Consider the following 72,089-nt stretch of genomic DNA (forward strand, 5'->3'; position numbering starts at 1 on the left):
ATCCTGAGTGAGATAACTCAGTCACAGAAGAACACACTGATAATGGATATTAGCCCAAAAGTCTGGAATACACAAGATTCAATTCATAGACCATATGAAGCTCGTGAAGAAGGAAGATAAAAATTTGGATATTTCAGTGTTTCCTGTAAGGGGTAACAAAATACTCACAGGAGGAAATATGGAGACAAAGTATGGAACAGAGACTGCCTCACCTGGAGATTCATCCCCTTTGCAGTCACTAAACCTGGATGTTATTGTGGAGGTCAGGAAGTACTTGCTGATGGGAGCCTGATATGTATGTCTCCTGAGAGGCTATGCCAGAGCCTGACAAATACAGAGGCAGATGCTTGCAGCCAACCACTGGACTGAGCAGGGGTTTGGGGGACCCAACTGAGGGGTTGGAGAAGGGACTGAAGGATCTGAGGTGGTTTGCAGCCTCATGGAGGGATCAATATTTTGAAACGGCCAGACCTCCAGAGCTCCTGAAGTCTGGACCACCAAACAAAGACTATACATGAAGGGACTCATGGCTCTGGCCACATATGTGGCAGAGGATGGCCTTGTTGGATATGTGTTCAATGCCCCAGTGTAGGGGAATGCCAGGGCTGGAAGACAGATGTGGGTGGATGGGTGGGCACACCACCATAGAGGAAGGGGGTGGGATGGGATAGAGGGTTTCCAAAGGGGATTCCTGTTAAGGAAAAACATTTGATGTTGGGAGCTATTAAGACAACACTATTGTCCTGATCTCTAAATTGGGCCTCTCCCCCTGAGAAGAAAAGGGTCAAAAGCAGGCCACCGACACACCGATTCCGAGAACCACAGAATGTTCCAGCCCTAAGTCATTGATGATGTCCTGACCACACCCTGATACCACCAAGTTCCTGCTTCCCCATGTAGCTGCCAAAAGAAAGAATTTCTATTGCCCCCCTCCCATAAGTACTTCTCCTTTTGCTTGTATTGCCCCACTACTCCCACTGATAAGTATCTGTACTTCCCCTTTTGCTTGTGCATTTAAGCCTTGGGCCTTTCTCAATACATTTGTGGCCTTGATGCAATCCAGAACGGTTTCCGTGTCGTTATTCGCACAAGGCCCTCGTCTCTCTCTACCCCCCATATGGTTATTAGGAGAAGGTCCTCGAGACCTTCGAATAACTGGACCTGCTGGACAGGTCAAGTGGCGCCCGACATGGGACACGAGGTAAGACCGCCCTTCGGACAACTTATTAAAGAGGTACCGCGTAGACAGTGAGACAGTGAGACAGTTCCCTGCCACTTCGCTCTAGTGTCGGGACAACAGGTGGTAAGCCTAGGCATTCAGTTGTTGTCTCATTAACCATGGGGAATTTAGTCAAGAGATGAAGGGTTCTCTTAAGGAGAGAGGGATAAGAGTTAAAAAAAAAAAGGGATTTAATAAAATATTTTTTTTTGTGGACGAGAGATGTCCATGGCTGGTATTAAATGGTTCTGAAATACACCCTTTAACTTAGAATAAAGTAGGCAAAGATATTAATGCTTTGATAAAACAAGGAGAAGATGTCCCTGAGTCCTTTTTTAGCAATTGGGGAATCATCAGAGATCTCCTTAAACAGGCAGAAGAGGGCAGAGAAGGTACTCGCCTCTTAGCCCTTACTGAAAATTTTTTAGAAAACTCCTGATCGCTGTCTCACAAAAGCGAAACTAAGCCGCTGGAGCAGAGTATCTATTTTAGAAGGTTTAGCAGGGGAAGGCTACTTGATACCCAATGAATGAAATAAAGTTGTTCAGTCTGTACTCACTAGAGACCAATATTTAACTTGGAAGTCAGAGTTTAGGGCTGCCCTGAGAAGTAAAACCAAAAGTTTAGATATAAATGGTATGATCAAGCTTTGTAATGAGGTAGATGTATTTTCTCAACACGTTTCTAAGTCTATTAACCTGGCCATTGGGGCTGCTCTACAACTAAATAAAGGAGAAAAGGCTTGCTATAGATGCAACCAACCTGGACATTTTGCTAGAGAATGCCCTACACAAAGACAGAACACCCTAGTAACTGCGGTCCAGGGAAACGGCCAGAGGGCCCCCCTGCGAGGCCCATCTCCCCTAATAACAACTGCAGACCACCCCCTAGCCCCACGGGAGATTGTGCAGGGTTCCAACAGAGAGCACAGCGAGCTCGGGAGTGCGGCCTTCTTCTACCCGGGCCCCTCACGGCCTCGGCCTGTGCAGGGTGAGCCCGAGGGGCAGGGAGCAGCCTCGGTCCCTACCCTGCAGACTCCAGGAGCGCTCACCCTCGAGGCAGCCACCGGCTAGGCCTGAAGGCCAAGGCTGGGCCTTCGGGGCTTCTGCAGCCTAGGCGGCGGGTCTGAGCAAGAACACTCTGCCATCACAGGCCCGCCAGTGACTGAGCACTCAGACCTGGATGAACCGAGGCCTCGATGGGTCTAGACGAAGGGGTGAGGGGACTTTTCCACTGATTTACTGTGGTCTATATTGAATGCTTCTTTAGCCTTGTTGGATAAGACACAAAGAGATAATGTGTCAAAATTTGAAGATTGTTGGATGTGCTTTTCTGCTTCCCCGCCCTTGTATGAGGGCATAGCCTTATTTAGAAATTTTACCCTGCTTTCAGATACTAGGCAGCTTCCCTTCAAGTCAATTCAGCTTACCTTGACAGAACTCTCTAGGGTAAGAAGTTGTGTGCTGGGCCCAGACATGCTTCTGCTGAGGCCTTTGCTAGAGATTTGCAGCAACACGTTTAGAGTAAATAAAAATGGGTTTTAAAGAGACTTCATAAAGGTCAAAATATAGCTCAATTCTTACTGTTACCTTATTTACAACTCCCCAATCCTACATTGTGTCAAAAAATTCATAGATTAGGTTTTATTGGAAGTTAAGAAATCATTTCCTAAAACATATATAATTCATTTTGTCAATGGTGTTTTTGTTGGTTGCAGAAAATAAAAAGCGTTCTTGCAGATGGCTATAAAATATTTGACTAAGTGTGAACTGATAATGGCTTAAAAAAAAGATTTAGCATGGTAAACTTTTAGGCTATTTGAGACATTTAGTGTATAGAGATTGTGGTTTTCTCAAAAATTTGCCCTCAGATTAAATAAATTAAAAGTTTTGGATGCTTGCCAGAAACTGTTAGAAAATTTTAGATTTTAATCTTGGTTGACAAGCTGCCTCTTACAAGCAGGAAAGGAAAGGAAGGGATAAAAGAAAATGGATTTTAGAACTCTCCCAGGGACAGAGAGAAATCGGGGGATGCCCTGTTTTATTCTCTCTGGCCCCTACAGGAGAAGTCTCTACCCTCTTTCTATTGTCTATGGTTGGTGCACCAATCACGTGTCAATTCATGTATGTTTTTGTTTCGTTGTCTGAATGATTGTTTCGTTGTCTGAATGACTGACTGTTTTATGTTTCATGTTAAAAAGAAAAGAAAAAGAAGAAGAAAAAAATGGTTAAAACTTTACCTGCTGAATCACTCTCAGTTTGCACAACAGAGGCTGAGAGAGGCCCCTCCCTTTAGCCAAAAATCAAGCACAGCAGGAGAGGTCCTGCTGAAAAACTTGTTTTTAAAGAAAAGGAATCTGCAACCTCTTAGTTCTAAGGCAAATAAGCTGATAGTTGTTTTTTCCTAAAAAATTCTCTACAATTCTGTGATTATTATGTTTAGCAAATGACAAAGTGTGTTTTTATCTTATAAGTATAGCTATAAAAAGTAAAATTCTTTGATTGATCTAAATTTATAAGATTTGTGTAGCCACTTCATTTGGTTTTTGACTGGTCTTAAAGGTATAAATATGATCTACATATCTTGGTCATAGAGAATTGGCTTATAAGTTATTTGTGTATGATTAAAAAGGTATAACACTGGTTACAAAGTTAGCTTAAGTAGTAACTCAGGGCTAGAGTCATTTTCAAACAAAAGCACCTGGCATAAACCAGTCCAGAAAACTAGTCCTCTAAAGATACTCCTAAATTGAGATAAAATGCTATGTAATTCTTATCCTAGAAAGTAGACTTATAGAGATAAGATTTTAAAACAACGTCTCTTTTTTTTTTTTTTTTTTTTTTTAAGAATCAGAAACAAAAACATAAGCGAACTTGATGCAAGATTTATTACTGAACACGATTTGGTAGGGTATAGGAGAGAACTATTGAAGCCTTCAGGAATGCAGGGATCTCCACTTGTCCAGAGGACCACGGTTGGGGATATATTTGACACCATAGCCATCAGGAATGAGCCGCTTCTCAGCAACCATGTCTTCAAATTCATCTGCATTAAACTTGGTGAAGCCCCACTTCTTTGAGATGTGGATCTTCTGGCGGCCAGGGAACTTGAACTTGGCTCTTCGCAGAGCCTCAATCACATGTTCCTTATTCTGCAACTTGGTTCGGATGGACATGATGACCTGGCCAATGTGAACCCTGGCCACTGTGCCCTGGGGCTTCCCAAAGGCACCACGCATCCCTGTCTGGAGCCTGTCAGCCCCAGCACAGGACAACATCTTGTTGATACGGATGACATGGAAAGGGTGGAGCCTCACTCGGATATGAAAGCCATCCTTGCCACAACTCTTTACCATGTATTTGTTGGCACAAATACGGGCAGCCTCCAGTGCTTCAGAAGAGAGTTGCTCATATTCATCTGACACCATATGGCCACAAAGTGGGAATTCATCAACTTTTGCTTTCTTCCGTCCCAAATCAAAGATTCGGATCTTAGCATCAGGGACACCACGGCAGAAACGAGACTTTGGGTTTGGCTTGTTCTTACAATACCGGTAACACGGGGCGGGGAGGTGGCCCATGATGATAATAGGATCATCGGTGGCGTGCCAGAGGAAAAGAAGAGACAATGTCTCTTTTATGAACATTAACATTTGCACTGTCATGCATTCATGAATTGGCAGCCAAACTTCGTAATGCGATAGTGATGTTTCTGGTATTGATTTTAAGGAAATAAATTGTTTAAAATTGGGTCTTGCTTTCCAAAAGCTATAGATATATTCTAATATTGCAACGGAAACTTAAAAATTATGGTTAAAATTGCCAGTGTTCCATTGACTGCAGCTTGCAGTTTGATTTCAAATTTAAGATCTTTAATTCACCTGTATATTGTAATTAAGATAATTATAAGAGTAATCATCTTTTAAAAAGAGTATCAAAAATTAGAGGCATGAACAAACAGTTGAATTGTTCCCCTAAAATCTGTCCTCATTGCAGGAGGGCCAAGATGCTCAGATTGGAAAATATATACATTTGGGTTGATACAAAGCTTAGAGCAGCCTCAGAAAAGCTTGTACAATGTTTCTTGTGTTTCGCAGACTGCGCCTAGGGAAGTTCTTGAAACTTCACCCCTCCCTGCCTTCAGGGATATTTCTTTTTAACTAAACAACTTTTTTTTTCCTTCAGACCTACCCAGGTGTTGTTCATAATAAAGTCTAAATTCAAGATTTATAAAAGGTCAATCATGCTGTAGAACTTATAAAGGCATTACAAGATAGCTTGCCTACTTCATATAAAATTATTATAGATTTGAAAGATTATTTTTTCCTCTGCATCCTGTTAATCGTAAAGAGTTTAATTCTAGTAAACTGGTGACCATTAAAGGGTTTTGCTCCTAGATATGGCTAATATAGTCTTACATTATGTAAGAAATTTTCATTGTCCAGACTTCAATACAAGAAGCTAACACTTTGAATCTTTCAGTGTATATTGCTTCCTAAGTAAAAAGTATTCTATTAGCCAATTCCTCTAAAGGGAAGTTTAAATTTCTGGGGAATAATTGTTGCTTCATAAGATTCAGAGGCAATATTTTTAATATTTAGGGTTTTAGTTATACTGGAAAATTGTGGTACAAATTTGCTTCAAAATTTTATTTTCAAAAGCTTCCAGGAGATGTTAATTGGCTAAAGACCTCACATTAAACTCACCACAGGAGAACCTAAGCCTTTGTTAGGTGCTATCAAGTGAGATTCAAATTAACTGGTGAGAACCAAAAAGGCTTTAACAGAAAGTAGAGGAAACTTCTATAATCTATTAGTATCGATTATAATTGGTGGTAATCAAATATTAGCTACATATTCTAGTTATTGTTATTAAATGTGTCCACAGCTATTCTTTGGCAAGAAAAAACATTAATGTAAAATCATTCTTCTTCACCTTAAAGTTTTAACATCCTATTATAAAGCTGCTGTGGTGCTAATTAAGAATTTCTTGTTCCAAACAGCAATTGGTTATTGCAAACTATTGATATTTGACCTATTATATACCATCATTTTAAATAAAATTGATACTCATCCTAAAAATAAATTAAAAATTGCTTATATACATGTTTTTGTATCTTCTATAAATTCATGCATGCATGCATGCCATTTACTGTATTTAAAAACAACCCTTCTATGGGAAAAAAGTATATGTGAATTAGATCACATGTTTATTCTTTTGAGTTTCTGCCTGCTTCAGCACAGATAATTAAATTATGTGCTGTAGATGGTGTTTTAAAATGTTGAAGATTGCCTGGAAAAGACCTCTTAAGACAATGCCACGCTAGATTTATATCCCAGGTAGATTATGGATCTTATACAAAAATAATTGGCCATATAATCTCATTTTTTACATCATCAAAATAGTAATGGATTAAAATAATAATTTGGTACTTAAAATAAGTAAATAAATGTGCATGTCATATTGTAAAGATTTGCTCTCAGTGTCCTCAGTTTCTACCTGTTCCACACATTAGTGTTAATTCTCGAGGACTTATACTTAATCAATTATTACAAATGGATACTCATTTTTGATTTTAGAAAAATAAAATATGCACATATAACTATTGATGCCTTTTTAGTCTTTCTAATTACAAGTACTTTAACAAGAAAAGCAACTAAAAGTATAGTTAGTCATTGCCTGTGTTGATTTTTTTTTCTTGCTTGGTGTTCTAAATCAAATTAAAACTGGCTATTACAGCCAAAGATTTAAGATGTTTTGTCAACAATTTAATATTACACATGTTACTGAGATATTTTATAATTCTCAAAGACAAGATATTGTAAAACTTTAAAAACTATACCTTCTTTAAAAACAAAGAAGGGGGGGAATTATATCCCTGTGCACATTATTTGGATCACATTTTTGTTTTTGGAAAAACTGGATATAATAGTGTCTAGGGCAGATTAAAAAGGATCCACTTATTGGCACTTGCCATGATCCTGTTCAGATACTTAATATGGGGAAAAGGGGGAATGTTTCTGTTATTTCCACAGAATGCTACAAGAGCATGCTTGCTTCCAATGTGACAGGCTGACCTGTGACCTGTGAGTGCCCTGATAGTGGTGACCAGAAAGCTGTGTTAAATGCACAAAAGAGGAGAAATCAGAGAGCAGCCACTTACAAACAGATAAAGAAAGTTCCTATCTCCACCATGGGCTGCAGCAAGGAGTGCCAACTTGGTGCCAACTTAAAATAAAAACAACTAAAAAAGCTGACTCGTGAGGCAAAAAGACTAGTACAGAGAATGTACAAGATGCTTTCGTTAGAGACACTGTTTTTGGCCATTCAGGCCAGCTCCTTATAGCTATGAAAGTTTGTGTACCTTACCTATATGCTTATTGTTAGATAATTTTAAGAGTTAAGATCGCCAATCTTGGCAAGTCTTTTTATATTCATTGTAATTCTTGTCAATTAACTAATTGTGTAGATCCTAATTTAGATAAGGAATCTACTGTTATGTTTTTGTAAGAGACCTGCTTATGTCTTGCTGCCTATTAGAGTTAGAAAATGATCCTTGGTTTAAAAATCTGAGAATGCAAACTTTGAAAAGGTATCTACCACAGCCTTAGTTCAACAGCTGCATACTGCGCATTTTGTTAATGTTAAGCATAGGAATATTTCCATAGCTTTGTCAGAGCCACATATTATATAGATAAAAATTTGGAGGCAAAGGATGTCTTAGAAGTAGTAGTCTTAGTAATAGGACAGGACCTACATTAAGGCTAGAAACGCAGAAATTTCACACATAGCCAAGCCTTGACCGGTGTTCCACTGTCCTAGAAAGTCCTTGAGCAGACCAAGGGCTTGGAATTCAGGGAGAGTGTTGCCTATTCAGTAACATTCAGAATTGCCTCTGGCATTACACTATCACTTTGAATAAAAGCTAGGTCACTGCCTTACACAGGAATTTACCATCAACTAGGAAAAAGGAAGTTTAAGACCTAAAGAGGAACCAGAGTAGATACTTAGAGCTATAGATAGCTGAGTTACACCCATACACACGTATTTACAATGGCCTAGGGGAAAGGTGGACTACCAAAACTGGTTTTCAATCTCCCCCTGGCTTTCGACCTTGTTGCCCTCCCTTTTGGGGCCCCTATTGATCTCCTTCGGTCCTTGGGCATTTCAGAAATTGACCCAATTTGTTAAATCTCAAATTGATTCATCTCTTTCAAGCGCATTTGTTTCAGTTCATTATCATCAGCTGGATGTTGGTGATAACAAGCAGGTTACTGGAGAAGAGGCAGATGTGGATACCGCTTCATCACCCTCTTCTCGGGGAGAGAGACTCAATTTCCATAAAATGCTTAAGTAAGATCATTCCCCTCCCCCTAAATTTGGCCATCAGTCTCATGCCACAAATCATTTATAGATTGACATAGTCTGTGTTTCCGAGATGGTAATATACATACATTCTTGCCACACTGGAAACTAAACAGTCATCTCAGGCTAGACACATCAAAAAATTGGAACTTGAAGCCGTTGCCTGTGAGAGTTGTAAGACTAAGTACTGCACAGAGATTAGCCTGGAAGCTGTTAGACAGTCTCTGAGAGGCATGTCTGATTGCATGAAGGTTGAGTGCCCTAGGGTCCTTCCCCCAGGAAAAACCGCAGAGGAGCAGGTCAGGGTTACTCTGGGTAAAAATCTGTGGGCCTGAGAGTCAATCCTGTACATGGCCCCTAACATTACACACTGGGGATCAGACCTCTACCTCTACCCATGGAGCTTGCTTAGTTCCTAAATCCCTTGGCTGTCCCAAGTTATACCCAACAGACTGGAACCATTAATTCAAGCCTCATAGATGACTTGTCCTTGTGTCCTTCGTGGTCTTAAAAAATCACTGGGTGAGTAAACAGACGTTTAGGCGATCGTTAAAAACGTGGCTACAAATTTATTATACAATATGCCTTTATAAAAATATTAAAATGGGGGAGATGTTGGGAGCTATTAAGACAACACTATTGTCCTGATCTCTAAATTGGGCCTCTCCCCCCCCCCCAGAAGGAAAGGGTCAAAAGCGGGCCACCGACACACCGATTCCGAGAACCACAGAATGTTCCAGCCCTAAGTCATTGATGATGTCCTGACCACACCCTGATACCACCAAGTTCCTGCTTCCCCATGTAGCTGCCAAAAGAAAGAATTTCTATTGCCCCCCTCCCATAAGTACTTCTCCTTTTGCTTGTATTGCCCCACTACTCCCACTGATAAGTATCTGTACTTCCCCTTTTGCTTGTGCATTTAAGCCTTGGGCCTTTCTCAATACATTTGGGGCCTTGATGCAATCCAGAACGGTTTCCGTGTTGTTATTCGCACAAGGCCCTCGTCTCTCTCTACCCCCCATTTAGTTATTAGGAGAAGGTCCCCTCGAGACCCTCGAATAACTGGACCTGCTGGATGGGTCAATTTGAAAGGCAAATAAAGAAAATAGCCAATAAAAAATAAATGTTAAAAAATTAATAATAAATAAAAATACTTATAAATACTATCTTTTAAAAAGACATTGAAGAGTTTAAATACGTGTCTTTAATCATGAACAATGCATCGCTTTTCCTGGGCACATTCTGATCTCTAGAACTGATGCACATCATAAGATTGAGGAAGTTCTGTGTGCAAACAAAACTTTATTGGTTGGATATGTTTTACAAAGTATATTGATCCATATTTCCCAAGAAGAGACATGTTTGGCATGCATCTCCCAAATTTCCCTTCATCAGAATCTTCATGTGTTTTGAAGGTTGGTTTCCCGTAAACTCCTGTCAACCCTCCCTCAAGGATACTTCAGTCTGAATTCCTGGAGAATCATTAGGACTCAAGGTTTCCTTTTGTATGTTTGGCACACTTTCTAGACTATACAGGATATGATTTCTAATTCTTGAAATTCCAGAGAAAAAACTATTACTAAATATTTGCTAATGCTACTTCCCAGAGAATGATAATTATCTTTACCATTATATCAGATATGTTAGTAAAATGTCTTTTATTAGTTCAATCACTACACACATATTCCTAGGTAAATCCTTCCAGGATGCAAATTGATCAGGATAAATTAAAACACATAAATAATATAAGCTGGCAAAGATAAATGCTAAAGAAAAATGATTCTTTTATTTCTCAGAAAGGGGAAATATATATAGTTTTTGCTTTCTTGCTTAAGATTATAGATTCAGCAGAACCAGAATTGCACAGAAGTTAGGGTGAGGGTGATATGCTATCAACACATTTTGAGAGTACCCTTTCTATACACTCTTCCTATGTAGTGACTTCTGGCACAAGGCACGACAGGGACCTCCATGTTAGTATTCATCCAAAAATGGAAAATCAGGGTGGTCCTCAGAACTAGAAAGATAAGTAAATCATATTAGTTTTGAGTTACTACTTTGAAATTGTTATTAGTGTGAAAATAAACAAAATTATTTTCTAGTAATGCAGACCATATACCTTAAACATTATTGTATAAATAGCTGAATAAAAACTAAATTCTTATCATGCCCCTTCTCCTGGGTCTTACACAGAAAATAGACACTCAAATACACATCTATCCAAAAAAGGTAGTCAGGTTTCTTAATTACAATTTCTTAATAAAAATAGAAACTAATCATCTTGTTTTGAAAAGAAGCCAAGATACATAGTCATTACTGAGAAACACTTCAGGGAGATACAGACAGATAGTATCATTTCCATTTCATTTTACTAATTTATCAATTACTTGCTAACTGTTTTCTATATCCACTATACTATTTGTGATTCAGACATAGAAAAAATGGACTGGTGACATGTTTGAGTGGAAAAAAAATGCTTTTGTTACAAATATGTGATATGATTTCGGATCCTCGATACCTACATAAAGTTGGGCATGGTAGCCTCTGAATAAGATTTCCATGGTGGAATGGGAAGTGGAGACAGGCACTTTACTGAAAACCCAAAGGCAGCATGAAATACACAATGGAAACAAAATATTCTGCCCTAAACAAGATGGAAGATGAAGACAACCAATGTTGACCCCTGATCACCAGATGCATACAATGCTATACTCATATGATCGTATTCACTCATACACATACATACATGAAATATCATATAAGGCAATACACAGAAAATAACTGGATGATGAGTATATAATATGAAACTGTGCATCCAAGAAGATAACTATAGAAGATCAACATTGACTAATAATCATTCAAGATATAATGCAATAAAATTTTGCTAATTTTTCACAATTATTATATCAGCAAGTACTTGATGCTTGTTCTGAATATTAACATGTTTTTTCACTTTCTTCATAATAATAAAAGTATTAATAATGGTTTCATTTGCTAGAATTTTTTGTTGTTGTTTTTTTCGAGACAGGGTTTCTCTGTATAGCCTTGGCTGTCCTGGAACTCACTTTGTAGACCAGGCTGATCACAAACTCAGAAATCCACCTGCCTCTGTCTCCCAAGTGCTGGGATTAAAGGTGTGCACCACCACCGCCTGGCTTAGAAATTTATAATATATATTATTTTTTATTAAGCTTGTCAACAGATATAAATTCTCATATTTATATACTTTTAGAAGTAGTTTTGCAATAGAACAAGAAAAATATATTACATTCTTTCTTTATTGATATTACATATATATATACATACATATATATATACATATACATATATATGTATAATATTATATAGAAAGTGTTATACATATAACTATAACATACATATAATTTTTCTACCTCAAATTTATAAAATATATGGAATATCAAGTAAGAGTAAAATTTCTTGTTGTCTACAAGTTCTTCATCATGTGGGTTTGGCTTCCACATGATATAGTGATATAGTGATGGCTATAATCTTATTCTCTATAACTTCTGAATGTTGAACATTGAGGTATTGCTATTCTAGAAAAACAATACCAAATGAGCTATAGAATTCATTAAGCCAATTATTGGTGTCACAAACCAATGTTTAGTCCTTGGGGGTGCAATATAAACAAAGTAGAACATTCATTCAATTGCAACATTAAATTGCCTGAATTAAATGAACAATTTCATTAAGAGGAAATATCATAGACCACAGGAAGGATGGTCACACATTTGATTAAGCAGGTGGCAGAACACATGACATGATGTTGAATTGAAAATGTTTCAATAGACTTATTGAATTGCCTCAAGTGTAAATCCCAGGACATACCAATTCAGAGCCTTAATGAAGGATACAGATCCTTCACCACTGATGACCCAAAACTTTCCATAAAACAGGAGGAGAGCAGTAAGTTCAGGAGGTCAGCCTGAGCCAGGCTCCACCCCTCCTGCTCAGGCCACAGGACAGAATTCACAGGAGGCTGGAAATAGTTGCTAAGGCTTTTGTCTCTTTCCTGATTAATGTTGTCTCTGGACTTCTTTTTTGAATTAAGGAAACTACTAATATTTATGTTATAATCAGCTCAGGAAAAAAGTTGGGGTAAAATATGTTTACTAAGGGCTAGGAGAATGAATAGAAATATGTAGCAACTGGAGCTGGGGTTGGGGGGAACCTCAAGGAAATCCCAGAGTCCTGGCATGGGGAACCCTCCAAGGCTCAATGTGCATGACCTTAGCCTGAAATGTCAAACAGTGGGGATATAGAACCTGAAGTGACTACCTCCAGTCGTCAGAGAGGACACCATTGCAGGGATGGGGATATAAATGCACCTACAAATTTTTTGACCCAAATTTGTTCCATCAAAAAGAAATGCAGGGACAAAAGTGGAGCAAAGACTGGAGGAATGGGCTACCAATGGCCAGCCCATCTTGAGATCCATCCCGTGGACAAACACCAAACCCTAACACTATTACTGATGCTATGTTTTGCTTGCAGATAGGAGACTAACATGGGAGTCCTTTGAGAAGTTCTATCCAGTGGCTGATGGAGATAGATGCAGATACTCCCAGTGAGGTATTGGATTGAGGTTGGGATCCCAGTGCAGGAGTTTGGGGAATGATTGAAGGAACTGAAGGGGTTGTCTACCCCATAGCAAGACCACCAGTGAAAAATAACCTAGACTCCTGGGAAGTCCCGGGGACTACATTACCAACAAAAGAACATATACTGGCTGATCCAAGCCCCCTGTACTATGTAGCAGAGAACTGCCTTGTCAGGCCTCAGTTTGAGAGGATGTGCCTAAGTCTCCTATAGAGACTTGATATCTCAAAGTGGAAGTATGTTGGGGGACTTTCTCAGAGGCTACGAGAGGCAAGTGGGGAGGAAGAACTCCTCAAGCAAGGACCAGTAAGGGGCAACATTTGGGATGTAAATAAATAAAATAATTAATTATTAAAATTAATTTTAAAAAGAAATTACTTACATAGAACTACCTATGTATCGGATATTTTTGTTCAGGCCATCAAGAACTTTCATGTCCATCGAAGTCAACTGAAATTCAAAAACCTATCATACAAAAGGAACTTGATTATTATATTTATACTGCATATTTCCCAATCTGCCTATTACAAATGTACCACACTAAATGGTGCAGATAACTACTTAATATATTCAAGAAAGAAAGCACATATTCATTAAATCATTAAGTGATGAATATCACATATGAAAGTAGCCTTCCTCTATACAGGAAACAGGCTGAGAAAGAAAGTAGGCAAACAACATTCTTCACAACAGTCACAGATAATATAAAATATTTTGGTGTAGCTTTAAACAAGCAAGTGAAATATCTGTATGACAAGAATTTCAAGTCCCTGAATAAAGAAATCAAAGAATATCTCAGAAGAAGGAAAGATCTTCCATGGTTATGCATCAGTAGGATTAACAGAGTGAAAATGTCCATCTTACCAACGGCAATCTACAGATTCAATGCAATCCCCATCAAAATTCCAACTAAATTCTTCTCAGATAAAGAGCAATTTTCAACTTCATATGGAAAACCAAAACACCCAGTATAGAATAAACAATTCTCAACAATGAAGAAACTTCTGAGGTAATCACCATCCCTGACCTCAAGCTGCACTATAGACCAATAGTGACAATAATCACATCCTTTTTTTCACAGCCTATTGTGCATGAGTCCTGAGAGAGCTGGTCTCCCAGGAGTGCTTTCACTCCCAGGCCAAGAAGTGAGATCTCTACTTTCTTTAAAATAACTGTTTGGAGCAGGGCCAGCTGGGAGCACACAGAACATAGGAACAATGGAGCAGCTAGGACAGGATCCTTCCAGTTGCTATCTGCATCCAGAATTTGGGCTATTCCAGAGCTCTCTGTACAAAAGTTCTACCACAACAGAGCTGGTCTCCCAGGAGTGCTGACACAGGCTTACAGGCTACAGGATTGACAAGTTCCAGCCAGAAATAGCAAGAAAAACTGACACCAGATATAACCAAATGGAGAAAGGCAAGTGTAAGAACATTACCAACAGAAACTCAGGATACTTGGAATCATCAGAACTCAGTTTTCCTAACACAGCAAGACATGGATACCCCAACTCATTGGAAAAGCAAGATTTGGATTTAAAAATCACATCTCATGATGCTGATAGAGGATTTTAAGAAGGAAAGGAATAACTCCCTTAAAGAAATATAAGAGAACACAGGTAAAGAAAGAACACAAATATCCCTTAAACAATTGTAGGAAAACGCATCCAAACATGTGAAGGAATTGAACAAAATCATCCAGGATGGATGGAAGTAGAAATAATAAAGAAAGCACAAATGGAGACAACTCTGGAGATAGAAAATCTAGGAAAGAGATCAGGAGTCAAAGATGTAAGCATCACCAACAGAATACAAGAAATAGAAGAGAGAATATCAGGTGCAGAAGATGCCATAGAAAATATTGACATAATAGTCAAAGAAAATGGAAAATGCAAATGTTCCTCACACACACACACACACAAAATCCAGGAAATCCAGAACACAATGAAAGACCAAACCTAAGGATAGTAGGTATAAAAGAGAGCAAAGATTCCCAAATTAAAGGGCCAGTAGATATCTTCAACAAAATTATACAAGAAAACTTCCCTAACACAAAGAAAGAGATGCACATGAACAAAAAAGAAGCCTACAGAATACCAAATTTATTGGACCAGAATAGATATTCCTCCTGTCTCATAACAATCAAAACACCAAATGCACAAAACAAAGAAAGAATATTAAAAGCAGTAAGGGTAAATATCAAGTAACATATAAATGTAGACTTATCAGAATTACACCAGACTTCTTGCCAGAGACTATAAAGGCTAAAAGATCCTGGGCACACATCATAGAGACCCTAAGAGAACAAAAATACCAGCCCTGGCTACTATACCCAGGAAAACTCTCAATTATCACAGATGAAGAAACTAAGATATTCCATAAACAGAGAACAAAAATACCAGCCCTGGCTACTATACCCAGGAAAACTCTCAATTATCACAGATGAAGAAACTAAGATATTCCATAAACAAAAACAAATTCACAGAATATCTTTCCACACTTACAGCTTTTCAAAGGATAATAAATGGAAAACACCAATACAAGGTGGGAAGTTACACCCTAGAAAAAGCACGAAAATAATCTTTTAACAATCCAAAAGGTAGATAGCCACATAAACATAACTCCACCCCTAAGAACATAAAGAAACATTCATTTGCCCTTAATATCAATGGACTCAATTCCTTAATAAAAAGACATAGACTAACAGACTGGATATGGAAACAGGACCCAACGTATGGGAAAATCACCTCAGTGACAAAGACTGACACTACATCAGAGGAAATGGCTGGAAAACAATTCTCCAAGCAAATGGTCCCAGGAAACAAGGTGGAGTAGCCATTCTAATAATGAATAAAATCAACTTTCAACCAAAAGATATTTAAAAGAAAGGATACTTCATACCTATCAAAGGAAAAATATACCAGGATGAACGATCAATTTTGAACATGTGTACTCTAAATGCAAGGGAACCCACAGTCATAAAAGAAACTTTACTAAAGTTCAAAGCACACATTGTACCTTACACAATAATAGTGGGAGACTTCAACCCCCTACTCTCATCAATGGACAGATCATGGAAACAGAAACTAAAGAGAGACACAGTTGAACTAACAGAAGTTATGAAACAAATAGTTTTAATAGATATCTATAGGCCATTTCATCCTAAAACAAAAGATTATACCTTCTTCTCAGGACCTCATGGTACCTTCTCCAAAATTGACCATATAATCGGTCAAAAAACAGGTCTCAACAGATACAAAGATATTGAAATTATCCCATGCACCCTCAGATCAGCACAGACTAAGGCTGGTCTTCATAATAATATAAACAATAGAAAGCCCACACACATGTGGAAGCTGAACAACACTACTCAATGATAACTTGCCCAAGGAAGAAATAAAGAAAGAAATTAAAGACTTTTAAGAGTTTAATGAAAATGAAGCCACACTATATGCAAACATTTTGGACACAGTGAAAGCAGCCCCGAGAGGAAAACTCATAGCTCTGAGTTCCTCAAAAAAGAAACTGGAGAGAGCATACACTAAGTGCTTGACAGCACACGTAACAGCTCTAAAAAGAAATGAAGCAAATTCACACAAGAGGAGTAGATGTCAGGAAATAATCAAAGTCAGGGCTGAAATCAACCAGAAACAAAAAGAACTAGCAAAGAATCAAACAAACTAGGAATTGAGTCTTTGAGAAAATCAACAACATAGATAAATCCATAGCCAGACAAACCAGAGTGCACAGAGTCAGTATCCAAAAATTAATTTCAGAAATGGCAAATTGGACATAACAACAGAATCTAAGGAAATCTACAAAGTCATCAGATCCTACTACAAAAGCCTATACTCATCAAAACTGGAAAATCTGAATGAAATGGACAATTTTCTAGAAAGAGACAAGGTACCAAAGTTTAATCAGAATCAGATAAATATCTAAAGATCTAAAGAGCCCTATAACCCCTAAATAAATAGAAACAGTCATTAATAGTCTCCCAGGTAAAAAAAAAAAAATGTCCAGGACCAGATGGGTTGAAGAAGACCTAAGAACAATACTCTTCAAACTATTCCACAAAATAGAAACAGAATGAAGACTATTCAATTCAATCTATGAATCAACAATTACTCTGATACCTAAATTACAAAAAAATACTGAATAAAATTCTTACTAACTGAATCCAATAACACATGAAAATGATCATTCATTATGATCAATTAGACTTTATCCCAGGGATGCAAGGGTGGTTCAATATACAGAAATCCATCAATGAAATTCATTATATAAACAAACACAAAGAAAATAACTATATGGTCCTCTGATTAGATGCTGAGAAAGCATTTGACAAAATCCAACAACCATTCATGATACAAGTCATGGAAGGGGGATCAGTTCTGGTAGGGGCCAACCTCTCTATCTTCGGTCTGAACCCAGCGGAGGCCATTAAGAGCTCCAGCGTACTCTCCACACCTCAGAACCTTGGGATCACCTCGGGATCATGGGTGAGTGGAATACAATATCAGCTCCAAAGAATCATGGAGGATCTTGTGCCAGCAGGAACAGGGACAAAGGAACCCTGCCTGACCAGAGGCTGGGATCCATTCAGGTCGAGGCCAGCCTCTCCATCTTCTGTGTGAATCCAGCAGAGGGCATCTAGGGCCCCAGAGGACTCTCCACACAGCAGGAACCCTAGCATACCCAAGACCTCATGATCACCTGAGAGAACTGGGGAACAGAAGCAACAGAGCTTCTTGGACAGGGTCGCCTCGGGCCTTCATCCTCAGCCAGGAGGCAGAGCTGAGACCCAGACTCCTGTGCACCTTCCTTGCCAGAGGCTCTGACCTCAGGACTCAGAGGGTGGATCAGAACTCCAGACTTCTGGACACCTACCCTGCAAGAGGAGAGCTAGCCTGCAGAGAGTGCTCTGACCACTTGAACTCAAGTGAGAGTTGGACTCTCAGGAGTGCTGACAGAAGCTAACAGAATCACAGGAGGATCAAGCTCCAGTCAGAGACAGTGTGAAAGTTAACACCAGAGATTAATCTTACTACTATGTGGAGTTCCTTAATCAACTTAGATTTGAACTTAGTACAAGGAGATAGGAATGGATCAATTCGCATTCTTCTACATGATAACCGCCAGTTGTGCCAGCACCATTTGTTGAAAATGCTGTCTTTTTTAGGAACTCCACATAAAACCAGAGACACTGAAACTTATAGAGGAGAAAGTAGGGAAAAGCCTCGAAGATATGGGTACAGGGGAAAAATTCCTGAATAGAACAGCAATGCCTTGTGCTGTAAGATCGAGAATCGATAAATGGGACCTCATAAAGTTGCAAAGCTCTGCAAGGCAAAAGACACCGTCAATAAGACAAAGACTAAAAACAGACTGGGAAAGGATCTTTACCTATCCTAAATCAGATAGGGGACAAATATCCAATATATATAAAGAACTCAAGAAGATGGACTCCAGAAAATCAAATAACCCCATTAAAAATGGGGCTCAGAACTGAACAAAGAATTCTCACCTGAGGAATCTCGAATGGCAGAGAAGCACCTGAAAAAATGTTCAACATCCTTAATCATCAGGGAAATGCAAATCAAAACAACCCTGAGATTCTACCTCACACAAGTCAGAATGGCTAAGATCAAAAATTCAGGTGACAGCAGATGCTGGCGAGGATGTGGAGAAAGAGGAACACTCCTCCATTGTTGGTGGGATTGTAAGCTTGTACAACCACTCTGGAAATCAGTCTGGCGGTTCCTCAGAAAATGGGACATAATACTACCGGAGGATCCTGCAATATCTCTCCTGGGCATATATCCAGAAGATGTCCCAACCGGTAAGAAGGACACATGCTCCACTATGTTCATAGCAGCCTTATTTATAATAGCCAGAAGCTGGAAAGAACCCAGATGCCCCTCAACAGAGGAATAGATACAGAAAATGTGGTACATTTACACAATGGAGTACTACTCAGCTATTAAAAAGAATGAATTTATGAAATTCCTAGCCAAATGGATGGACCTGGAGGGCATCATCCTGAGTGAGGTAACCCAACCACAAAGGAATTCACACAATATGTACTCACTGATAAGTGGATATTAGCTCAGAAACTTAGGATACCCAAGATATAAGATACAATTTGTTAAACACATGAAATTCAAGAGGAACGAAGACCAAAGTGTGGACACTTTGCCCCTTCTTAGAACTGGGAACAAAACACCCATGGAAGGAGTTACAGAGACAAAATTTGGAGCTGTGACAAAGGATGGACCATCTAGAGACTGCCATATCCAGGGATCCACCCCATAATCAGCTTCCAAACGCTGACACCATTGCATACACTAGCAAGATTTTGCTGAAAGGACCCAGATATAGCTGTCTCTTGTGAGACTATGCCTGGGCCTAGCAAACACAGAAGTGGATGCTCACAGTCAGTTTTTGGATGGATCACAGGGCCCCCAATGGAGGAGCTGGAGAAAGTACCCAAGGAGCTAAAGGGATCTGCAACCCTATATGTGGCACAACATTATGAACTAACCAGTACCCCGGAGCTCTTGACTCTAGCTGCATATGTATCAAAAGATGGCCTAGTCGGCCATCACTAGAAAGAGAGGCCCATTGGACGTGCAAACTTTATATGCCCCAGTACAGGGGAACTCCATGGCCAAAAAGTGGGAGTGGGTGGGTAGGGGAGTGGGGGGAGGTTATGGGGGACTTTTGGGATAGCATTGGAAATGTAAATGAGGAAAATACCTAATAAAAATATTTTAAAAAAAAGAAAGTCTCTGTGAATTTGTATTTACTTCAGTCCCGTTGTAGTTGGAATATGGCAATAAAATGACTCCTAATGATATATTTATATACCCATAGATGAAAGCATTATTCATCCATCATAAGAAAGGCTTCATGAAATTCATGATAATTAACATGGTGACTCAGAATTGTACAATGTGCAGACAGTGAAACACTTGGGAACACTTAGACCTATTAGAGATCCTTTTCATTAAACCCCTTCTCTCAGTGCTCAGGAGTCAATGTGGAAGGCAAGCAGAAAGACTGTAAGAGCAAGAAGTAGTGGCTGACTCCAAGTAAATAGTCTCATCAATATAGTTTTATTCTATGCCTAAGACATTAGCAATTAGAATATAAAAAATGCCATCTTAATGCAATTCAAGATAAGACTCCTGTAAATATTAATAACTAATCTTCAAAGAACAAAGAAGTACCATCAAGAAAATTGCCTTTTATAAAATGTGGTCAATTTAGTCAATATGATGGTTTCCTATTGTTGACAAATGGAAACAAATGGGCTCATGAAACCAAAGTTCTCTGAAAGCTAACACTGAGAAAAGGATGATTAGGATGCCTTAAGATCATTCATATTAAGTAACAGGCTCTTCTTTCAAATTTTTAAAATATTTTTGCACATTTGGCAGTCAATGAAACATCAGAAAACTATCAGTAAAAATTATGTTTTCTCTGACTCAATAGGAGAGAACAGAATAAGTACAAACTCATTGGTTTGAATCTTATGGAAGTTAGCAATTCATACATAAAACTACTTGAATAAATGGAAAATTCTATAATTAAGACAATGATGATGATTGATTGTTTGAACCTCTGAATACTGTCAAACAGCCACCATCTCTACAATAATAAAAAATTTCAATGCAATATCAACTCTGTCAAACAAATACTTAAATCCTACAAGGGGAAACTGGCCAATTGATTGAAAATTCCTATAACAGATTAATTCATATAGAAGAACCACAGCCTATATACATTTGTATAAATGTGAGAGTTAGGTCATCTGGGAGGTGGACACATCTCGAAAAGGAAATACTTTAATCAATGTTAAAAATGAGTCTAGAAATAGTCTCATTGTCAACAAATTATTTGTCTGGTTTTAAATTTTAAGTGTGTTTTCATCAATATGTGAAATGATAAACAGCAATTCTGATCAAACTTAAGAATAATCTGGAATGGATAGAGAATGATGATTTTCAAGGTAATGGAAAAGAGTATGGGTGTGTTTCATGCGGGACAGATTAACACCAGTCAGACACAAAAAGAAAGAAAGGTAGAAAGAAAGAAAGAAAGAGAGGGGGGGAAGAAGTGATTAAGAATCTGAATATGTAGAGAAGGAACCCCTATTCATGATAAATTCTAATTTAAAGTAATGGGGAAATGGTACATTTTGGACTGAAGTATTTTAGCAAAAACAAAATCTAAGAGCAGTGAATTTACAGAATGAAAAAATGAAACAGATGGACTACAAGAACATCTCCTCTTATTTGTGTCTTCCAGGGTTCACTCTGTAATTAATGAATGTAGCACTGTCTACATTAGGATGTGGAATAATTGTGGTCACATGTCTTGAGTCTCTGTTGTATAATGAGAAGGAATGGTATATCTGACAAAAGTTTACACATGAAAGAAAACATTGTATAAGATTCACTACTTGGTGATTGTGTAATGTGAGGATACTGGCCAGCAGGATGATAACAGTACAGAGAGGAAAGACTTGTTCTAGTAAGCTCACTGGAGCACACACCCCACAGCTCATCACATGTGTGAGCCTTTTCACTGCAGAACAAGGGAGAGCCTGGCCAAGATTAGAATAGCCTGACTGGGATCAGACCATCCCACACAAATCTCTAACCACAAACCAATAAGCTACATTAGTGACTTTTTATAATGATCCAATACATAGTTGTGGATTGATTTTAGCACTCATTGTGTTGAGGGAATACTTGACTCCCTGTTTGCAATGAGCAATTACTCTCAAGGAGTCAAGACGTAATAAAAAAGTTGATATAAACTGCATTCAAAGTGATTAAAGACCTGAATATTAAATAAAATATGAGTCAGTACAGGAAAATATAAAAATATACTACATATAATTTAAAAAATGTAAGTCACCTATCTTAGTGACCTCATTTCAAAAAACGAAGAAGAAAACATGACTGTGTGGGAAATATTAAAAGATGAACTAGCATGTTCCTGCAGTAGTGCCAGAAAACAGAGGGCTAAAGGGCTCTTGCCATGCCATTTCACTCAGAGGTCCCTCTGACTGCCATTTCTCTGGAGCCCTCCCCCCGAGTTCCTCTAGCTATCATGCACCCCACGGTCAGCAATCACATCACCCAATTACTCAATAGAATTAAAACTCTTAAAGCTTAATTAACCAATCAGATTTATGAATCAATAATATCACAATTTACAAGATGCCAATAAAATAATTTCAGAGCTAATTAATAATGATAAAAATTTTATTTCAATTTATCTAACCTTATTATACCACAACTACTTGTGGCTGGTAAACATCACATGGGTTCATATTCATAGCCATTTTCTTTCTCCTCTCCTCCTCCCACTCTTCTGAGATGCTCTGTCTCTGCAACTCTTAGCTTTGCCTAACTTTCCTTGTCCAATCACAGGCCTACTCTGCACTAATGTAATGGGACATAGAAAATCCTGCAACACATGCCACACACTTAAGGTTAAATTTCCAATGTAATGCTAAGATAAAATGTTACTGTAATTAGTGGTCTTTCTGTTAAACAGGATTTAAGGTTCCTGGAGATGTCCTTAAAGCCCAGATGCACAGGAAATGTAAAAAGATTCACTAGGGTTATAGGACTATGAACAATGTATTTTCGGGCAATTCTGTGTAGGTGCCTAATACCCAAAGCAACTCATCACCTGCATATTCTCTTTTATCCTCTTCTCAATGAAACTCTTGGCGAGGACCACAACCCTACGTTGCACCTGGTAGCGAAGGGCAATCAGGGCAGGAGTTCGATTGTACTTTTTTGCCATTGAGCCAAGAACTGGATCATCCAAAAGAACAGGAAAGCTCTTGTCCACCCTGGAAGAGAGGTAGAAATGTTAAATTCCGATACATTAAAATTTGACCTATAAAAAAATGTTAAATTCCTGTTCCAACACCTCGGATTTGTTAGAAGACTTCCAGTATATAGGAAGGTTGATGTACAGTACATGGAATTATAAAGCCAGCATAGTATTTTCCTGCTCAAAATGAAATTTCACCATGCTTCTGGTTCATTTCAGAATAAGTTATAAGAAGGGATAAGATAAAAAAATATGTATTCAACAATGTTTTCCTTCTGTTTGACTCTCATTGTCTGCATTACCATTCTTTGTCACGGTTACTTCCCAGAGCACTATGAGCAACCAAAACAATGTCTTTTGACTTGCAGAAATCCAGAAGTTTTCTCTGGTTGAGATAAGGATGACATTCTACCTGTAGATGGAGAAAATAGAAACGTTCCAATTTATAAAAAATTCTACATTCAATGTAAAAAATTGTTTAAAATATTATACAACTGAGTTAATGATGTTTAAAATGAATATATCACTGTAAGGCCACGTGTGGTGTCTCATGCCCATAACCCAGCACTTTGTAATGCTGAAGCAGGAAGATTGTAATGAATGTGAGGCTATTCTAGGTTATAATAAATTTCAGATGATCTTGGGCTTCACATAGAGACTATGACACACAAATCAAATAAAGGAGAAAAAATAGAATATGAAGAAGCAAGAGAAGCTGGAGTGCAAAATGGAAAAAAAGAAAATATGGACATCTTCATAGTAGAATATATTTTACATTTATTTATGTATTTTTGTGGAGTGGTAGATGTGGATGTTATTCTGAACATGTGGAGGTCAAAAGACAAGTTTCCTTCTACCATATGGATACCAGGAATCAAAATGCTTTCAGACATGACCATTTACCCATTGAGCCCTCTTGGTAGGTCCATAATTAGATAATTTACTTACCTTATATTCATTGCACATATTGAGAAATTTCAGATATATTTTTAATAAAGTATGTCACACATTTTGAACATGTACACCTTCTTGAAGTTCCCACTTATTAATCGCTTCAGATTTACATATTTGAAATTTTACGTAAGTTGGATGAAATAGTTGAAGAAGTAACACTGCTGAGGTGAGTGAGCTCCATATCCTACTTGATAGATAAAACGACCTGGTATTGATAAGGTGAGTCATGAGTGATTTCAGACGGGAGGCAAGGAACGGACTCATGAATTTTGATTATTAAATAAAAAACTAAAACAAAAATTGATAAAAATGCATAAGGGAAAGCAAAAAAAAAAAAACAGTTAAGTGGACAACCCACTACTGTCACTTATGTATATCTCAATATTAAAAGGAAAATATTAAATCTATCCAAGTACATGCAAAAATTAACAATAAATGATTTCTTACTAAAATTCAGAAAGAACAACAGGCAAATAAGGAATTCTGAGAATAGGAGAAATACTCTTCTCCAATGATGGCAAACCAATCAGTTATGTGGTAACAAATGATCAGTCCTTAAATCATATAGATATAAGTATATGCAGTCTGAGCAGGATATATTCATAGATCTATATAAAGGTATACATTTATGTACAAACACACCTACGTATTTGTATATAATAGCAATCAATCAAAATAAAGTGTTACAAACTGAATTAGAATGAGAAAAATGGGTATATGGGAGGATTTGTAGGGAAGAAAGAATATAAAAGAAATAAGAAATAAACACACATACAAGAACACTCATAGTCCCAGTCAGTAGTAATCACTACAGTAGCTTTCTTTCTCAAAACAATTATGAAAATCATTAAAGTTTACTCTGTCTTGCAGAAATAATTTTACCAGATTAAAATTTTTAAAGGCTGTCTCAGGTAAGAAATGTCAATAAAGTTGTTAAAAATGAAATGTTTTCCAAACTTCAGAAATTGACTAACTCAGGCAAAATCATTGATAGATTCTCAAATACGACATGAGAATTGAGCATGAAACATATTCCAAATGTATGAATGATTTAGTCACAGTTTGCAATAAAGAAACTTGACTATTTCTTTTAATATTGCTAAAAATAATTCTGGGGCAAGGCACTGACAGAATAAATGTGCTTCTGATGGCAGAAATCAGACAAATTCCAAGATGGTAAGGAATGGATCATCTCAAAACTTTGCTCAGTTTCTAATGTTCTTTCGTCCCCCAGATGGCACGTGGCAGCAGCAGAGGAAGAAAGGAAAGAATAAGAAAGAAGGGAGGCTGAGGATCCCTACCTGGTTGCACACAGGCTTGTACTTGAGCCCCGGCTTTTTCAGGATCTTCTCCAGCTGCCTGCGGTTAAAGTTGGACACCCCGATGGACTTGGCCAATCCTGCATCCTTGCATTTCTCCATGGCCTAGAAAGGAAATTATGCCAAAATATAAACTAGGTTAAATGAAAAACTGAAGGCTGAAGAGATGTCCCAGCCACAAAGACCACTGGGTGCTCTTCCAGAGGACCCAGGTTTAATTCCCAGCACCCAAATGGTGGTCTGTAACTACATTTTCAAGGGATATAACACCTTCAAACAGTTGTACCATACAGAGGCATAATGGCAAACCCCAATGCACATTAAAATAATTAAATTATTAAATGAAAACTCAAAATGGTAGAAATAATACTGTAGATAAAAATGAAACCTCTTGGCATTATTTTAGGAAAAATAAAACATCAAATATAATGATACTATTAATTATTAAGAGGACCATGAACTATCCCTAGTCAATTAGATTCTTTATCACCATTGTAGGTAAACATCCCCTTTATTTCTGCTACAGCACAGTGACACATGGTCCCTACATCTAAAGTAAACCAGCCCTCAAAAGGAGTATTGGGGTTTTTTATTAGGTATTTTCTTTCAAATGCTATCCCAAAAGTCTCCCAGACCCTCCTCCCCACTCCCCTACCCACCCACTCCCACTTCTTGGCCCTGGCATTCCCCTGTACTGAGGCATATAAAGTTTGCAAGACCAAGGGGGTTCTCTTCCCAATGATGGCCGACTAGGCCATCTTCTAATACATATGCAGCTAGAGACATGAGCTCCAGGGGGTACTGGTTAGTTCATATTATTGTTCCACCTATAGGGTTACAGACCCCTTCAGCTCCTTGGGTACTTTCTCTAGCTCCTCTATTGGGGGCCCTGTGATCCATCCAATAGCTGACTGTGAGCATCCACTTCTGTGTTTGCCAGGCCCCGGCATAGCTTCACAAGAGATAGCCATTGGTTTTTATAACAGCATATATACCTCATTCTCTCACATTCTGACTCTCTATTCCCTTGCTATATTCCTGCATGCTCTTTATCCCCAGTACTCACTTCCCAGGTGTCACAGATATCCACTGCATCATATATGAATTTTCCATTCTCATCTTTTGGGAAATAATTCTCCCCTGGCTGGAACAGAGTCAAATGTCAAGTAAATTCTCAACAAATGCATTTACCCACAATATCAAAGCTGGTCAAAAGAGAGGGCTATGACTTGAACTCTCAGCAGGTTGGTAATAATATTTCATGTAACACTTGTTATATGTTCTGAATGTAGAGTTGTAAAGAATGTTCTTGAGAACCGCGGTTCTTTCTTTTTAACATAATTTGGTTGGAATAAAGAAATTATATCTGTGTTCTTAGACTATCTTGCTTGACTTATGTTTCTGTTCAATGTCACATTCATTTAGAAATTTGGCAATATTGTGGCAGTGATTTTTGACCTACAATAAATTCCACCATTGACCCACAGAAAACAATCAGTCCTTTTCATGCTTATGCATGCTTCAGGCCTGGCAAATAAACAAAAGATGAGAAGAGAGGGTTGTTGGGCTTTGTTTTGCTGTTTTCTTTCTATGTTTGTTTATTTGTTTGAGGGTATGTGTATTGTTTGTGTGTGTGTGTGTGTGTGTGTGTGTGTGTGTGTATGCACTTGTGTGTGTGAGACAACTCTGAAGGTGTTGTAGTGGTCAGAAATGAGGTTCCTTGGCATTGAAGTTACAGGCAATTTTGAACTTCCTGAAGTGGGAGTTGAAAACTGAATTAAGGTCCTTGGTAAGACCAGCAAGTACTCTTAAACACTGAGCCATCTCTCCAGCATTAAAGTGGTATACATAGAAATTGTTTGATGATGTAACATACAGAGAATCCAACAGATATCAAAGAACTAGAGCTTCAAAGTACCTCACAGCTAAATTTGTCACCAGTGGAAATTGCTGGAATAAAAACTAAGCAAATATGGAGCTGGATTACTCAATAATTAAAAGCAATTCCTGATCTTTCAGAGGGTATGGGTTCAATTTCTAGCATCCTTGAGGCAGTAGATAGCTGTTTATCACTCTTAGCCCAGGGGATTCAATATCAATCTTCTGGACTCACCGGGTACTAGGTACAGACATGGTACAAGACGTACATGAGCACAAAACATACACAGAAAATAAAATAAACCTAAAATTAATCAAACTGTGTTTTTATACTTTATAAAGTTCAACTAATCAGAAAACTAAGTTAGAATTGAAATTTGTTGGCTATTCAAACTGAATACCTTCATGGCTATTGGGAAGTGAATGAGGTACAGGTCCACATAATCTAACTGGAGTTGCTTCAATGACTGTTCCAAGCAGACCTGCACCAGTTCTGGACGATGAAATGTTCGCCAAACCTGCAAAAGTTGAAGAATGGATCTGACATTAAATACTGAATTTCCAGAGTTTCCTTAGTTACTTTCCCTAACACAAGGATTGGTGTGACACTGACACCATGGGAGAAAATAGCCATAGACTTCTGGATATTTTTCCATCTGAACAAGCCAAAACCTCTCTTCAATATTTATTTATTATGAGTTAATCTAGAATAATACTCAAGTCCCCAAAGTTTTCAAGTAATAATAATTTATCATCAAATTTATATTTCGCTGAATTTATAAATAACTGTAAGCATATAATACTCTATAACTCTTCTTGTATAAACATTATGATGTGTTGGGTTTGGTTAACATATATGAAGGAACACTGACCTAACCCTACCTATATATTTTTTTAATGTAAGTAATCCTTGTGTAAATGTCTTGGAGATGGTCAAGCTGACCAAGAACAGAATGGTTATCTACTTTGTAGACAATCAAGAGTAAGGAAACAACCGTTTTCTAGAACAAAATGCTTTGTGCTCTTCTAGGTCTAAATAACCATTTGAAATCCCAATAAAATGACATAATATTTTATCACTAATAAAACTGGGTGGCCTGCATTTGCTCTCTGTGAGTTGTTATTTAGGGTTAATTTTGAGTCCCAGGTCTTTTTATTAAAATGGCTTAGGATGAAATGATCAATTGTCATGTGTGCTTTCAAGCATCTCTAACCTTCACCTGAACAGAAAGCAATGCTGCTCTGTCTATATAAATAGAAGCTGAAGAAACATGTGCAAACTCAAAATAATTCATGGAGAGCTAGAGAGAAGTGTTAGCAGGAGAGCACATGCTCCTCTTGTAGACAACCTGGATTTGCTTCTCAGCATCCACATGGTAGTTCACAATCTTCTTTCACTGTAGTTATTGGGGATCTGATCCTGTCTTCTTCTCTTAACTCTACTTATAGGGAATATGATACCCCTTTCTCTTCTCTGCAGGTACCTCTGCAGGCCAACTCATGGTACACATATATCCATACAGTCAAGACACTAATATACTTACAATAAATAAGTATTTTAAAAATCACATGGAGGAATAAAGATAACCTACAAACTAGATTATTGGACAATTTTACTAGTCAGAGAACATGTATTAATGAGGACTGTAAAATATTATTTAGGCTAAAACTGAGATGTAGTATTTGCATTCTCTATATTTCAATTTCCTCTTAATAAAAAGTGGCATAATAAACAGTGTTATACCTAAAGTTATTTATCTTAGCGTCAGAAAAAAATCAAAATATTGACATGGTCTGAACTTTCATATTGAAATTATGCCTTTTTGTAATAACAGAAATTTCAGTATCTAGACCATTTATATATGTAGTATGACATTCACAATTATATATACTACATAATAATAAAATGACTTTAGCTGCTAGTGACTTATGAATGAACTTTTTATTCCTCATTTTTTATTAGATATTTTCTTTATTTACATTTAAAATACTATCCTGAAAGTTCCCTATACCCTCCTGCCCCCACTCCCCTACCCACCCACTTCCACTTCTTGGCCCTGGCATTCCCCTGTACTGAGGCACATAAAGTTTGCAATACCAACTGGCCTCTCTTCCCAATGATGACCAACTAAGCCATTTTCTACTACATATGCAGCTAGAGACACGATCTCTGGGGGTACTGGTTAGTTGATATTGTTGTTACAGCTATAGGGTTGCAGACCCCTTTATCTCCTTGGGTACTTTCTCTAGCTCCTCCATTGGGGAGCCCTGTGTTCCATCCAATAGATGACTGTGAGCATCCACTTCTGTATTTGCCAGTCACTGGCATAGCCTCAGAAGAGACAGCTATATCAGGGTCCTGTCAGCAAAATCTTGCTGGCATATGCAATACTGTCTGAGTTTGGTGGCTGATTATGGGATCCCTGGGTAGGAACTTTTTATATACTCACTTTTTCTAGTTTTTTGTTCTAATTATAAAAACAATTTTTTATTGATGAAAATAGGAGTCTAATGTGAAAAATCAATAAAAATTGGAAGAATTCATGTCTCATTTATACATCTGAATGGAAAATATATTGAACATCTCATTTTTCCCTATATATAGAAGAAGGAACATTAATTACTTGTATATCTTTTATTAAATATTCTATTTCTTTACATCTCAAATGATATACCACTTCTGGGTTAATTCTCTACAAGTTCCCCATCCACCTTTGCATCTATGAGGGTACTTCCTACATACCATCTCTCTCTGATGGTGAAAGGACTGTAGGAGTAGATGGGGATTGTAATCCCACAGGAAGAATAATTACTTATATCTTGTTTAACACAGAAAGTGCTTTCTTATCTTATTGATGAAAGAGAGAAATTGTTTTCAGAGCAAATTTTTATAATCATTCAAGCAGTCAAAAAAAGGCCAGTTTTATTCTCCATCCTAAAACATACACTGGTGAACTAAGTCTTAGAGAAGAAGGTAGTTAATATTACATTGATGAATTTAAAGATGAGAAAGCTCATTTTTAAGCTCATTGATGAATTTAAAGATGAGAAAGCTCACAACTTTGTCTATGTTTAGTTCCCCAAACTTCACTGACTTAATCATATAAAGATTATTTCAATGCATCATTCACTTGTATACCATATTTTCAATACCTTTGATGTGCAAAATATATCTTCCCTCTTCACAGTGCCATCTACAATCTTGCTTCTGATGGCTAATCCTACCTCCTTTTCATTTTGATACACGGCAGCACAATCAATATGGCGGAAACCAGCATCTATAGCTATTTTGGTGGCTTCTGTAGCCTTACTCTTAGGTACCTAAAAAGGCACAAAAAAAAGCAGCATTTTGAATTTTTAAGGCACAAGAACAAAAGAAACATCTTCTTCAGCATGAAGTTTCCCCATGTCTTCAGTGAGGTGTTCATTTGCAGTAAAGAATGCAATCAAGTTTGTCTGGATCTTTCCCTCTGAGTCACAAGAGTAAAGCACCCCAGAAATCAATTTAGTTCAGCCAAGTATAGATAAGTCATTGGCATTAAGAGTTCCCACTTTTAGTCCAGGAACTGATAAATGTTATAAGAATGCCTAAGTACATGAAGCAATGAGGTTTATATAGGAAAAAAACAGGACATGATACCACATAAAGAAGAAATACTATAGAATCCTCTATGAGCCTGTATCAAAGAGAAAGTTAAAGAGACTGTATCAAAGTCTCTAACACTGAATTTGCAAAAATGCAAGTGTTTAAATAGAAACATTTTACACTCTTCATTTCTAAGATGTATATATATTCCTTGTTACACAAACACCCTGACTTAATGCATCCTAGATAAAAGCATGTACACATTACCCCTACTGTTTGCACAGGTAGTTCATGGAAAACTTCCATCCTTCTGTTATGAAATAAGGTGATAGGGCCCAGTCAGGAGTGCACAGGTATCAGAAGCAGCAGGGCAGCTGGGACAGAAAGTTACCGCCTTATATCTGCACCAAGGAGGTAAGGCTGATCTTTAGCGCTCTGTGCAAAATTCTCTCCAAGAGAAAGCTTGCCTCCAGAAAGAGTAGGACCCTGGGACTCAGGTGAGATTGCCATTTTTTCTTCAGTACCTCTCAAAGACCGGTCCACTCAGGAGCACACAGGCCACAGAAGCAACAGAGCATCTGGGGCAGGCTGAGAAAGAAATTAGGGAAGTAACATCCTTCTCAATAGTCACAAATAATATAAAATACCTTGGTGTGACTCTAACTAAGCAAGTGAAAGATCTCTATGATTAAAAACTCCAAGTCTTTTTAGTAAGAAATAGAAGAAGATCTTGGAAGATGGAAAGATCTTCCATGGTCATGGATTGTCAGGATTAATATAGTAAAAATGGCCATCTTGATGAAAGCAATCTAAATATTCAATGCAATCCCCATCAAAATTCCAACTCAATTCTTCACAGAGTTAGAAAGACAATTTGCAAATTCATCTAAAATAACAAAAAACATGAGATATTGAAAATTATTCTCTACAATAAAAGAACTTCTGGGGGAATCACCATCCCTGATATAGGACATCAAGCTGTACTACAGATTAATTGTGATAAAAACAGCATGGAAATGGTACAGTGACAGACAGGAGATCAATGCAATACAATTGAAGACCCAGAAATGAACCCACACACCTATGGTCACTTGATATTTGACAAAGGAGCTGAAACTATCCTGTGGAAAAAAAGACAACATTTTCAACAAATGGTGCTGGGTCGACTGGCAGTTAGCATATAGAATAATACAAATTGATCCATTCTTATCTCCTTGTGCAATGCTCAATTCTAAGTGTATCAAGAAGTCCACAGAAACCCAGAGACAGTGAAACTTATAGCAGAATAAATGGGGAAGAGCCTCCAAGATATGGGCATGGGGGAATTTTTTCTGAACAGAACTCCAATGACATGTACTGTAAGATCAAGAACTAACAAATGGGAGCTCATAAAATTGCAAAGCTTCTGTAAGGTAATGGAGACTCAATAAAACAAAAAGGCAACCAACAGATTGGGAAAAGACCTTTACCAATCATAAATTTGATAGAGGGCTAATATCCAATATATACAAAGAACTCAAGAAGCTAGACTCCAGAAAACCAAATAACCCTATTAAAAATGGGGTCCTGGGCTAAACAAAGAATTCTCAACTAAGGAATGCTGAATGGCTGAGAAGCCACCTAAAGAAAATATTCAACATCCTTAGTCATCAGGGAAATACAAATCAAAACAACACTAGGATGCTACCTCACATCAGTCAGAATGAGTAAGATCAAAAACTCAGGTAACATCAGATGCTAGCTAATTATTGGAGAAAGAGGAACACTCCTTCACTGCTGGTGGGATTGTAAGTTGGTACAACCACTCTGAAAATCAGTTTGGTGTTTTTTTGGAAAATTGAATATAGTACTACTGGAGGATCCAGAAATAGCACTCCTGTTCATATACCCAGTAGATGCTACAACATGTAATAAGAACACATGTTCCATTATGTTCATAGTAGCCTTATATACAATAATCTGAAGCTGGAAAGAACCTAGATGTCCCTCAACAGAGGAATGGATACAGAAAATGTGGTACAATTACACAATGGAATACTACTCAGTTATTAAAACACTAAATTTATAAATTTTTTAGACAAATGGATGGATCTGGCGGATACCATCCTAAGTGATGTAACACAGTCACAAAAGAACATACATGATATACATTCACTGATAAGTGGATATTATGCCAGAAGTTCAGAATACCCAAGGTACAATTTTCAAAATACTAGAAACTCAAGAAGAATGAAGACCAAAGTGTGGATACTTCAATCCTTCTTAGAAGGGGGAACAAAATACCCATGGAATAAGTTATAGAGACAAAGTTTGAAGCAGATACTGAAGGAATGATGATCCAGGGACTGCCCCTTCTGGGGATCCATCCCATAAACAACCAGAAAACTCAGACAATATTATGGATGCCAACAAGATTTTGCTGACAGAAGCCTGATATAGCTGTCTCCTGAGAAGCTCTGCCAGTGCCTGACAAATACAGAAGTGGTTGCTCACAGTCATCCATTGGACAGAGCAAAGGGTCCCCTATGAAGGATCTAGAAAAAGTACCCTAAGGAGCTGAGGGTCTGCAGCCCCATAGGAGGTACAATAATATGAACTAACCAGTACCTCCAGAGCTCCCTGGGACTAAACCACCATGGAAAGAAAACATATGATGGGACTCATGGCTCTAGCTGCATATGTAGCAGAGGATGGCCTAGTTGGTCATCAATGGGAGGAGAGGCCCTTGGTCCTGTGAAGGGTATATATCCCAGGATAGGGGAATGCCAGGGCCAGGAAACAGGAATAGGCACATTGGTCAGCAGGAGGAGTGGGAACTAGGAAAACCGGTAACATTGGAAATGTAATTAAAGAAAATATCTAATAAAAAAGAAAAAGAAAAATTTAAAAGGAGGGCTTCATAAGTTTTTCAGGCAAATGAATCGAACTAGAAATTATCTTTCTGATTGAAGCAACACAGATCCAAAAGTATATGTTTTATATCTATTCACTAATAAGTGGATATTAGCCAAAAATTGTACAGAATTCCCAGGATACAATTCATAGAACTCAAGAAGGCTAGCAAGGTGAAGTGCCCAAGTGATGATGCCTCAATCCCACATGGGAGGGAGAAGAAAGCAATCACAGGAGGTGTGGAAGGAGGGGCCTGGGTAGGAAAGGTGACGAAGAGGGGAAGAGGGGAATATTATCAGGCATGTGGGGAGTTGGGGACCAGGACTGAAGCCCTGAGGGCCAGCAGAAATAATGGAAACAGACAATATCTGAAGGTAGGATGGGGGGGCAGAATTTCTAGATGTACTAGAGATCTAGGATGTGAAAGAGACTCTAAGGACTCAAAGGGATGGATCTTATATGAAATGCCCTACAGTGGGGAGACAGAACTTGTAGACTCCACCTCCAATAAAAAGACAGGGCATCAAGTGGAGGGATAGGGTTGCCATCCCATAGTAAAAATCTCTGATCCAAAATTGTTCTTGTTTGAAAGAACTGCAGGAACATAAATGGAGAAGAGCTTGAGGAAAAGGAGGTCCAGTGACAGGCCCAAATTGGGATCCAGCTCAGAGGAGGTCCCAAAACCTGACACTATTACTTAGGCTATGAAGTGCTCACAATCTGGGGCATATCTTTACTGCTCTTCAAAAGGCACAACAAGCAGCCGAAAGAGTCAAATGCAGATATTTGTACCCAACCAATGGACAGAAGTTACTGACCCTTGTGGTTTAATTACAGAAAAGCTGGAAGAAGCTGAGGAAGAGGATGACTTTATAGGCAGACCAGAAGTCTCAACTAACATGGGACTCAGGATCTCTCAGACACTGAGCCACCAACCAGGCAGTATATACCAACTGATATGAGGCCCTGACACATATACAGAAGTGAATTGCTGTGTCTGGACTCAGTCAGAGAAGAAGCACCTAACCTTTGAGAAACTTGAGGCCCCAGGGAGAGGGAAGGTCTGGTGAGGTAGGTTTGGCTATAGGGGCATGCTCTTGGAGACCAGGGGAGGAGGTCTGAGATGTGGACCAGTCAGGGGCAGGTGGGTTGGGAAGGAGGTAATGTCTGGACTGTAAAATAAAATTAAAGAATAAATAAAAAATAAAAATTAAAACAAAGAAAAAAGAAATAAGATATCAACAATATAACAAAAAAGCGTTATGAAATTAAAAGATGACTAGGGATCATCTAAAGTTGTTTGTCAAAAAATAAATAAACTTGAGGAGATAGTGTTATGCTATAAAGTATTTTACACAGTCATTTTTCTGCATAACAAATATTTAAATATCAGCAAGATGTATATTCAAGACCTTGGGCACTGGCTTCACATACAGTCTGACAACACCCAGAGGAAGCTCAACTCCAAGGTGCTCTAAATGTCCAGGATCATAGGAGCTCTAACAGGCCCAGAATCACAGGATCTCAGGAGCTTGGTCACACCAGGATTTCATTATCCCAGAGGCAGCTTGATTCCCAGGAGCACTGACACACCCAGGACCTCAAGATCATAGAATCCCAGAATCACAGGATCATAGAGACAGATAGACACTGAGGAGCTCTGACACAACCAGGATTACAGGAGACACGGGTTTTTGTCAGAGACAGCAAGGGCAAGTAGCACTAGAGATAACCAGATGGTGAGAAGCAAGCACAAGAACATAAGCAACAAAAACCAAGGTTACTTGGCATCATCAGATCTCCGTTCTCCCACCATAGCATGTCCTGAATAACCACATTGGCAAAGCAAGATTTGGATTTAAAATCCCTACTCATAATGATGATATAGTACTTTAAGAACAACATAAATAACTCCCTTGTAGAAACACAGGAAAACACAGGTAAAGAAGTAAAATCCCTTAAAGTATTGTAGGAAAATACAACCAAAGAGGTAAAGGAATTGAACAAAATCATTCAGGATCTAAAAATGGAAATAGGAACAACAAAGATATCATAGAGGGTGACAACCCTGGGGATAGAAAACCTAGAAAAGTGATCAGGAAACATAGATGCAAGCATTATCTGCAGAATACAATAGATTGAAGAGAGAATCTCAATTGCAGAAGATATCATAGAAAATATTGACACAACTATCAAAGAAAATGCAAAACACAAAAACTTTCTAACCCAAAATGTCCAGGAAATCTAGTACACAATGAAAGAAGTGAACAAAGATTCCCAACTTAAAGGGCCAGTAAATATTTTCAAAAAATTATTGAAGAAAACTTCCTTAACCAAAGAAAGAGATACCCATGAACATACAACAAGCTTACAGATCTCTAAGTAGACTGGACCAGAAAAGAAATCCCCCCTGTCACATAATAATCAAAACACCAAATGTACAAAGCAAAGAAAGAATATTAAAAGCAGTAAGGGGAAAAGGTCAAGTAACATATAATGGCATGCCTATTAGATAACACATTTCTCACCAGAGACTATGAAACCCAGAAGATCCTGCTAAGATGTCATACAGATTCCAAGAGAACTTAAATGCCAGCCCAGGCTACTATATCGAGAAAAACTCTCAATTACCATAGATGGAGAAACCAAAATACTCCATGACAAAACCAAATTTACTAAATATCTTTCCACAAATCCAACTCTACAAAGGGCAATAGATGGAAAACTCAAACACCAGGAGGGAAACAACACCTTAGAAAAAGCAAGAAAGTAATATTTTTTTTTCAACAAACCCCAAAGAAGATAGCCACTCAAACAGAATTGCACCTCTAACAAAAATATCAGGAAGCAACAATCACTTTTCCTTAATATCTCTCAACATTGTTGGACTCAATTCCCCAGTAAAAAGGTATAGACTAACAAGATGGTTACATAAACAGGACCCAGAATTTTAATGCATACAAAAAATACACCTCAGTGAGGTGACTAGAACAGACACTACCTCAGAGTAAAAGGATGAAAAACAATTTTCCAAGCAAATGGTTCCCAAAAAAACAAGCTGGAGTAGCCATTCTAATAGTGAATACAATTGATTTTCAACCAAAAGTTATCAAAAAAAAAAAAAAAAAAGAATGACACTTCATACTCACCACAGAAAAAATCTACCATTGTGAACTCTCAATTCTGAACATCTATGTGCCTAATGCAAAGGCACCCACATTAATAGAAGTAACTTTACTAAAGTTTAACATACACATTTTACCTCACACAATAATAGTGGGACACTTCAACATGATACTCTCAGCAATGGACAGATTATGGAAACAGAAATTAAACAGAGACACAGTGAAACTAACAGAAGTAATGAACCAAATGGTTTTAAGGGATATGTATAAAACATTTCATCCTAAAACAAAGACTATACTTACTTCTCAACACCTCATGGTAACTTCTCCAAAACTGACCACATAGTTGGTCACAAAACAGGCCTCACCAAATAGAAGAAGATTGAAATAATCACGTGCATCCTATCAGATCACCATGGAATAAGGCTGGTCTTTAATGACAACAAAAACAACAGAAAACCCACAAAACCACATTGTTCAGCATACACATTGTGGGAGCTAAAAAATGCTCTACTTAATAACTTGTACAAGGAAGAAAGAAAGAAAGAAATTAAAGACTTTTTTTAGAATTATTGAAAATGAAGGTACAACATACCCAAACTAATAGGACAAAATGAAACCAGTGCTAAGAGGAAAATACATAGCTCTGAGTGTCTCCAGTGAAATTGGGGAAAGCATACACTAGCAGCATGACAGCCTACCTGAAAGTTCTAGAACAAAAAAAAGCAAATACACCCAAGACGAGTAGACAGCAGAAAATAATCAAACTCAGGGCTAAAATCAACCAAGTAGAAACAAAAGGAACTATACAAAGAATCAACCAAACCAGAAGCTGGTTCTTTGAGAAAATCAACAAGATAGATAAAACCTTCACCAGACTAACTAGAGAGCAAATAGACAGTTTCCAAATTAACAAAATCAGATATCAAAAGGGATACATAACTACAGAAACTAAGGAAATTAAAACATCATCAAATCCTACTACAAAAGACTATATTCAACAAAACTGAAAAATCTGGATGAAATAGATAATTTTCTAGACAGATATCAAATGCGAAAATCAAGTCAGGACCAGGTCAACTAACTGAACAGTCCCATAATCCCTAAAGAAAGAGCAACAGTCATTAAAAGTCTTCCAACCAAAAAAAGCCCAGGACCAAATGGACTTAGTGCAGAATTCTATCAGGTGTTCATAGAAGACCTAATGCCAATATTCTTCAAACTATTCCACAAAAGAGAAACACAAGGAACCCTCCCCAATTCGTTCTATGAAGCCACAATTATGATTATACCTAAACCAAACAAAGACAAAACAAAGAGAACTTCAAACTAATTTCCCTTATGAATATTGATGTAAAAATACTCAATAAAATTCTCACAAACCGAATCCAAGAACACATCAAATGTTTCAACCATCATGATCAAGTAGGCATCATCCCAAGAATGCAGTGATGGTTCAATATATGGAAATTTATCAACGTAATCCACTATGTAAACAAACCCAAGGAAAAAAATTTACATGATCATCACATTAGATGCTATAAAAGTTTCTATTCTTGTGATAAAATACCATGAACAAAAGTGATTAATATAAAAAAGGGTTCATCTTACAACACTCATGTCACACTTCATCACTCAGGGAAGTCAAGGCAGAAACTCAAGAAACTCTTGTTGGAGGAAGGAGCTATTGCAAAAATAATGGAAAGTGCTGCTTACCAGTCTCCTCTTTTTGGCTTGCTCAGTGTGCTTCCTTATGGAACTCAGGACCACCAGCCCAGTGATGGTTATCACCCACAATAGACTGTGCTGGTACAATAGATTGTGCTGGTGCAAAAGACCCCAACTTTCTATTAAATTAGAAAATTCCTACCTCTGGTCAGTGGAACACAACTTCTACTCAAAACAATTGCGCAAGACCTGAGACAGCAGAAAACCTGGCCCGAGCAGGGTCACAAGTCCCTTCCAGTCAGCACTACTACCAGAGCACCTTGGGCGCAGAATCTTCTGACACCCCCAAGGTCCCCAGAGGACTCTCAACGGGATCATAGGACCTCTGGTGAGTGGAACACAACTTCTGCCAGGAGGCAGGTTCGAACACCAGATATATGGGCACCTTCCCTGCAAGAGGAGAGCTTGCCTGCAGAGAGTACTCTGACTACTGAAACTCAGGAGAGAGCTAGACTCCAATATCTGCTGATAGAGGCTAACATAATAACCTGAGGAACAAGCTCTAACCAGAGACAGCTATAACAACTCACTCCAGAGATTACCAGATGGCGAAAGGCAAATGTAAGAATCTTACTATCAAAAACCAAGACCACTCACCATCATCAGAACACAGCAATCCCACCCCACCCAGTCCTAGGCACTCCAACACACCCGGAAAGCTAGACACAGATTTAAAAGCATATCTCATGATGATGGTAGAGGACATCAAGAAGGACTTTAATAACTCACATAAGGAGATACAGGAGAACACTGCTAAAGAGTTACAAGTCCTTAAAAAACTAACAGAAACCAAGACCACTCACCATCATTAGAACGCAGCACTCCCACCTCACCAAGTCCTGGGCACCCCAACACACCGAAAAGCTAGACCCGGATTTAAAAGCATGTCTCATGATGATGGTAGAGGACATCAAGAAGAACATTAATAACTCACTTAAAGAAATACAGGAGAACACTGCTAAAGAGTTATAAGTCCTTAAAGAAAAATAGGAAAACACAACCAAACAGGTAGATGTTCTTAAAGAAAAACAGGAAACCACATTCAAACAAGTGATGGAAATGAACAAAATGATACTAGACCTAAAAAGGGAAGTAGACACAATAAAGAAAACCCAAAGTGAGGCAACACTGGAGATATAAAACCTAGGAAAGTAATCTGGAAACATAGATGCGAGCATCACCAACAGAATACAAGAGATGGAAGAGACAATCTCAGGTGTAAAAGATTCCATAGAGAACATTGTCACAACAATCAAAGAAAATGCAAAATGCAAAAACATTCTAACTCAAAACATCCAGGAAATCTAGGACACAATGAAAAGACCAAACCTATGGATAATGGGAGTAGATGAGAATGAAGATTTTCAACTTAAAGGGTCAGCAAATATCTTCAACAAAATTATAGAAGAAAACTTCCCAAACCTAAAGAAAGAGATGCCCATGAACATAAAAGAAGCCTACAGAACTCCAAAAGACTGGATCAGAAAAGAAATTCCTCCCGACACATAATAATCAGAACAAAAAATGTACTAAATAAAGATAAAATATTAAAAGCAGAAAGGGAAAAGGTTCAAGTAACATATAAAGGCAGGCCTATCAGAATTACACCACACTTTTCACCAGAGACTATAAAAGCCAGAAGATCCTGGACAGATGTTATACAGACACTAAGAGAACACAAATGCCAGCCCAGGCTACTATACCCAGCCAAACTCTCAATTACCATAGATGGAGAAACCAAAGATTTCCACAACAAAACCAAATTCACACATTACCTTTCCACGAATCCAGCCCTTCAAAGGATAATAACAAAAAAACCAATACAAAGATGGAAACTACACCACAGAAAAAGCAAGAAAGTAATCCTTCAACAAACCAAAAAGAAGACAGCCACAAGAACAGAGTGCCAATTCTAACAACAAACTTTTCCTTAATATATTTTAATATCAATGGACTCAATTCCCCAATAAAAGACATAGACTAACAGACTGGCTACACAAACAGTACCCAATATTTGACTGCTTAAAGGAAACCCATTTCAGGGAAAAAGACAGACAATACGTTAGAGTAAAAGGTTGGAAAACAATTTTCCAAGCAAATGGTCTGAAGAAACAAGATGGAGTAGCCATTCTAATATTGATAAAATCGACTTCCAACCCAAAGTTATCAAAAAAGACAAGGAGGGGGACTTCATACTCATCAAAGGTAAAATCCTCCAAGAGGAACTCTCAATTCTGAATATCTATGTTCCAAATGCAAGGGCAGCCATATTCATTAAAGAAACTTTAGTAAAGCTCAAAGCACATATTGCACCTCACACAGTAATAGTGGGAGACTTCAACACACCAGTTTCATCAATGGACAGAACATGGAAACAGAAACTAAACAGGGACACAGTGAAACTAACAGAAGTTATGAAACAAATGGACTTAACAGATATCTACAGAACATTTTATCCTAAAACAAAAGGATATACCTTCTTCTCAGCACCTCATGGGACCTTCTCCAAAATTGACCATATAATTTGTCACAAAACAGGCCTAAACAGATACAAAAATATTGAAATTGTCCCATGCAGCCTATCAGAACACCATGGACTAAGACTGATCTTCAATAACAACATTAATAATGGAAAGCCAACATTCATGTGGGAACTGAACAACACTCTTCTCAAAGATACCATGGTCAAGGAAGGAATAAAGAAAGAAATTAAAGACTTTTTAGAGTTTAATGAAAATGAAGCCACAACATACCCAAACTTATGGGACACAATGAAAGCATTTCTAAGAGGGAAACTCATAGCTCTGAGTGCCTCCAAAAAGAGGCTAGAGAGAGCACACACTAGTAGCTTGATAACACACCTAAAAGCTCTAGAACAAAAGGAAGAAAATTCACCCAAGAGGAGTAGATGGCAGGAAATAATCAAACTCAGGGGCAAAATCAACCAAGTGGAAACAAGAAGAACTATTCAAAGAATCAACAAAACGAGGAGCTGGTTCTTTAAGAAAATCAACAAGATAGATAAACCCTTAGCCAGACTCACTAGAGGGCACAGGGACAGCATCCTAATTAACAAAATTAGAAATGAAAAGGGAGACATAACAACAGATCCAGAAGAAATCCAAAACATCATCAGATCCCTCTACAAAAGGCTTTACTCAACAAAACTGGAAAACCTGGATGAAATGGACAAATTTCTAGACAGATACCAGGTACCAAAATTAATTCAAGATCACGTTAACAATCTAAACAGTCCCATATCCCCTAAAGAAATAGAAGCAGTCATTAATAGTCTCCCAACCAAAAAAAGCCCAGGACCAGATGGGTTTAGTGCAGACTTCTATCAGACCTTCAAAAAAGATTTAATTCCAGTTCTGCACAAACTATTCCACAAAATAGAAATAGAAGGTACTCTACCCAACTCATTCTATGAATCCACAATTAATCTGATACCTAAACCACAGAAAGACCCAACAAAGATAGAGAACTTCAGACCAATTTTCCTTATGAATATCGATGCAAAAATACTCAATAAAATTCTCGCTAACCGAATCCAAGAACACATTACAACAATCATCCATCCGGACCAAGTAGGTTTTATTCCAGGATCTCAGTGATGGTTTAATATATGGAAATCCATCAGTATAATCCATTATATAAACAAACTCAAAGAACAAAACCACATGATCGTCTCCTTAGATGCTGAGAAAGCATTTGACAAAATCCAACACCCATTCGTGATAAAAGTCTTGGAAAGATCAGGAATTCAAGCCCCATACATAAACATTATAAAAGCAATCTACAGCAAACCAGAAGCCAACATCAAAGTAAATGGTTAGAAGCTGGAAGCAATCCCACTAAAATCAGGGACTAGACAATGCTGCCCACTTTTTCCCCACCTATTCAACATTGTACTTGAAGTTCTAGCCAGAGCAATTCGACAACAAAAGGAGATCAAGGGGATACAAATTGGAAAGGAAGAAGTCAAAATATCTCTTTTTGCAGATGATATGATATCATATATAAGTGACCCTAAGAATTCCACCAGAGAACTCCTAAACCTGATAAACAGCTACAGTGAAGTAGCTGGATATAAAATTAACTCAAACACGTCAATGGCCTTTCTCTACAAAAGAATAAACAGGCTGAGAAAGAACTTAGGGAAACAACACCCTTCTTAATAGTCACAAATAATATAAAATACCTTGGCATGACTATAACTAAGGAAGTGAAAGATCTGTATGATAAGAACTTCAAGTCTCTGAAGGAAGAAATTAAAGATCTCAGAAGATGGAAAGATCTCCCATGCTCATGGATTGGCAGGATCAACATTGTAAAAATGGCTATCTTGCAAAAGCAATCTACAGATTCAATGCAATCCCCATCAAAATTCCAACTCAATTCTTCAATAAATTAGAAAGAGCAATCTGCAAATTCATCTGGAATAACAAAAAACCTAGGATAGCAAAAACTATCCTCAAGGATAAAAGAATCTGGGTGGAATCACCATGCCTGACCTAAAGCTCTACTACAGAGCAATTGTGATAAAAATTGCATGGTACTGGTATAGCGACAGACAAGTAGACCAGTGGAATAGAATTCAAGACCCAGAAATGAACCCACACACCTATGGTCACTTGATCTTCGACAAGGGAGCTAAAACCATCCAGTGGAAAAAAGATAGCATTTTCAACAAATGGTGCTGGCACAACTGGTGGTTATCATGTAGAAGAATGCGAATTGATCCATTCCTATCTCCTTGTACTCAGGTCAAATAAGTGGATCAAGGAACCCCACATAAAACCAGAGACACTGAAACTTATAGAGGAGAAAGTGGGGGAAAGCCTGAAGATATTGGCACAGGGGAAAAAAATTTCCTGAATAGAACAGCAATGGCTTGTGCTGTAAGATCAAGAATTGACAAATGGGACATCATGAAACTGCAAAGTTTCTGTTAGGCAAAAGACACTGTCAATAAGACAAAAACGCCACCAACAAATTGGGAAAGGATCTTTACCTATCCTAAATCACATAGGGGACTAATATCCAATATATATAAAAAACTCAAGAAGGTAGACTCCAGAAAATCAAATAACCCCATTAAAAAATGGGCCTCAGAGCTATACAAAAAATTCTCATCTGAGGAATATCGAATGGCTGAAAAGCACCTAAAATAATGTTCAGCATCCTTAGTCATCAGGGAAATGTAAATCAAAACAACCCTGAGATTCCACCCCACACCAGTCAGAATGGCTAAGATCAAAAATTCAGGTGACAGCAGATGCTGGCAAGGATGTGGAGAAAGAGGAACACTACTCCATTGTTGGTGAGATTGTAATCTTGTACAACAACTTTGGAAATCAGCCTGGCATTTCCTCAGAAAATCGGGCATAGTACTACTGGAGGATCCTGCAATACCTCTCCTGGGCCTATATCCAGAAGATGTTTCAATTGGTAAGAAGGACACATGCTCCACTATGTTCATAGCAGCCTTATTTATAATAGCCAGAAGCTGGAAAAAACCCGGATGTCCCTCAACAGAGGAATGGATACAGAAAATATGGTACATTTACACAATGGAGTACTACTCAGCTATTAAAAAGAATGAATTTGTGAAATTTCTAGGCAAATGGTTGGACCTGGAGGACATCATCCTGAGTGAGGTAACCCAATCACAATAGAACTCAAATGATATCTACTCACTGATAAGTGGATATTAGCCTAGAAACTCAGAATACCCAAGATATAAGATAAAATTTGTGAAACACATGAAACTCAAGAACAATGAAGACCAAAGTGTGGACACTTTGCCCCTTCTTAGATTTGGGAAGAAAACACCCATGGAAGGAGTTACATAGCCAAAGTTTGGAGCTGAGACAAAAGGATGGATCATCTAGAGACTGCCATATCCAGGGATCCATCCCATAATCAGCCTCCAAACGCTGACACCATTGCATACATTAGGAAGATTTTGCTGAAGGGACCCTCATATAGCTGTCTCTTGTGAGATTCTGCCAGGGCCTAGCAAACACTGAAGTGTATGCTCACAGTCAGGTATTGGATGTATCACATGGCCCCCAATGGAGGAGCTAGAGAAAGTACCCAAGGCGCTAAAGGGATCTGCAACCCTATAGGTGGAACAACAATATGAACTAACCAGTACCCCGGAGCTCTTGACTCTAGCTGCATATGTATCAAAAGATGGCCTAGTCGGCCATCACTGGAAAGAGAGGCCCGTTGGTCATGCAAACTTTATATGCCCCAGTACAGAGGAACACCAGGGCCAAAATGTGGGAGTGGGTGGGTAGGCGAGGGGGGGAGGGTATGGGGGACTTTTGGGTTAGCATTGGAAATATAAATGAGGAAAATACCTATTAAAAATATTTAAAAAGAAAAAAAAGAAAATTTTCTGAAACCTAATATTATGGAGTTATTCTCCTAATGGACATACCCCCCTCTCAAAGGACTTTAGCTTGTGTCAACTTGAGGTAAGACTACTCAACACATGAGAAAAAAAATACAACACAGTTTTAAAGCAGGTGAAGTACTTTTCAAAAATATACTCAGTATCAGATTTCATCAGGCAGTGTTCTTGCTAGCTTGATTACTTTCCTTTCTTTCTTTCTTTCTTTCTTTCTTTCTTTCTTTCTTTCTTTCTTTCTTTCTTTCTTTCTTTCTCTCTCTCTCTCTCTCTCTCTCTCTCTCTCTCTCTCTCTCTCTCTCTCTCTCTCTCGCTTGCTTGCTTGCTTGCTTGGTTGGTTGCTTGCTTGCTTTCTTGCTTTCTTGCTTTTGTTCCTTCCTTTCTTTCTTCCTTCCTTTCTTTCTTTCTTTCTTTCTTTCTTTCTTTCTTTCTTTCTTTCTTTCTTTCTTTCCTTCCTTTCCTTTCCTTTCCTTTCCTTTCCTTTCCTTTCCTTTCCTTTCCTTTCCTTTCCTTTCCTTTCCTTTCCTTTCCTTTCCTTTCCTTTCCTTTCCTTTCCTTTCCTTTCCTTTCCTTTCCTTTCTTTCTTTCTTTCTTTCTTTCTTTCTTTCTTTCTTTCTTCCTAATTGGGATGGAGAGAAATGGAAGGGAAAACTGGTACCCACAATAATCTCGAGCTAGGCTCTTGGATCAGTCCATCATGCTGAATGTCATCTGACTTTTACTTGCAAAAGGAATAACTCTAGACTGCTAAAAAGAGAACCAGGTTAGCCCTGAAGAACCATATCAGAATTCAATGATGCACCTACTCAAACTCTCTATATGTTTTAACCCTCAACCCCAACTGCTATCATTACCTCTTGAGATGCAGAAGTACCAAACCCGAGTATAGGAATGAATTGACCATCATTTAGACGAACTGTCTGCTCCTTGGAATTCATGGCTTCTCAGTCCTCTAACTGAGAAGATACTGCGCTGGCTTCTTTCACAGGACAGAAAACAAAAAAAGGCTTACCCTTGTCCTAGATGTCCTTGTAATGAGTAACCAATGCAATTTGACAGAAGAAATGAAAGCAGCTTTGCACGCATGAAGAGGAAACTGGAAGAAATTGTTTTAAACTTTTGTGATTTATTTTTTGTTATTTTATGTTTGTAAGTTTTAAGTCATATATTATATGCATGACTGATGCTGATGGAGGTCAGAAAAGTGCATACAGTCCTCTGAAACTGGAGTTACTGATAGTTATTAACTGCCCTGTGGGTGTTGATGATTAAATCCAGGACCTCTGGAGTATTAACCAACATTCTTAATCTCTGAGTCATCACTCTCAAGCCCCATTTTTTCATGAATGAGAAATTCTTAAGATAATTAAATAGCTGGGATGCAGCTCAGTATAAAAAACTTTGCCTATCTTGTGTCTATAATGCTAGTTTCATTTCAAACACCATAGAGAATTCAGAAGAGAAAGGAAAGGGAGCAGAAAGCAAGGGAGAAAGAGAACAGAAGGGTAAGGCTACTGATGATTCCAAACCACTAATTTTTTATAATACATCCTCATTAGAAGCAACCATGTGTTCTTTTAAATTATTAAAAAATGAATGAACTATGCTGATTATATCTCAGACTATGAACTGGCACATACCTATTTCTTTATTAGCTTTGTTGTTATAAAGATTCTTCTTGTTAAAGCAATTGCCTATCATATAACACACTTGTTTCATACATGTATACAAAGAATTAAAATTCTATTAAACATTAAATAAACTGTCCTCAAGTGTTAGAACTGAAAAAAATTAGAGAACTGAACACATGCGCATTTGTGAAGTACATCCTATATCTTCCTTCTGTGTATCTCCTTAGAATAGCCTGTGACACTGGTGCAGTTCTTAAAGATACGTTGTGCGAATCATCACGTTACTAAAATATGAAAGCTGTGTCCAAAGTACTTTTTAACAAGGATAATTTGCAACATACACAAAAGATTCATAAAGCTATTAATGATATTTTGAAACTCACAAAATGCATTTGAGTGCTTATGGCTTCGTTGTGACATATATTGGAATGATTTCCAGCTTGTTAACTTCTGGAAAATATTAGGAAAGGAATCTGCTGTCTAACAGAGTTGGCCTAAGTCTCCAAGTTATCAATTCATATCTATTTCACATCTATTGCCCCAAATTTATTGTTTCATAGAGATCTACCTTATCTACTTGCCTATAACTGTCAGTCCTAACTTTTAGGATAGTATCATGCTAGACAAAGACATGGACCCTTCCTGGAGATCTTAACATCAGAAAGGGAATGGACAATAAAAGGAAATATACAGTTTTGCCTAAAATTGACTGAGACTTGAAGAAAAAAGAATTATTCACTTTAACTTTGTCAAGAGAAATGAGTTTCCATGATGAAAAAAATTCCCATTTAAAGAGTTTCCTGAATATATTTTTATGTAAGTGCAGAATATCATCACTACCAAAACAAAATAATTAAGATAAATAATTCAACTGTACTGAAGTTTCAATGTATTGATCTTTTCTTGTTTGATCATAGGCCTTTGAATTTGGTCGTAAAGTTGTGGATACAACTGTAACAAGAAAATTACAAAGTGCACAATTAAAAACTTCCCTGTGAAGTTTGAAGATAATTTATTTTAATGTTTAATACTGTTTAAATTATTTGTATATATACATATGAACAAGTGTGTTTCATAAAATAGGTAATTGCTTTAATAAGAAGAAACATAATTAACAACACCACCATGAATCTAATAACGACACAGGTATATGGCATTTTATAGTCTAACATATCATAAGCATAGTTCATTCATTTCTAATAATTTAAAAAATACATGGGGGATTCTAACCAGGATGTATTATTAAAAAATTAGTGGTTTGGAATCATCAGTAGCCTCCTTCCTTCCATTCTCTTTCTCTCCTCACTCTATGCTCCCCTTCCTTTCTCTTCTGATTTCTCTATGGTGTTCAGAATTTGCCCAGCATGGTACACACACTAGGTAAGCTTCTTGCTAGTGAGCTGCATTCCAGATTTTTATGTATCTTAACAATTTCCCATTCTTGAAAATTTGGAGCTGGAGAGATGGCTCATAGTTTAAGAGTGTTAGCTGCTATTCCAGAAGTCCTGGGCTTGATCATCAAACCAACATGACAGCTAACAACTATCAGTAACTCCAGTTTCACAGGTTTGCCTGCAATTCTCTGACCTCCATCAGCATCAGTCATGCATGTAGTACATGACATAGATGTAGAAAAAACCTATAAATATAAAATAACAATAAATCATAGAAATTTATAACAGAATTTGTATCAGTTTCCTTTTTATGTGTGCAAAGCTGCTTTCATTTATTCCTCAAACAGCATGGGTTACTCATTACAAGGACAGTGGGGACAAGTCCAAGAATTTATTTGTTGTCCTGGGAATGAAGCCAGAGCCATATCTTCTCAGTCAGTTAGAGGAATGCCAAGGCATGAATTCTAAGCAGCAGACAGTGTGACTAAGTCATGCTCACTTTATCCCTATACTGGAGTTTGGTATCTCTACACCTCAAGAGGTAATGATAGCAGATGGGGTTGAGGGTTAAAAGGAATACAGAGCTTGAGTAGGTCCAGTTATTGAATTCTTATATGATTCTTCAGGGCTAACCTGGTTCTCTGTCTTAGCAGTTTTTAGTTATCCCTTGTGCAAGTAAAAGGCAGATGGCAGTCAGCATGATGGACTGTTCTATGAGCCTAGCCCTAGATTATTGTGGGTACTAGTTTTCCCTTTCATTTCTCTCCATCACAATTAGGTCGAAAAAATGAAATCAAGCCAGCAAGAGCATTGCCTGATCAACACTGATAGTGAGTATATATTTTTAAAGTGCTTATCCTTCTTCAAAAATGTGCTGTTCTTACTCATGGGCTGGGTAGTTTTATATCAACTTGACAAAAGATAAAGTCATTTGAGAGGAGGGTATGTTAATTAAGAAAATACCTCCCTAAGATCAGGCTGTAGGAAAATTCTTTTCTTTTCTATTATTATATTTTATACTTTTAATAAAACAATGCTTGTATATAAATTCATACTAAGTTGCTGGAGAGCATATAAGTTCTAAAACTGTCCTGGGTCTGTGGTACATTCAGTTTTCTAAGGGTACACTCAGGTCAGTGTAACAGGCAAACAGGATGTGGTATCTCACTCTCTTTGGTAAAACTATTCTTGTTACTTACTCCTTACATTATCACTCTGATATCCACTTTGTGCAGAATCTGTGCTTCTTGGAATGTCAGACGTTAATGCTGGATCTACAAGACACAAGGAATGCCCACAGTGTTGAGAGCCACTGGGACCTCACCACCAGTTTAGAATGACTCAGTGACCTCTAAGAGGGGTCTCCTGTAGTCTCCCCTCCCCCAGCCTGAAACCTGCTTGCTCAGGGGTGGAGCTTGCTGCTCAATCGTTCTGCCACGCCCACTGCTGGAGCTTGCTGCTTTGCTGTTCTGAAGCCATCACGTGGTCACCCTGCTACTGGACCCCAAGATTATTTGGCAGGAATCAGGCCCCTTTCCCCTGCTTTATAACTGCGTGCAGAATAGTAAAATTGAGCTTTGATCAGGATGACTGTCTAGCTCCGTTTTTATCTCGTGCTGCTGAAAGATCCACAACGTGAGAACTCTCCCACATTCTGACTCAGGAGAGGCGACACCCCAAAATCACCAACAACTCTTGCTGCAAACTGCAAGAGGATTTTTATTCAAGAGCGCTCTCAGGCCCACGGCCATACATCACACAGAGGTAGAGGACCGTGGTGCACCAAGTAGCTGGATAAGGGGGTATTTAAAGGAAGAAACCACAACTCAAGGAAGTGGGGAGGGTGTTGTTGGAAGATACCAAAGATACCAGTTAAGAGTCACAAGGAAGTGCAAAGTCACAAGTGTCAGGTTATCTCTCAAGACAGTTTCTAAGAGCCCCTAACAATCTAAGAACCCCTAACAATAGCACATTTGCATTGCAGGTTCTGGTAATGGTCAGGGTGCCATTCTTTGAATGAACACTCTTTGAACCCAGGAAGCAGGTGGGTGGAGGAAGGAATGTCGCTATCTGTTTTATGACCAGCACACCTTGGAGAACTGAGCCACAAAGGCCCCATTCCCAAACTTGGGCCTAAAGGCCTGGAATTTTGTTTTTACATTTTACTTCTTTCATTCCCCACTTCTACTTGTTAGTAGTTCTAATCTTAGAACTAGACACTATCTTCTCCCTGACATACTTGATCCTTTAGGGCATGGCACTGTTGTCTCAAAACTAAAAGCCACACTGCACTAATTTTTGTTCTAATAAAGGTGACTTGTCTATTTAACACACATGGACCTATAATTAAAAGCAGAAGCAAAATCAAAAGGGGTCCCCATAAAGGTAGAAAGTAGGGTGGTCAAGAGTACAAGATAAGGGCCTTTCCACCAGAGTCTCAAGGTTTTCTGTGTGGAGACATCTAGCAGGTCTTCTTCTCTTGAGTAGGCCTTCTGGAGCTGCTTTTTTTGCTTGCTGTCTCACTCACTGAAGCACCTTGAACCTAGAGAACAAAGGCTGGGAAAGAAGCATGTCAGCACTATGTACAAAGGCTATTTTTACCAGTGGAGGGAGGCCCCCTGTAGAGTAATTTATATGGGAGTCAGTCTAAACTGTCCAGGGGTGTTTCTATCCCTGAAGAGCATAAAGGGTAGGAGAGGTATCCAATCATTAGCGCCAGTCTCCGCTGTCAATTTGGTAAGGGTCTCTTAATGGTTCTATTCATTCTCTTGACCTGTCCTGAGCTTTGGGGCCTGCATGCACAATGTAGGGAAGTTCGATTGGCCCCTGCATTACCTCTTACCTTAGCCAAATTAGTGGGCCTGTCTTGAGGCACCTTGGAGACCGGAGCCTGGTGATAGATTTTTAAGCTCTCCCTATCTTCAGCCATGTTGCAGTCCCAACTGGGGCAAGTCAAAGGGAATCCCATGTCCATCTCATTTTGTAGCTGTGTAGACCGCTGCTGGCTTCCGGGCTATTTTTCTAGCCTCTAACAGAATTCTCTCTCGCTCTTAGGTTGTTAAGAGCATCTGCAACAGCTGTTGACAATCATCCCAAGTAGGCTGATGAGAGAACATAAGGAACTCCACCAACCCTGTGAGGCGTTGGGGATCCTGAGAACGGGGTGGTTAGTTTTTCAGTTATAAATACCAGCAGAGGAAAATGACCAGTACTGAAGGGTTAAACTTTGGGCGGGTCCCCCAGAGTCCGTCCGCCCGGACTCTGTGCTCTGCAGCTCCTTGTACCCACAGCAGTCCTCCTCTCGCCACCCTGAGGGGTTCAGGGTTCTCCATTGGCGGGGGTTGAGGCTATGGATAAGGGGAAGGTTGTGGACTAGGCCACTCAGGAGGCTTTATATAACCACAATTTTGAGAAGCAAAACCCAATTTTAACAGTGTAAACAATCTATTTTCTTTAAAAATGAACTTTAAAAACAATTCAGGTATATCTTTAGAGACCTGTTCCCATGGGTTGGCTCATGCCACATGTTCTGAATTACTCTAACCCAGAGTTACCAGCTTTAAGCCAACTTTTTGTTACCAATGTTACAAATTTCTAATCATACTCTATAACCAAGACATCTAAAAACATATTTATACTTTTGAAATTATTTAGAAACAAAAATGAAATGGCCGTATACATTTGCCCATTTAAACCAAATAAAATTCTTAATTTTTCTAGCTGTAATTTCAAGAGAGGAGCACCTTGTCACCTGATGAATCCAATAATCACAAGCACAGAGATTTTTGTAGGAAAAACAGCCATCTGTTCCCTTACCATAGAACTTGAGAAGCTGCTGGTCCCTATAAGAGCAGCATTTATAATCAGCTCCTAGTAGGGCTTCTCCAGCCACACTAGATTCCTAACTACAGGTGCAGGGCTCTAAAGACCAATTGATACTGTTTATTTTATTTTATTACCAAATTATTCCCAGATAGTTGGAGAGTACTGCTTTTCTCATAAACCAGTCTCTCACATCTCAGGTGTAAACTATCTCTAGTCAGGGTATTAAAGCACCTATGAGAATTACCTTTGCTTCTCTAGATTTTCACATAGCTCTAAACACATACACAAAAACACACAAAACAGAAACCAACAGATACAGACACACTCGACCCTTTCTTGTCCTCCACAAGCAGGCAAAAGAATTAGACGATTTTGGAGGGGGAAGCTTCCGCTTCAACAGAACTGGGTCCCTCTGACCGATCCCCAGAGATGGCCAGGCATCCCTGGCTCTCCTTACTTCCCAGGGCGTCCCCCAGGGCCACAGCCTGTGGTCCTAGAACGTCTGCTGACCACAGTCCTCCGGTCCTCACAGCCCAAAAGGACAGCTGCAAATACAGACCGCACGCATTTCAGAAAACCCCATCACCCCATTGTCTACAAACACCGTCATCCACCTCTACCTAGACGACCAAAACCAGAGAAGCACACTCGTTCCTCACTCTGCCAGATGTAAAATCAAGGCACGAGGTGCGACTCGAACCCACGATCTCATAAACCTGAAACCAAGACACAAATTCAATAAACTCGGATGGATCCAAACTCAGACTTCGCCGTGCTTCAGAAACAGAGGACAAGACACAAACAACCCAACACAACAAGCACATGTTCTAATGTTTCAGAAAACAGACACTCAAAACAGAGACACAGGCTGGCACGCACACAAGAGAGGATCCCCATACCTCCAAGTCGGTTCTCGGGTGTGAGGGGTGGTTGCATTTCCTGGCCAATGCACCAAATGAAAGACCCACAACGTGAGGACTCTCCCACATTCTGACTCAGGAGAGGCGACACCCCAAAATCACCAACAAGAAACTCTTGCTGCAAACTGCAAGAGGATTTTTATTCAAGAGCGCTCTCAGGCCCACGGCCATACATCACACAGAGGTAGAGGACTGTGGTGCACCAAGTAGCTGGATAAGGGGGTATTTAAAGGAAGAAACCACAACTCAAGGAAGTGGGGAGGGCGTTGTTGGAAGATACCAAAGATACCAGTTAAGAGTCACAAGGAAGTGCAAAGTCACAAGTGTCAGGTTATCTCTCAAGACAGTTTCTAAGAGCCCCTAACAATCTAAGAACCCCTAACAATAGCACATTTGCATTGCAGGTTCTGGTAATGGTCAGGGTGCCATTCTTTGAATGAACACTCTTTGAACCCAGGAAGCAGGTGGGTAGAGGAAGGAATGTCGCTATCTGTTTTATGACCAGCACACCTTGGAGCACTGAGCCACAAAGGCCCCATTCCCAAACTTGGACCTGAAGGCCTAGAATTTTGTTTTTACGTTTTACTTCTTTCACTGCCTAACCCTTCTTCTCTTCCAGGTTTCTAAGATGCCTTTCTAGCCTAGAACCCAAACATGTGACCGGCTGGCCGGACACAACAGTCTCCAGCTCCTCTGATCAGGTAGGAAGCAATTGCTGGGGAGGTGATAGTAGAAACTGAAGCAATCTCAACAAGAACCCAAATGGCCACATTGTGGTGTGATCAGGCCAAATCCAGTCCCCACTAAGTAGATCCCATTGTTCAGTTGGTGATTGCTGCTGATATGAACTCTTTAACCCATAACTTTAAAGGCAAGGGTGTTTGGTTCAACACTGAAGGTGAAGGGCAGCAAGCACTAACATTACTAGACAATGAATCCCTGACAATCAAAGAGACTTGGCCACATGAACTAAAGCAGGATTTAAACACTGTACGTTCAACAATATCTTCAGACATTCTTTAACAGCTTACTAAGAGAGAAAACGAAGACCACTACCACCTATCGTGACATACTATTTTAGTGAATTTCAGAATGCCAGGGCTAATCTTTAGTCCTCTGGATACAAGGTAAAAATAATGTAAAACACAAACAAAGAATTTTGAAAGCAGATGCTAACAGATTTCATGGATCCCATTAAATTCTGAAAAAATAAGTGCTATATATTTATATTGCTTCGTGAAAAAAAAATGCCCACTGTAGCTCCCTGTACGGATGGGTAAGTGAGGACACCATACAGTCCAGTGAACAGAAAACAGGTCACAGAATGTCAAGCTTTATTCACTGAAGGGGTGACTGGGAGTGGGGGTGGGGGTGGGGTGGGGTAAAGGGAAGACCTACATAGTTAATTAAGTGTTAAGGAAACCAAAATACAGATTCTTAGAATTTAACACCCTCTAAGTTACAAAAAGTCCTGGTCAGTATCTAGAGCTTGCCATTTCTCTGATGTAAGTAGACAGGCTTTGTGAAAACCCAGTGACCGATTGTGCTTCTGATGTTGCAGGTACACACACCAGTTTCTAGAAAGCAGGAAAATTTTCACATGGCTTGGAATCCTCTTGGTTACATCTTCAAGACTAGAGCAAATCCCATGGAATTCTCTCGAACTAGTGGAAGCAGTGAGAGAGTGTGTCACAGCCACTTTTGGGGTACCATGCTTGTGTGTGCATGTGTAGTCGTGCAGTCAACTGTGAGTGTGGGAATTTTCAAAATTAGTGATTGATGTGGGAGAGCACAGTTCATTGTGGGTGATACCATCACTGGGATAGTAGTTCTGAGTTCCATAAGAAAGCATGCTTTGCATGACAAAAAGAGGAAACTGGTAAGCAACACCCCTCCATTGTCTTTACAATAGCTGCTTCCACCAACAGTTTCTTAAGTCTCTCCCTTGACCTCCCTGAGTGATGGAGTGTGGCATGAGTGTTGTAAGATGAAATGAACCCCTTTCTCTGAGTTGCTTTTGGTCATGGTGTTTTGTCAAAGGAATAGAAACTTGAAGACAATGAACCTTGGAGAAAAATATTCCACTTTTTTTTTCTAAATTGCCTTCTATTTTATATTATTAAATAAACTTTCTTATGTGCTTATTACATTATCATTTCAGTTTCATGCTTTAACTAATATGATTCTCTCTTTTTAATTCAAATATAGTCAACAAGACAAAAAAACATAATTTTTACTCCAATCCCTATTCCTACAAAATAAGAAATTGTACCTTAACATGCTCATGGGTATTGTTTTCTGTATGATGTTCTTAATTTCCTAGGTATAAATCTCTTCTTTTGAATATACATCTTTTTTTATTTTTTTATTATTGGATATTTTCTTTATTTATACTTCAACTGTTTTCCCCTTTCCCAGTTGCTCACCATGGAAAGCCCCTATCCCTGATTCCTCTTCCTGCTTCTATGAAGGTGTTCTCAAACCCACCCACCAACTCCAGTCTCCCTACCCTTGAATTCACTTACACTGGGACATTGAGCCTTCACAGGATGAAGGGCCTCTCCTCCATTGATGCCTGGCAAGGCCATCCTATACTACACATGCAGTTGGAGCCATGGGTCCCTCTGTGTAGTCCTTAGTTGGTGGTTTTTGTCCTTGGGAGCTCTGCAGGGTTCTGGTTGGTTGATATTGTTGTTCTTCCTATGGGGTTGCTAACCCCTTCTTCCCCTTGGGTATTTTCTCTAACTCTACCATTGGGGAACCCATGCTTAGTTCACTGGTTTGCTACAGCATCAGACTTGCATTTGTCAGGATCTGGCAGATTCTCTCAGGAAACAGCTATCAATCAGGCTCCTGTCTGCAGGTATTTCTTGGCATCCACAAAGTGTCTGGGTTTGGTGACTGTATATGGGATGGATCCACAGGTGGGGCAGTCTGTAGATGGCCTTTCCTTTTGGTTGAAAGTTGATTTTATTTTCTATTAGAATGGCCACTCCAACTTGTTTCTTGGGACCATTTGCTTGGAGAATTGTTTTCCAGCCCTCTCTTCTGAGGTAATGTCTGATTTGAAGTTGAGGTATGTTTTCTGTATGTAGCAAAATGCTGGGCCCTGTTTATACAACCATTCTGTTAGTCTATGTCTTTTTATTGGGGGTTTGAGGCCATTGATGTTAAGAAATATTAGGTAACAGTGATTACTTCTTCCTGTTACTTTTGTTGTTAGAACTGGAATTATGTTTTTGGGGCTCTCTTCTTTTGGGTTCATTGAAAGATTATTTTCTTTCTTTTTCTAGGGTGTAGTTTCCCTCTTTATGCCAGTGTTTTCCATCTTCTATCCTTTGTAGGGCTGAATTTATGGAAAAATATTGTATAAATTTGGTCTTATCATGGAATATTTTGGTTTCTCCATCTTTGGTAATTGAGAGTTTTGCCTGGGCTTGCATTTGTGTTCTCTTAGGGTCTTTATGAGATCTGCTCAGGATCTTCTGGCTTTCATGGTCTCTGGTGAGAAGTCTGGTGTAATCTGATAGGGTTGCCTTTATATGTTACTTGACCTTTTTCCCTTACTGCTTTTACCATTCTTTCTTCATTTTGTGCATTTGGTATTTTGACTATTATGTGCTGGAAGGAATTTTTTTTCTGGCCTAGTCTATTTGGAGTCTGTAGGTTTCTTGTATGTATATGGGCATCTCTTCCTTTAGCTTAGAGATGTTTTCGACTCTAAATTTGTTGAAGATATTTACTGGCTCTTTAAGTTGTGTTTTCCCGTAAGTCTTTAAGGGATATTTGTGTTTCCTCTTTAAGAGATTCTACCTGTTTACCTGTGTTTTCCCGTATTTCTTTAAGGAGCTCATTTATTTCCTTCTTAAAGTCCTCTATCATCGTCATGAGTTGTGGTGTTAAATCAGAGTATTGCTTTTCTGATGTGTTGGGGTATATAGGGTTCTCGGTGGTAGAAAAACCAGGTTCTGATGATGACAAATAGCCTTGGTATCTCTTGCTTATGCTGTTGCCCTTGTCTCTTGCCATCTGGATATATCTAGTGTTAGTTGGTCTTTTTTTTTTTATCAGTATTTTTTATTAGGTATTTATTTCATTTACATTTCCAATACTACACCAAAAGTCCCACACACACTCCCCCACCCACCCACTCCTACTTCTTGGCCCTGACATTGCCCTGTACTGAGGCATATAAAGTTTGCACGACCAATGGGCCTCTCTTTCCACTGATGGCCAACTAGGCCATCTTCTGATACATATGCAGCTAGAGACACGAGCTCCGGGAGGTACTGGTTAGTTCATATTGTTGTTCCACCTATAGGGTTGCAGACCCCTTTAGCTCCTTGGATACTTTCTCTTGCTCCTCCATCGGAGGCCCTGTGATCCATCCAATAGCATTCACTTCTCTGTTTGCTAGGCCCAAGAATAGCCTCATAAGAGACAGCTATATCTGGGTCCTTTCAGCAAAATCTTGCTAGTGTATGCAATGGTGTCAGCGTTTGGAAGGTGATTATGGGATGGATCCCCGAATATGGCAGTCTCTAGATGGTTAATCCTTTTGTTTCAGCTCCACCCTTTGTCTCTGTAACTCCTTCCATGGGTGTTTTTTTCCCAATTCTAAGAAGGGGCAAAGTGTTCACACTTTGGTCTTCTTTCTTCTTGAGTTTCATGTGTTTCGTAAATTGTATCTTACATCTTGGGTATTCTAAGTTTCTGAGCTAAAATCCACTTATCAGTAAGTACATACTGTGTGAGTTCTTTTGTGATTGGGTTACCTCACTCAGGATGATGCCCTCCAGGTCCATCCATTTGCCTAGGAACTTCATAAATTCATTCTTTTTAATAGCTGAGTAGTACTCCATTGCGTAAATGTACCACATTTTCTTTGTCAATTCCTCTGTTGAGGGGCATCTGGGTTCTTTGCAACTTCTGGCTATTATAAATAAGACTGCTATGAACATAGTGGAGCATGTGTCCTTCTTACTGGTTGGAACATCTTCTGGATATATGCCCAAGAGGGGTATTGCAGGATACTCACTAGTACTATGTCCAATTTTCTGAGGAACCATCAGACTGATTTCTAGAGTGGTTGTACAAGCTTGCAACAATGGAGGAGTGTGCCTCTTTCTCCACATCCTCGCCAGCACCTGCTGTTACCTGAATTTTTGATCTTACCCATTCTGACTGGTGTGAGGTGGGATCTCAGGGTTGTTTTTTTTTTTTTTTAATTTTTTTTTATTACATATTTTCCTCAATTACATTTCCAATGCTATCCCAAAAGTCCCCCATACCGACCCCCACTTCCCTACCCTCCCATTCCCATTCTTTTGGCCCTGGCATTCCCCTATATTGGGGCATATAAAGTTTGCAAGTCCAATGGGCCTCTCTTTCCAGTGATGGCCGACTAGGCCATCTTTTGATACATATGCAGCTAGAGACAAGAGCTCCGGGGTACTGGTTAGTTCATCTTGTTGTTCCAACTATAGGGTTGCAGATCCCTTTAGCTCCTTGGGTACTCTCTCTAGCTTCTCCATTGGGAGCCCTGTGATACATCCAATAGCTGACTGTGAGCATCCACTCCTGTGTTTGCTAGGCCCCTGCATAGTCTCACAAGAGACAGCTATCTTTGGGTCCTTTCAGCAAAATCTTGCTAGTGTATGCAATGGTGTCAGCGTTTAGAAGCTGATTATGGGATGGATCCCTGGATACGGCAGTCTCTAGATGGTCCATCCTTTCATCACAGCTCCGAACTTTGTCTCTGTAACTCCTTCCCTGGGTGTTTTGTTCCCTATTCTAAGAAGGGGCACAGTGTCCACATTTTGGTCTTCATTCTTCTTGAGTTTCATGCGTTTAGCAAATTGTATCTTATATCTTGGGTATCCTAAGTTTTGGGCTAATATCCACTTATCAGTGAATACATATTGTGTGAGTTCCTTTGTGATTGTGTTACCTCACTCAAGATGATGCCCTCCAGGTCCATCCATTTGGCTAGGAATTTCATAAATTCATTCTTTTTAATAGCTGAGTAGTACTCCATTGTGTAAATGTACCATAATTTCTGTATCCATTCCTCTGTTGAGGGACATCTGGGTTCTTTCCAGCTTCTGGCTATTATAAATAGGGCTGCTATGAACATAGTGGAGCATGTGTCCTTCTTACCGGTTGGGACATCTTCTGGATATATGCCCAGAAGAGGTATTGCTGGATCCTCCGGTAGTACTATGTCCAATTTTCTGAGGAACCGCCAGACTGATTTCCAGAGTGGTTGTACAAGCTTGCAATCCCACCAACAATGGAGGAGTGTTCCTCTTTCTCCACATCCCCGCCAGCATCTGCTGTCACCTGAAATTTTGATCTTAGCCATTCTGACTGGTGTGAGGTGGAATCTCAGGGTTGTTTTGATTTGCATTTCCCTGATGATTAAGGATGTTGAACATTTTTTCAGGTGCTTCTCTGCCATTTGGTATTCTTCAGGTGAGAATTCTTTGTTCAATTCTGAGCCCCATTTTTTAATGGGGTTATTTGACTTTCTGGAGTCCACCTTCTTGAGTTCTTTATATATATTGGATATTAGTCCCTTATCTGATTTAGGATAGGTGAAGATCCTTTCCCAATCTGTTGGTGGTTTTTTTGTCTTATTGATGGTGTCTTTTGCCTTGCAGAAGCTTTGCAGTTTCTTGAGGTCCCACTTGTCAATTCTCGATCTTACAGCACAAGCCATTGCTGTTCTATTCAAGAATTTTTCCCCTGTGCCCATATCTTCAAGGCTTTTCCCCACTTTCTCCTCTATAAGTTTCAGTGTCTCTGGTTTTATGTGAAGTTCCTTGATCCACTTAGACTTGACCTTAGTACAAGGAGATAGGAATGGATCGATTCGCATTCTTCTACATGATAACAACCAGTTGTGCCAGCACCATTTGTTGAAAATGCTGTCTTTCTTCCACTGGATGTTTTTAGCTCCCTTGTCGAAGATCAAGTGACCTTAGGTGTGTGGGTTCATTTCTGGGTCTTCAATTCTATTCCATTGGTCTATTTGTCTGTCACTATACCAGTACCATGCAGTTTTTATCACAATTGCTCTGTAGTAAAGCTTTAGGTCCGGCATGGTGATTCCACCAGAGGTTCTTTTATCCTTGAGAAGAGTTTTTGCTATCCTAGGTTTTTTGTTATTCCAGATGAATTTGCAGATTGCACTTTCTAATTCATTGAAGAATTGAGTTGGAATTTTGATGGGGATTGCATTGAATCTGTAGATTGCTTTTGGCAAGATAGCCATTTTTAAAATGTTGATCCTGCCAATCCATGAGCATGGAAGATCTTTCCATCTTCTGAGATCTTCTAGAATTTCTTTCTTCAGAGACTTGAAGTTCTTATTATACAGATCTTTCACTTCCTTAGTTAGAGTCACGCCAAGATATTTTATATTATTTGTGACTATTGAGAAGGGTGTTGTTTCCCTAATTTCTTTCTCAGCCTGTTTATTCTTTGTGTAGAGAAAGGCCATTGATTTGTTTGAGTTAATTTTATATCCAGCTACTTCACCGAAGCTGTTTATCAGGTTTAGGAGTTCTCTGGTGGAATTTTTAGGGTCACTTATATATACTATCATATCATCTGCAAAAAGTGATATTTTGACTTCATCTTTTCCAATTTGTAACCCTTTGATCTCCTTTTGTTGTCGAATTGCTCTGGCTAGGACTTCAAGTACAATGTTGAATAGGTATGGAGAAAGTGGACAGCCTTGTCTAGTCCCTGATTTTAGAGGGATTGCTTCAAGCTTCTCACCATTTACTTTGATGTTGGCTACTGGTTTGCTGTATATTGCTTTTATCATGTTTAGGTATGGGCCTTGAATTCCTGATCTTTCCAAGACTTTTATCATGAATGGGTGTTGGATCTTGTCAAATGCTTTTTCTGCATCTAACGAGATGACCAAGTGGTTTTTGTCTTTGAGTTTGTTTATATACTGGATTACGTTGATGGATTTCCGTATATTGAACCATCCCTGCATCCCTGGGATGAAACCTACTTGGTCAGGATGGATGATTGTTTTGATGTGTTCTTGGATTCGGTTAGCAAGAACTTTATTGAGGATTTTTGCATCAATATTCATAAGTGATATTGTTCTGAAGTTTTCTATCTTTGTTGGGTCTTTCTGTGGTTTAGGTATCAGAGTAATTGTGGCTTCATAGAATGAGTTGGGTAGAGTACCTTCTGTTTCTATTTTGTGGAATAGTTTGTGAAGAACTGGGATTAGATCTTCTTTGAAGGTCTGATAGAACTCTGCACTAAACCCATCTGGTCCTGGGCTTTTTTTGGTTGGGAGACTATTAATGACTGCTTCTATTTCTTTGGGGGATATAGGGTTGTTTAGATCATTAACCTGATCTTGGTTCAACTTTGGTACCTGGTATCTGTCTAGGAACTTCTCCATTTCATCCAGGTTCTCCAGTTTTGTTGAGTATAGCCTTTGGTAGAAGGATCTGATGGTGTTTTGGATGCCTTCAGGATCCGTTGTTATGTCTCCTTTTTCATTTCTGATTTTGTTAATTAGAATACTTTCCCTGTGCCCTCTAGTTAGTCTGGCTAAGGGTTTATCTATCTTGTTGATTTTCTCAAAGAACCAGCTCCTTGATTGGTTGATTCTTTGAATAGTTCTTCTTGTTTCCACTTGATTGATTTTGCCCCTGAGTTTGATTATTTCCTGCCGTCTACTCCTCTTGGGTGAATTTGCTTCCTTTTGTTCTAGTGCTTTTAGGTGTGTTCTCAAGCTGCTAATGTGTGCTCTTTCTAGTTTCTTTTTGGAGGCACTCAGAGCTATGAGTTTTCCTCTTAGAAATGCTTTCATTGCGTCCCATAAGTTTGGGTATGTTGTGGCTTCATTTTCATTGAACTCTAAAAAGTCCTTGATTTCTTTCTTTATTCCTTCCTTGACCAAGGTATCATTGAGAAGAGTGTTGTTCAGTTTCCACGTGAATGTTGGCTTTCTATTATTTATTTTGTTATTGATGATCAGCCTTAGTCCATGGTGATCTGATAGGATGCATGGGACAATTTCAATGTTTTTGTATCTGTTGAGTCCTGTTTTGTGCCCAATTACGTGGTCAATTTTGGAGAAGGTACCATGAGGTGCTGAGAAGAAGGTGTATCCTTTTGTTTTAGGGTAAAATGTTCTGTAGATATCTGCCAGATCCATTTGATCCATAACTTCTGTTAGTTTCACTGTGTCCCTGTTTAGTTTCTGTTTCCATGATCTGTCCATTGGTGAAAGTGGTGTGTTGAAGTCTCCCACTATTATTGTATGAGGTGCAATGTGTGCTTTGAGATTTACTAAAGTTTCTTTAATGAATGAGGCTGCCTTTGTATTTGGAGCATAGATATTCAGGATTGATAGTTCCTCTTGGAGGATTTTACCTTTGATGAGTATGAAGTGCCCCTCCCTGTCTTTTTTGATGACTTTGGGTTGGAAGTCAATCTTATCTGATATTAGAATGGCTACTCCAGCTTGTTTCTTCAGACCATTTGCTTGGAAAATTGTTTTCCAGCCTTTCATTCTGAGGTAGTGTCTATCTTTTTCTCTGAGATGAGTTTCTTGTAAGCAGCAAAATGTTGGGTCTTGTTTGTGTAGCCAGTTTGTTAGTCTATGTCTTTTTATCGGGGAGTTGAGTCCATTGATATTAAGAGATATTAAGGAAAAGTAATTGTTGTTTCCTGTTATTTTTGTTGTTAAAGTTGGCATTCTGTTCTTGTGCCTGTCTTCTTTTCGGTTTGTTGAGGGATTACCTTGTTGTTGTTTCTAGGGCGTGGTTCCTGTCCTTGTATTGGTTTTTTTCTGTTATTATCCTTTGAAGGGCTGGATTCGTGGAGAGATAATGTGTGAATTTGGTTTTGTCGTGGAATACTTTGGTTTCTCCATCTATGTTAATTGAGAGTTTGGCTGGGTATAGTAGCCTGGGCTGGAATTTGTGTTCTTTTAGTGTCTGTATAACATCTGTCCAGGATCTTCTGGCTTTCATAGTTTCTGGTGAAAAATCTGGTGTAATTCTGATAGGCTTGCCTTTATATATTACTTGGCCTTTTTCTCTTACTGCTTTTAGTATTCTATCTTTATTTAGTGCATTTGTTGTTCTGATTATTATGTGTCGGGAGGTATTTCTTTTCTGGTCCAGTCTATTTGGAGTTCTGTAGGCTTCTTGTATGTTCATGGGCATCTCTTTCTTTAGATTTGGGAAGTTTTCTTCTATAATTTTGTTGAAGATGTTTGCTGGTCCTTTGAGTTGAAAATCTTCATTCTCATCCACTCCTATTATCCGTAGGTTTGGTCTTCTCATTGTGTCCTGTATTTCCTGGATGTTTTGAGTTAGGATCTTTTTGCATTTTCCATTTTCCTTGATTGTTGTGCCCATGTTCTCTATGGAATCTTCTGCACCTGAGATTCTCTCTTCCATCTCTTGTATTCTGTTGCTGATGCTTGCATCTATGGTTCCAGATTTCTTTCCTAGGGTTTCTATCTCCAGTGTTGCCTCATTTTGGGTTTTCTTTATTGTGTCTACTTCCCTTTTTAGGTCTAGTATGGTTTTGTTCATTTCCATCATCTGATTAGATGTGTTTTCCTGTTTCTCTTTAAGGACTTCTACCAGTTTGGTTGTGTTTTCCTGTTTTTCTTTAAGGACTTGTAACTCTTTAGCCATGTTCTCCTGTAGTTCTTTAAAGTCCTTCTTGATGTCCTCTACCATCATCATGAGATATGCTTTTAAATCCAGGTCTAGTTTTTCAGGTGTGTTGGGGTGCCCTGGACTGGGCGAAGTGGGAGTGCTGGGTCCTGATGATGGTGAGTGGTCTTGGTTTCTGTTATTAAGATTCTTATGTTTACCTCTCACCATCTGGTAATCTCTGGAGTTGTTATAGTTGTCTCTGTTCAGAGGTTGTTCTTCTGGTGATTCTGAGTATCGTCTGTCAGCAGACCTGGGAGACAGGCTCTCTCCTCTGAGTTTCAGTGGTTAGAGCACTCCCTGCTGACAAGCTTTCCTCTTAAAGGGAAGGTGTACAGATATCTGTCGTTTGGACCTCCTCCTGGCCGAAGAAGAAGGCCGAAGAAGAAGGACCTTTCCCAGATGCTGTGTTGCTTTGGCAGGTCACAGAAGCTGTAGGCTTCTGTGGTACACACTCTCAGCTGTGCAGACTAAGTTCCTAAGTTCAGTGGAGTCCTGGATCCAAGATGTGCTCCCTGCTCCTGAGGCAGAGGGCCCCTGTGCAGGGCAGACCACTGTCTTCCAGCTAGGAGGGTGCCGGATGTCTGTGGCCCCAAAAGGGTGCTGCCTCAGCGGCTCTGTGGCTCCCGCCTGTCCCAGAAGCTGTCTGCCTCTGTGGTCCTCAGTCTAACCTGTACAGACTAAGTTCGGCGGAGTCCCGGAGCCAAGATGGCACTCCCTGCAGGGCAGGTCACTGTCCTCCGGCTGGGAGGGTGCCGGATGTCTGCGGCCCCAAACGGGTGCTGCCTCAGCGGCTCTGTGGCTCCCGCCTGTCCCAGAAGCTGTCTGCCTCTGTGGTCCTCACTCTGACCTGTACAGACTAAGTTCGGCGGAGTCCCGGAGCCAAGATGGCGCTCCCTGCAGGGCAGGTCACTGTCCTCCGGCTGGGAGGGTGCCGGAAGTCTGCGGCCCCAAAAGGGTGCTGCCTCAGCGGCTCTGTGGCTCCCGCCTGTCCCAGAAGCTGTCTGCCTCTGTGGTCCTCACTCTAACCTGTACAGACTAAGTTCGGCGGAGTCCCGGAGCCAAGATGGCGCTCCCTGCAGGGCAGGTCACTGTCCTCCGGCTGGGAGGGTGCCGGATGTCTGCGGCCCCAAAAGGGTGCTGCCTCAGCAGCTCTGTGGCTCCCGCCTGTCCCAGAAGCCATCTGCCCCCGTGGTCCCCACTCTGACCTGTACAGACTAAGCTCAGCGGAGTCCCGGAGCCAAGATGGCGCTCCCTGCAGGGCAGGTCACTGTCCTCCGACTGGGAGGGTGCCGGATGTCTGCGGCCCCAAAAGGGTGCTGCCTCAGAGGCTCTGTGGCTCCCGCCTGTCCCAGAAGCTGTCTGCCTCTGTGGTCCTCAGTCTCACCTGTACAGACTAAGTTCAGCGGAGTCCCGGAGCCAAGATGGCGCTCTCTGCAGGGCAGGTCACTGTCCTCTGGCTCTTAGTTGGTCTTTCTGTCTGTGACTTTGGCTTGTCTCTCCTGCAAGCATGTGTGTTAAGTACTCTGGGCAGACAAGTTCCCTCTGAGATGAATTTGTGTATGGAGAGCTATGGCACAGAGGCTGCTCCAGGGTGCAGATGGAAACTTGTAGGATCCTGTCCTAGTCTGTTCCTTGTCCTTGTGTCCTGATGACTCTGTGCTAGTCTCTCTTGGGCCAGGCATCTGAGCAGAAGATGTGATTAACACACATCTGTGTGCTTACATGTGTGCCAGCACTCTTGGGAGACCAGCTCTTTCCTGGCTGTATTTGGGTATGGAGCACTGTGGCTCAGAATCTGCTCCAGGCACTATGGCACAGGATTAGCTCTGGGTGCAGGTGGAAACCAGAAAGATCCTGTCCCCAGGTGCTCCTCAATTCCTTTGCCCTGATGTCTCCAGGCAGGTCCCAAGGAGCAGAATTTGTGGTCTTACCTGTGCTCACAGGTGTACCAACACTCCTCAGAGAGTAGCTCTCTGCCAGTAGTATTTGTGTATGGAATTCTGTGGTGCTATCCACATTCAGTGGATCCTTCTACTTAAATTAACAGTTGATAAATATCCCTCTGACATGCCTACTGGCTACCAATCCTCGATAACTCCTCATTAAATTTCTCTTTCCAGACAATTCTAGTTTGGGTTACTTTATAGTTAAAACTAACATTTTAGTGTAAATATCATTGCAAATATGTAAAGATTGAGGGTTACATTTCAGACTCCTTCTCGGTAAGTCTGTGAGTGTCCTTATATCAGAAAGAGGAGTGGTATCTTGACATGGAAAGTAATTATGTCTTTTACCTCCGCTAAATAATGTAGTTTGTTTTTTTTCAAAATTACATGTTATGTAGAAAGAATGATGTCACTGGGAAGTTGGAGTCATACAGGCTGTCTATTGTAGTTTAAAATAACAGGATGAACCTTAGATGATACTTGGGACTGTTGTGTTCTCCACATTCTATGACATAAGGACTGCAGCTGTCTATAGGCTTGAAATACAGTGAGGGTCATTTGTGCATGTTTTCTTTTAGGAGACTTGTGGATGTGTTAAGCCAGGTGTTTTGTACAATAACCAGTCAACTAAAGATTTTGGTGCAGAGGTTCACAACTTGGATTTGGAATACTTGGGGGGGGGGCTTCCATCAGTGTATTTTATATGCTAAGTGAATATTTGTTTATATACCCCCTTTCCCCCCAAAAAAAATACCAAGAAAGAAACTACAACATCTTGTCAAATAATCAGTCTTTTCCCCTCATCTAATACTAGATCAGGTTCCTCTCTTCCCCTCCAAACCCCTGCCCATGTCTTTTCCTCCCTAGTCTCTATCTCTCTCCCCACTTGTGATTGCTTTCTTCTCCCTCCAAGGAGGAATGAGGCATCCTCACATGTGCCCTTCAACTTCCTGAATTTTTGAGTTCTGTGGACTGTATCTTGGCTATTCTGTACTTTTTTTTTGGGGGGGGGTAATATTCACTTAATAGTGAGTATATACCATGCATATCCTTTTGGGTTTGAGTTAACTCAGACAAGATGATATTTTCTAGTTTCATCCATTTTCCCACAAGACTCAGGATGTCCTCCTTTTTTATTTTTATTTTTTCACATAAAACCAGAGACACTGAAACTTATAAAGGGGAATCTTAAAGTGGGGAAAAGCCTCGAAGATATGGGCACAGGGGAAAAATTCCTGAATAGAACAGCAATGGCTTGTGCTGTAAGATTGAGGATTGACAAATGGGACCTCATGAAACTGCAAAGTTTCTGCAAGGCAAAACACACCGTCAATAAGACAAAAAGGCCACCAACAGATTTGGAAAGGATCTTTACCTATCTTAAATCAGATTGGGGACTAATATACAATATATATATATAACTCAAGAAGGTAGACTCCAGAAAATCAAATAACCCCATTAAAAATGGGGCTCAGAGCTAAACAAAGAATTCTCACCTGAAGAATACCGAATGGCTGAGAAGCACCTGAAAAAATGGTCAACATCCTTAATCATCAGAGAAATGCAAATCAAAACAACCCTGAGATTCCATCTCACACCAGTCAGAATGGCTAAGATCAAAAATTCGGGTGACAGCAGATGCTGGCGAGGATGTGGAGAAAGAGGATGTCCTCCTTCTTAATAGCTGAGTAGTATTTCATTGTGTAAATGAACCACATTTTCTGTATCTATTTTACTGTCCTGGGGCATCTGGGTTGTTTCCATCTTCAGGCTATCACAAACAAGGCCACTATGCACATAGTGGAACATGAGACCCTGTGGCATTATGGGACATTTTTTTATATACCCAAGAGTGGTGTATCTGGGTCTTCAGATAGATCTATTTGCTGTTTTCTAAGGAACTGGTAGACTGATTTCCAGAGTGGTTGTACAAGCTTGCAATCCCAACAGTGGAGGAGTGTTCTTCTTTCACCTCATCCCCACCAGTATCTATGTCACTGGAGGTTTTGATCTGCCTGGTGTGAGGTGGGAACTTAGGGATGTTTTGATTTGCATTTCCCTGATGAATAAGGATGTTGAACATTTCTTTAGGTGCTTCTTGGCTATATGATATTCGTCAGTTGAGAATTCTTTTTGTAGCTCTGTATGGCATTTTTAAATAGGGTTATTTGATTCTCCAGAGTCTAATTTCTTGAGTTCTTTGAATCTTTTGGATATCAGCCCTCTATAGGATGTAGGATTGGTAATGATCTTTTCTCAATCTGTTTGTTCCTGATTTGTCCCATTGACAGTATCCTCTGCCTTACAGAAGCTTTGTAATTTTTTGATGTTCCATTTTTCTATTTTTGATTGTAGAGTATAAGGCTTTGGAGTTCTGTTCAGGAACTTGTTACCAGTACCCCTGTGCTCTAGGCCTTTGCCACTTAATCTTTTCTTAATGTAAGTGTATCTGGTTTTATGTAGAGGTCCTTGATCCACTTGGACTTGGGCTTTGAACAAGGAGATAAGAGTGTTTCAATCTGCATTCTTCTACATGCTGACCACCAGTTGAACCAACACCATTTGTTGAAAATTCTATCTTTTTTTCCACTGGATGGTTTTAGATCCTTTGTCAAAGATCAAGTGACCATCAGTGTATAGGTTCGTTTTGGGGTCCTCAGTTCTAATCCACTGATCTACCACCTGTGTCTGTATGAATACCACACAACTTTTATCACAATTGCTCTGTAGTACAGCTTAAGGTCAGGCATGGTGATTCCCCAGAAGCTCTTTTATTGTTGAGAATAGTTTTTGCTATCCTGTGTTTTTTGTTATTCCAAATGAATTTGCAGATTGCTCTTTCTAACTCTATGAAGAATTGAGTTGGAAATTTGTTGGGGATTGCAGTGTATCTGTAGAATGCTTTTGACAAGGTGGCCATTTTGACTATATAAATCTTACCAGTCCATGAGCATGGCAGATCGTTCCCTCTTCTGAGATCTTCTTCGATTTCTTTCTTCAGTGACTTGATGTTCTTATCATACTGATCTTTCCCTTGCTTGGATAGAGTCACACCAAGGTATTTTATATTATTTGTGACTATTGTGAAGCATGTCATTCACCTAATTTCTTTCTCAGCCTATTTATACTTTTAGGAGAAGAAGGCTATTTAGTTGTTTGACTGAATTTAATACTAAGCCCCTTTGCTGAAGATATTTATTAGCTGTAGGAGTTCTCTGGTCGCATTATTGGGGTCACTTAAATATACTAACATATCATTTGCAAATAGTGATACTTTGAATTCTTCCTTTTCAATTTATATCATTTTTACCTCCTTTTAGTGTCTCATTAAACTGGCTACAACTTAGAGCACTATATTGAATAGGTAGAAAGAGAGTGGACATCCTTGTCCAGATTGTGATTTTTGTGAGATTGCTTCATATTTATCTCCATTTATTTTGATGTTGGCTACTGGTTTGATATATATATTGCTTTTACCATATTTAGGTATGACCTTGAATTCCTGATCTGTTCAGAATTTTACATGAATGGGTGTTGAATTTTGTCAAATGCTTTCTCAGCATCCAATAAGATGATTTTGTGGCTTTTTTTCTTTGACTTTTTTTATATAGTGGATTATGTTGATGGATTTCCATATATTGCACCATCCCTGCATCTCTGGGATGAAGTCTACTTGATCGTGATGGATGATTGTTTTGATGTGTTCTTGGATTTAGTTTGTGATAATTTTTAGTATTTTGCAGCGATATTCATAAGGCAAATTAGTCTGAGGTAATCTTTCTTTGTTGGGTCTTTGTGAGGTTTAAGTATAAGCATAATTGCTGCTTCATAGTATGAGTTGGGTAGTGCTCCTTCTGTTTAAATTTGGAGAAAAGTATGAAGAGTACTGGTATTAGGTCTTCTTTGAAGGTTTGATAGAATTCTGCACTAAACCCATCTGGTCTTGGGCCGTTTTGGGTTGGGAAAGTTTTAATAACTGCTGTTATTTCTTTATGGGTTACGAAATTGTTTCGATTGTTTATTGTAGGGCAGTGGGCGTTGGGGAATAAAGGCAATGGGAGAAAACCTGAGTCCCACCAGAAATCCTCTGTGTATGCCCACCCAGAGTTCTGAAGCTCTGGGTGGGCATACACAGAGGAGTGCTCCATTCTTTCCATGAGGATGCTGGTGGGTGTCTGGCTGTGGGTAGTCACAGACCCCAGCATGTGGGGAATGGACAAGGGGCAGTCTGAGGTCTCTGGGCCTCATGGAGGCCAGAGATAACAGGTTCTCAGTCTCAGACATTCCAGATGCTGCTGGATACCACAGAAGGGCTGAGAACAAAGTGGGGGCTCCACGGGCAGTTTGGTCTGCCCAGGAGCAGGGAGAGAGGGTAAGCTGGGTGGTTCCCTCATGGGTGAGAGTCCTTGGTCCAGTCCTTTGTTGGAACACAGGAAGGTTTTCCAGCAGGAGGTTAGATGCAGCTCTTCAGGGGAAAGCCTATGGTTTTAGAGCTTTATTGTAGAAAGACAGGGAAAGAGAGAAGGTAAAATAAAGAGAAAGGCTGGCCATGGCCATGTGGAAAGAAGAGGGAAGGGAGGAGGAAAAGGAGAGATAAAGATGAGAGAAAGAAAGGTGAGAGCTTAAGAGAGAGAGGAGGTCCCAAGCAACCCCTTTTATAGTGGGCTGTGCTATCTTGTTGCCAGGTAACTGTAGGGAGGATCATACCTGGCTATTGTCAGTTAACTCTGAGGTTGAAATCTAGCCAGAATGCCAGGAGCTTGGGGCTTTGTCTGCATGCCTGATAGTCAAAGAATTATGGGGTTGAGGGCTCTCTGGTGTCAGGCACCAGTCTCTGGGTATGTGTCTCACTGATCCAACCTTTGTAGAGTTTACTACTGAGTCTATGGAGCAAGTCTCATTCAACCGAAACAGGCTGCCTTTCATAGCCCCACAGTTTATCAGATCCATATTTACCTTTGGTACCTGGTATTTGTCTAGAAAATTGTCCATTTCATCCAGATTTTCCAGTTTTGATGAACATAGACTTTTGTATTAGGATCCAATGATTTTTTTTTAAATTTCCTCAGAGTGATCTTATGTCTCCCTTTTCATATCTGATTTTGCTAATCTAGATACTGTCTCTGTGCCCTCTGGTAGTCTGGCTAAGGGTTTATCTATCTTGTTGATTTTCTCAAAGAACCAGCTCCTGGTTTTCTTGATTTGTTGTATAGTTCTTTTTGTTTCTATTTGGTTGATTTCAGTCCTGATTTGATTATTTCCTGCAGTCTACTCCTCTTGGATGTAATGCAAATTGATACATTCTTATGTCCTTCTACAAAGCTCATTTTTATGTGGATTAAAGAACTCCACATAAAACCAGATACACTAAAAACTAAAGAAGAGAAAGTGGGAAGAACACATGGGCACAGGGGACAAGTTTCTGAACAGAACACCTAAGGCTTGTACTCTAAGATAGACAAATGGGACCTCATCAAATTTCATAGCTTCTGTAAGGCAAAGGGCACTCTCAGTAGGACAAAATGGCAGCCAACAGATTAGAAAAAGATCTTTACCAATCCTACATCCAATAGAGGGCTAATATCCAATATTTATTTTTAAAAACTCAAAAAATTAGATTCTAGAAGATCAAACAACCCTATTGAAAATGCAGCACAGAGTGAAACAAAAATTCTTGACTGAGGAATACCAAATTGTTCATAGCACCTAAAGAAATGTTCAACATCCTTAGTCATCAGAGAAATGCAAATGGAACAGTTTAATTTGTAAAAATAGTGTTGTTTTGCCTTCTATTGCAAGAGTAAAATTTAAGCGTGTTCTTGTAAGCTGCAGTAAAAATTTAGAAAAAATATTTCAACAGCTTTCCCTATAGACTACAATTTCCATATGCCTTTAAACCCACCAGAGGAACACATTAGTGTGTCCTCTGTGTCTTTCTTGGATAGGACTTTTGGCACCATTTAGTTTCACTTCATATTTTTCTTTTCTTTTTTTTTCTTTAAAGTTGAGATTATAATTACAATACTTCTCCTTTCCTTTTCTTCTTTTAAACTAATGACTGTCAGCCTCCTTAATCTTGTGACTCTTTAATAGTGGTCTCTAATTGTAGTGACCATCAATCATAGTAATATTATTGTTACTACTTCATAGCCATAATTTTGCTGAGATCATATAAATATCTATGTTTTCCCAGGGTTTTAGAAACCCCCGTGAAAGGGTCATTTGACCCACAATGATAATACTCTCAGGTTGAGAACAGCTGCTCGTTTAGCAGTATACCCATTCCAACTTGCCTTTAAATTCATGTCTTCACTATAAACTAATTGCTATTGCATGTATATGTGCATATACACATATATTCTTAAAGATAATGCTACATGGATACAGGTGAATATACAGATTTTCATTGGACAACTAATTTGTGTGCTCTTCTCTGGGAAATACCAACTGTTGCTGTCCCAGCTTTACTAAGTTACCTCTTTTCTTACCATTGAGGCCTCATGAAACTTTTTCATCTCCAATTAGGCATGTCTGTTGCTGATATCCTCAACTCATTTTTAGGAAGATTTGTTGGTGACACTTTATAGATGGAGATTCTGACATTACTAGGAGACACAATCTCAGAGTAAACTACCTGCTCCTCTGGCTCTTAAAATATTTCTCCCTCATCAATTGCAATGTTCACCGATACC

The 72,089-nt window shown here is 39.2% G+C and overlaps 2 protein-coding genes and 1 long non-coding RNA gene across 4 annotated transcripts; 1 reads left to right on the forward strand and 2 right to left on the reverse strand.

Moving 5' to 3' along the window:
* Window positions 1-4,088: 4,088 nt before the first annotated feature.
* Window positions 4,089-4,822, reverse strand: LOC147001080 (large ribosomal subunit protein uL16-like). The gene has a single exon (XM_085831307.1). It carries the CDS (start codon window positions 4,797-4,799, stop codon window positions 4,155-4,157), a length of 645 nt encoding a protein of 214 aa, XP_085687433.1. The 5' UTR covers window positions 4,800-4,822; the 3' UTR covers window positions 4,089-4,154.
* A 5,525-nt stretch (window positions 4,823-10,347) lies between these two features.
* On the reverse strand, window positions 10,348-45,963 carry LOC110307975 (estradiol 17 beta-dehydrogenase 5-like). 2 transcript variants are annotated; one of them, XM_021180290.3, is made up of 9 exons: window positions 45,821-45,962; window positions 30,368-30,535; window positions 27,616-27,732; window positions 26,403-26,480; window positions 25,319-25,441; window positions 23,366-23,475; window positions 22,914-23,079; window positions 13,586-13,668; window positions 10,348-10,600 (listed from the first exon to the last, which is right to left on the reverse strand). In XM_021180290.3, the coding sequence occupies exons 1-9, from the start codon at window positions 45,902-45,904 to the stop codon at window positions 10,558-10,560; spliced, it is 972 nt and encodes a 323-aa protein (XP_021035949.1). In that variant the 5' UTR covers window positions 45,905-45,962; the 3' UTR covers window positions 10,348-10,557. The 2 variants fall into 2 exon arrangements, with proteins under 2 accessions (XP_021035949.1, XP_029340837.1); XM_029484977.2 differs by lacking the exon at window positions 30,368-30,535 and having other exon boundaries at window positions 45,821-45,963.
* Window positions 45,964-48,411: 2,448 nt separating this feature from the next.
* On the forward strand, window positions 48,412-49,578 carry LOC110308688 (uncharacterized). The gene is made up of 3 exons (XR_002379597.3): window positions 48,412-48,532; window positions 48,770-48,821; window positions 49,227-49,578. It is a non-coding gene; the product is annotated as an uncharacterized LOC110308688 (long non-coding RNA).
* Window positions 49,579-72,089: the final 22,511 nt, after the last annotated feature.

This window comes from Mus caroli, unplaced genomic scaffold, assembly GCF_978045245.1.
Source record: "Mus caroli unplaced genomic scaffold, Mus_caroli_1 scaffold_15, whole genome shotgun sequence".
NCBI lineage: Eukaryota > Metazoa > Chordata > Mammalia > Rodentia > Muridae > Mus > Mus caroli.

What these genes read in the sequence shown, in the direction of transcription:
- LOC147001080 (XM_085831307.1), bottom strand. Translation starts at nt 4,799, where the DNA reads ATGGGCCACCTCCCCGCCCCGTGTTACCGGTATTGTAAGAACAAGCCA.
- LOC110307975 (XM_021180290.3), bottom strand. Translation starts at nt 45,904, where the DNA reads ATGAATTCCAAGGAGCAGACAGTTCGTCTAAATGATGGTCAATTCATT. An exon ending in ATATCTGTGACACCTGGGAA is followed by an intron (nt 25,442 to 26,402) that starts GTGAGTACTGGG and finishes TTTCCTTTCTAG; the next exon opens with GCCATGGAGAAATGCAAGGA. An exon ending in CGATACATAGGTAGTTCTAT is followed by an intron (nt 10,601 to 13,585) that starts GTAAGTAATTTC and finishes TTATCTTTCTAG; the next exon opens with TTCTGAGGACCACCCTGATT.